The 65797-nt window shown below is 41.8% G+C and overlaps 2 protein-coding genes and 2 long non-coding RNA genes across 15 annotated transcripts; 2 read left to right on the forward strand and 2 right to left on the reverse strand.

Moving 5' to 3' along the window:
* Positions 1–574: 574 nt before the first annotated feature.
* LOC122169017 lies at positions 575–25916 on the reverse strand. Of its 10 annotated transcripts, none has more exons than XM_042834766.1 (14): positions 25701–25916; positions 24574–24840; positions 23842–23964; positions 19699–19749; positions 19348–19476; positions 13573–13794; positions 9965–10112; positions 9613–9768; positions 8531–8580; positions 7665–7826; positions 6826–6911; positions 5418–5486; positions 4476–4641; positions 575–2501 (listed from the first exon to the last, which is right to left on the reverse strand). In XM_042834766.1, exons 8-14 carry the CDS (start codon positions 9630–9632, stop codon positions 2182–2184), a joined length of 873 nt encoding a protein of 290 aa, XP_042690700.1. In that variant the 5' UTR covers positions 9633–9768; positions 9965–10112; positions 13573–13794; positions 19348–19476; positions 19699–19749; positions 23842–23964; positions 24574–24840; positions 25701–25916; the 3' UTR covers positions 575–2181. The 10 variants fall into 10 exon arrangements, with proteins under 10 accessions (XP_042690700.1, XP_042690699.1, XP_042690693.1 ...); XM_042834765.1 differs by having other exon boundaries at positions 25685–25916; XM_042834759.1 differs by adding an exon at positions 17984–18041 and having other exon boundaries at positions 24574–25913.
* Positions 25917–26080: 164 nt separating this feature from the next.
* On the reverse strand, positions 26081–38962 carry LOC122169062. Of its 2 annotated transcripts, XR_006171456.1 has the most exons (4): positions 38645–38962; positions 37745–37904; positions 37050–37080; positions 26081–27726 (listed from the first exon to the last, which is right to left on the reverse strand). It is a non-coding gene; the product is annotated as an uncharacterized LOC122169062 (long non-coding RNA). The 2 variants fall into 2 exon arrangements; XR_006171455.1 differs by lacking the exon at positions 38645–38962 and having other exon boundaries at positions 37745–38132.
* LOC122169063 lies at positions 26239–43884 on the forward strand. 2 transcript variants are annotated; one of them, XR_006171457.1, is made up of 3 exons: positions 26239–26374; positions 41169–41279; positions 42275–43884. It is a non-coding gene; the product is annotated as an uncharacterized LOC122169063 (long non-coding RNA). The 2 variants fall into 2 exon arrangements; XR_006171458.1 differs by lacking the exon at positions 26239–26374 and adding an exon at positions 40297–40331.
* Positions 43885–49267: 5383 nt separating this feature from the next.
* Positions 49268–59251, forward strand: OSGIN1 (oxidative stress induced growth inhibitor 1). Its single transcript, XM_042834720.1, has 6 exons — positions 49268–49372; positions 53314–53416; positions 55155–55291; positions 55639–55830; positions 56160–56251; positions 56910–59251. Exons 2-6 carry the CDS (start codon positions 53332–53334, stop codon positions 57898–57900), a joined length of 1497 nt encoding a protein of 498 aa, XP_042690654.1. The 5' UTR covers positions 49268–49372; positions 53314–53331; the 3' UTR covers positions 57901–59251.
* The last annotated feature ends 6546 nt before the right edge of the window (positions 59252–65797 follow it).

Below are 65797 nucleotides of genomic sequence, written 5' to 3' on the forward strand. Positions count from 1 at the left end.
ACTGTCCCAAATGCTCATGACCTCTGAAAAGCAACAAGAGATGTGTCTTGAACAGCAGGCCCTGATTCTTGGTCACGATGATATGGACAGTAGAAATCTTTTGTAATTAACATGGTTGAGTACAAGCATAAAAAGATACCACGATTTTTATGAAATCTGATATTTCACATCAGTAATTAATGTATATGCACTGATGTCTTTATTATCTTGCCAATTTGTTGCAGGCCTTTTAAGAGTATGTATATTTTGGGGGGGAGAAAAAGGGAAGGGATGCAAATTTCAGGCCACAGTATCCCGGTTCTCTAACAAAGCTTACTATATCAATATCACTGCAGTTTTATTTCAGTGAGTTAAAAGCATCCCCCCAAAATACTACACTTAACTAAAAAACGAGGATTCTCAACTGCTGCAAATGTCAAACCTACCCAAAGCAGTTATATCACACAAGAGAGAGGTGTGAGGAACTGTATGCATGCACCTCTTTTATGGCATAAGTCTGCATTAGCTTAAAGATTTGGGCAGTGGCATTGCTGGTTCATGCCTGTGCTTTCAGACAAGGTACCCATGCAAAATCTAAAACTCATGCAGTGATTTTAGTTGAATACATGACAAAAAAAATCAACATGCTTAAAGAATTCCATTTGGGCTCATTTGAACATGAATTAATAGATTTTCCTTAGTTCTGTAATTGGTTACAAATTATTTACTAGGATTATCTTGACAAAAATCTGGATAAACACAATGGCAATGGATCAGTAACTCTGACATCCTCTATACTTAAACTGGAAAGCCAAATATGAGAATAAAATCCATCCAAAACCAGGTAACTTCTGCTCCCACCTATTTCATGACACTTGTAAAAAAAAAAACTGGTATTGTTTGGCTTCAACTGAAATTCTCAAATAAAAAGCTATTTCAAGAAGAGCGAGATACAAAACTGTTCCTACATAAATTAAACAAACAAACAAAAAAAAGGCACAAATTAACATAGTCCACCAGCTGGCACATCTGTCAGAGTGATACACATGTCTTGCAGAAGAACCAAATGGAATAATTACCAAAAATTGATAATTAGGCTTCAGTAATATTGCTAGCTTCCCTCTTAAAAGTCTATAAATAATTCCTACAAATGAATGGTTTTCTGCTTTCCTCTAATTAGAAGATTTTTTCAAGAAAATCTTAAAGTTTAATGAATGTATATAAAAATATTTTATAGCTAAAGTTTACAGTTCCAGTAGTGCTGTAGTACACAAAATAAATCTATTTTATCACCTGTGCCTAGAAAACACATTGTTATTCAGTTTTACAGTCTGTCAAACTACTGAACTGGATGGGCAGTTTGAAACTGCAGAGAACAAATGCAATGCAGAGAAATGGAATGGCATAGTTCAGTACCTGAAATAGAACAAGTTTGCTCATGTTAATCAAGTGCCTTGCAGCTTGAAGGAATCCACTCAAAAAACAGCACTTTTATAATCTCATTTTCATTACAATGTTGATACTCTTGCCTTTACAGTTCTGCAGAACCATCATTTCAAAAATGATCAGCTTGGCACGTCCTCTTCATCCTTTAATTTTACATTTGAACTGCAGACACACTCAGAGAACAACATGAATGTAAGGTAGCAGAGCTTTTCTTTTTACCAATACTTTAAGCCCACCTCTCCAAAATGCTGTTATCAGCACCATATTTTCATAACACGACCATTTGCGGATAAAAATAATTCATGTGCATAATGTAAAATTTCCAAGACTCATATTAAGAATTAATAAATGTTTCTTAATTCTCTGAAGTCTCTCACTGTGACAGCTTGTTCAGTACTGAGTTTGGTGAAAGGCAGTATCTTTTTTCTCCTCATACAGTACACTGTCCTTAATAACTGTTGTTCTTCCGTAGTGTGATCTCCAAAATCTCACAGTCCATTTTTCTGACTTCCAAAATCAAGGAAATTTGGTGACATTTGACTTAATCAGAATTTGTTATACCAGTCTTGGCAATTTCTGCAGGCAATGGGTTGATGTGATCTTTTCATCCAGGTAGGTTTTTTATTTTTCCGTAAGTGGATTGCAATCATTGGCCAGAAGAAGAACGGATTTCAATGGTTTATGAGGAGTGAATGTGAATCACTGCCACTCCAAATTACCAATGCTCTGATCCATGTAGCAAACCTCAAAATTATGTCACAGCAGCAGCCTGTTTGTCTCAGGACAGCCTATGCAACGACTGCCTCGTGCCAGAGGACTGCGTTTGTTCACTGTTAGAACTGTCACTACAACCTTTGCTGCCTTCTCTCCAAGGCAGAGGCAAATATCTAGCAGTGCCCGAGCACGGCTGGTCACTGTGGGGTAAGAGATTATTGTTTCATAATCTGTTCGGGACAGCATTTGCTGTGAGCGAAGGGTGTCAAGGATGTGGTTGAGGCGTCCTTCTGTCATGCAGCTCAGGATAATTCCTCTGTGGCTGGCCAGTATTTGACTGCAATTTCCTTTGCAGCAAGGGCCTTGGTGAAAAAGAAAAGCAAACAAGATGTACTAAGTACTCTTTTCTTCCAGAGGGTGTTAGCAAGTGACAGCATCAACACTGATGCATGTAGAAATTTAATCTCAGTTGAGAAAGAAGAAAGGAAGAGTTAGTCTGTGTCCTTTGTTCACAAGTAGTACAATGAATTCCCATCAAAAATCATGAGGATCCTATTCCAGAAAATCAGTGTTTCTAAAGACTGCTTGGATTGTGTAAGGGGAGAATTTCATCCTAGCATTCATTCCTCCTAGCATGAACAAACCTTGTGCAGAGCAGTTTGTCTCTACATCATTGAGAAAATGCTGTCTTGTAGAACATGGAAGAACAGCTAACAGGTAGTCCAGAACAGTAAGTCTGTTTGAAATGTGTTGTGAAATCAGGAACATGAATATATATCAAAGCCAAACTAATAGCAAAACTAATATTTTTGGCAAAAGTGATCAAGAGCACTGGGTTCTACCTCTTCACTAACTGATGATGCTCGTACCTCTCAGAGTATTCAGTGCTGACATTCAGGTTTTAATTGTACAGTTAAGTAGTGTAAATCAAGAGAAAACTAATAACCAAAGACCATCGTTACTGTGGAGAATGTGCCTCTCTCATTCTGATTTCAGAGTGCTGACAGTAGGGTTCTGACATGAACTTTTCCTGCACATACTACTCTACTGCTTTATCCTGAAATTATGCCATCACTGAGTAGTAAATTGAAATAAATGAGCAACCAGATGCAGGAATTGGCCAATTTGAAACAATCAATCAAGCAAAGCAAGAAACTGAGCTTTTCACCTGCAGGTAGAGACAGGCTTCACAAGTCAGAAGCTTTCCTATGATCAGTTTCCAGCTCAGTAGCAAAATCTGAGACCACGTAAGGAAGGAAATAAGTAGTTATCCTGTTCTCTTCATCACCCTTTTCTACGGTCAGTAGCACTTGTTAGCTGTATCAAATACTCAGCTTAAAACCACAAAAGAAAAAAGATGCCCATACTTTAATAAGCAATTAATGATGTGACACAATTTCTGTGTTTTTACTACAATCTTTTCAGGCTCATTCTCAACCTGAATATGATCCAAGGAAAGAACAAGCCAGTGTTCTCAATGGGCAGTGCCTGGTTTTCTGAAAACATGAGGGCCATACAGCAGTACTACAGTGACACAGCACTGTCTGAAGAGTTTTTGCACTAAACTACAGTAGACATCATGCTAGATAATTCAGAAAAAGATTATCTATTTCTGTACATCTCTGAACAATGTAACCACTGAATAAGATCTGGTCTGGGAGAAACAACCAGTGACTGGTAAGAGTCCACTTCCAGGTTGTTCAGGTTGCACGGTTTGTGGACTGTGGACTGCCCGTGGTGGATCCTTATGCTGACAGTTTTCTCTGCCTGCAGTTGGACCAGATAAGGGCAGAGTACAAAAAGGCTTTCTTTTGTCAGAGTGTGGGTAATCTAAAAAAAAAAAGTTTAAAATAAACAAGATGAGACCCTTACATTGAACAGCAACAGAACATAAAGTGTATCATCTGACTAACTTGAGAGCACCTTTTTATTACTAGCTGTTCTTTGGGCAGTTGATAATAGGACACTATTCCTGGGAAGATTTTGGCATATACTATAACATGCTTCTGTGTTTTTCAGGAATTCTATGTGGATTTGTTTTTTAAGTTCCAGAAAATTCTATTCTAAGTCTGGCAGCTATTGATAAGAAGTAAAATGCTTGGGAGTGCAGGTGTTACTATAAGTGAATTGATTTCCTGTGGCTCAACTTCTGTTTCCAAAGGAATGAGGAATACTGAAAAAACACTTCTGCAGTGAGCTCATGCTTTGAATGATACCAGTAGAGAGCAAAGCTCTAAAAAGGGACAACTGCACTTGAAAAATACATGTGTATGTGGAACAAATAGTAGTAATTTTCCTTGATATAGTTGGAGCTGAACATGTTTGCAGGCAGAGACCTTTCTTTGTTGAGTGCTGTGTGATAGGACCTGTCAGATCAGCCTCAAGAATATTTTCGCTTCCTGCAATATTTGTACTGCTACCAAGTAGAACACGTGACGAACTTGGTACTACAGGAGGGACTTTCTTGCTCATTACTTGGGTGAGTTTTTGTTGACAGATGACCTGAAAAAAATTAAAATGGAGAATTATCTTGGAAACTTTCTTTCAAAACTGTTTGCAAGCAGTTATTTCTTGGAATTCAAGGCTGTATCACAGTTCTGGGAAGGGTGGGCAGGCAGTTGTTCAGCCTGTAGACAAACTAATTCAACTTTAGCTAGTCGCCCAGGCTGCTGTGGCAGCACAGACCTGTAGGCTAACTGTCCAAGGTGTTATGGCTGTCCTAAATTGATTCTGCAGCTTGTGCTGCCAGCAGCCATGACCATTCACAGAACACAAATTGTCTAGCTAAAGTTCGCTCTTATCCAGGTACATGAGCTTTGGCCCTTTCGGTATTGGCAGGCCTGCAGCAAGTGCCAATATCACTTTGAAAATGGTTGTTAGTGGTATGCTGCAGAGTGATCACAGAGCAGTTATCCTTATTCTTCAAGAAAAGGAGCTGTATATGCTAGAATTCAAGCTTTTTTTGGTCTTTGTTTCCAGCTGCCATTTTGAAAACAGCACAAGGAAAACCAGGTTTTTGCCATTTCACTGGGACATCCTCATGAAGGAGAGGTTCAAAGTGGCTTTCAAGTGGAGAGTCTTTCTGCAAAAGCAACAGAGTCTGCTGCTTGTAGGAGGGTAAAACAGGGTTTTGTTGCTTAACCAGTTGTAGATGTCCTTGTTAGTGACAAAATAAAGGGGACATCCTGCCCTACTGTGTTTATATTATGCAGTGTCAGCTCTGGCAGGAGAAGCAAGAAGACTCTTGTAAGATTCTCAAATAAATGCCATGTACTTACCTCTGAGTTCTGTAGGCCTGTCTGCAAAGTGTATACTTCTGAACCTCTGCATGCATTAATTGCTGTCTCCTGGGAAAAAAAAAACAGTACAGGAGCACTAGTAAGAATGCAGAATGCTTGCTCAATTACAGAGCAAGAACTTACACTGACACTGACAATTTACAAGGATGTCAAGTATGTCATACTGTTGGGCATGCTGATGCAGGATAATAGTGAACTGCATTGAACAACTTGGTAGCAACTTTGCATTTTAGCATGTAAGTGGGTGTAGAACCTGACTTTACTCCATTACTGCTTCTCTCATTTCAATTTTAAGTCTAGTTTTTGCGTTATGCACTAGAAGGGGAGAGCAGCCCTGTACATACATATATTGGGCTAGCTATAACATGTCCTTCAAGTATACACACAGCAGGAGCATCCTGTGTTTAGGATACCAAATGATGTCTGCTATAAGGATACGTCGATACTTAAAACTTTTTTCCATTTTGTACATCTGCAGCAGATTGGTTCAACTCATTGCCCTTCAGCACTTATGAATTAATCCATTTTAAATATCTCTGGTAGCTATTTCAGTCATTTTGAACTGTTGTCTGTCCAGTTATTTAAACAATAATAATGATTGTTTTTGATTTAGCAAATAGAAAAATAAAACCTTACTCAAAGAGGACTGAAGTGCTAAATTTTTTAGAGATGTATTGCCAAATATTCTATAAGCTTCAGGAGTAATAAAATGACTTGGACCATAACTGTGCCAACCATTAAAGTGTCATGCAAATCTATTTTATAATTGCAGAATATGATTGCAACATATAAAAATAATCTGGTATGCCTTAACTTGGGAGCTCACATAAACACAGCAACAGAACCAACCACACAGAATGGGTTTTGCATGGTCAAATGGAGTCAGAACACTTGTTCAAGGGCTGAAACATGCCCATGTAGTTTCCTCACTATGTCTATCAAAGTTTGATAGATATAGCTGCATTTATGGCAGTCAGATTTGTGCCAGGTTTCCTGTGGCAATAATGTATATAATATATAATATTATGTATATTTTACATGTATAATGTAACATGTAATATTATATACATTATACATTATGTAATAATATATAATAAATGCAGACATGCATGCAAACAGAGAGATAGCAAGCTGTATTTGATTATAGCTTGTGACCAAAAAGACATTACTGTTCTTGTGACCTCAGGTAGCAACTGATGAGGTTTCTAGAGGGGACCAGCCAGAATAGCTCACAGTATGTATTTTCTACAATTCCTGAATGAACTTGAGGTGCCAAAGGGTACTCTCCAGCATGTCCACTAAAGCAATAAGTTCAAAAGATCTTCTGTTTTGGACTGCAAAGATTGCAATCAAAAAATCAAGTAACAAAACTTAATTTTGCACACACCTTTGCATGCATCAGATTGTAGACTGCGGTGGAAATTTCCTTCTTACTTATAATCATCAAAACCCCATTTAGAAGGTCCGCACTTTCTGTAGGAGGGATAAAGCATTATAGATGTACCATGTTGCATGTATTTAGGCATCGTTGTATGTATTTAGGCATCGATATTTGCAATAAACTTCATTAATTATGCAACTGAATATTAACTTCACTGTTTTGCTGAGCAGCCAAATGAACTAAATTAGATCAGTTTAAATACAGCTTCTACCTCATACAACCTTTGGTTTTCTTTATGAATGTGTTGTTGAAGATCATTCACTCAAAATCAGTGTTTCTTACAGATGTCGATACAGACATGCACTTGCAGAAGGATTACATACGACTTTTGGAAGAATCAATTTATATACTAGGCTTCAAATATCACAATTTCTTGGCTGTTTTTTGTCTGGTTCATTGTTTGGTTTTGTGTGTATTTTTTTTAGGATAACCACACCATTGATGTTAGTGGAACTGTTAGCACACCTCGAATGGAACTGCTTATGCAATGGACATAAATGCTTAAGACAGGTCAATCTTTGTTAAAATAATACATGAGCTAATAATAATATACCCTCATTTAGCTGGCTATTTTTATGTTTTTATTTACTACATTATACTAAACAGTCTTGGTTTCCTACTTTTGTAAAAAGCTGAAAAAACTCTACAGCACTCTGACGATAATCTGAAGGCTGTTTGCCTTCCACTTCAGTTGGTATGCCATCGATTTAGAGTGCCAGAGAAATCTGCCCAGCAAGACTATCTCCATCACAAACCCTACAAAGAAAGTAAATCCTGAATGCTACCTGCAGCACGTGGCCTGTAATCTCGTTCTTGATGACAGCACACAGCAACAAAGTGGAGCAGTCTGTTCCTCCTGGGCAAATTGCTTGATATAAACTTCTCTGAATTGGCAGGCTGTAAGCTGTTACAGATCCCTGTCAAAGCTCCCAGTGGGGCTGTTTGTCCTGCAGCATGTAGGAAATAAATAAATACCAAATATATGCCAGTAGGCAATAAATACCAAAGATCCTGTGCTCTTAAAACAATATTTAGCATAAATTATTTCACATGTGTTAAAGCAAAGACTGTTTTTAAGGCAAAAGTAAAAATAAATTTATGCTCTTGTTAGTAGATGCGCTGGTGTTTGAAATGACCATAGCCACCTTTTGCCACATGCCACTTCTGGACAAAGAGCTCTGTACAAACAATAAGTCAAATTAATACCGCAGATATACGTGTATTTATTATTTCTCAATAATAGATGCAGTTCTACATAAAGCCTCGCAGTGTGTATCAGTGCTAAGAAGAGGTGCAGCCACGAGATGACAGTGGTGAAAGCTGTGTGAATAGCACCCTACTGTTCTACACAGTGTTTTTATTGCACTTCTCAGCCTGCAAAATGCAGAAGACCTTCAATCAGCTTTGTCATACAGAACTGAGCCAATAGCAACAAAGTCTTTCTTTGGCGCCCACCACTATGGATGGGGGATCATTCTTAGACTGTGGCAATTGTTACATCATGCTTTATACAAACTGTGCTCTAACTGTAACAAAAGGCAGAGGCCTGTTTGAACAGGCAATGCTGTTGGTGTCGTCATTTCTCTACAGTAAAAGAATTTGTAGGAAACGCCACTGCAATAAAAATCAGATGTGAGCAATAGAAAAATACCTTCAAAGGGTTTCTGTCTGCCTATGCTCTCCCAGCACAATATACCAAAACTGAAATTAAAAAAAAAAATCATATTGATTAGTTCAGAATCAATATTTATGTTCCCATCATTTCAAAGAGCACATTTCTTGATTTAATAAAGGAGTTTTCCTAAGTCTATCCAAATAATTCTTAATCCGAAGAGCTTCTTTCTCTTGCATTATTAAGCTTTGTTTTGAACTGAACAGCTCTTATAAAATAAATCAAGGTAGATAAATCAAGTTAGATGTTATTTCAATAGGATTCATAAGGATTACAAGTTTTTTGTTAACTACAGTTGCTTTTGTGAACTTCAGAGCATTCTGTTCTCCTTTCTCCATCACTTCTGTTTTGTTTTCAACTAATCTAAATAGCAACTGAAAAAGCAAGACATTACATTAGGTACTCACCAGCATATCAGACAGTTAACCTATCAAAACCTTGATTCTGACCCACTGTGTTTCTTTACTTCCAGCAAATTTTGCTGGAGCTCCTAGTATTTTTTTCTTTCCTAATGTCCTAGGAGGTATTCTGGTGATACCGTGATGTATGTGCATAATCTACAACTCAGATGATCTAAAACAGTTATTTGATTAAAAACCCCTCGGTCTCTAGACTAGAGGCAGAAGCAAAGAATCTACCAGAAGGGAGAAAACAGACTACAGATGAGTTAGAAGCAAAGCAACCTGTAGGGGAAGAAGCAATTCTATGATAAACTCATATCTGAACCACACAGTGTTTTACTCCCTCTTCTGCCAGGTTTCCACATAAAATGTGCTTTTACTTAAATGCTACCTAGGAAAATATTAATGTATGATGGATGTACACGTAGTTTACATGCACCAAAGCATTATTTCACATACAATCCTTTGGTTTCTTTACTGCGCTGCTGTCTAGATACACACCTATCTCATGCACTGGGTTATATCTAAGCATCTAAAATTAAAAAAGATTTACAAGTTGGAAATGAATGACAATAAGCCTCCACTCTTGCTGTGCAAATCTAGTCTCTATGAAAATGGCAGACGAATTGCACTGTTTATAGTTCTCAAGTGTGTTCCCACCTTGGCTCGGCACTGTGCATCCAAAAAGATGTTGGAAGGTTTCAGGCTGCAGTAGCAGACAGCAGGCTGGAGGCTGTGTAGGTAATGCAGCCCTTCAGCTACAACTGACAGGATCCTTATGAGTGACAGAAACGGAAGATCTGGGTACAGTTGATGCTGAGAAACACAAAGTACAGGTTTGTGTACGGTGAAACTGTTACTATTCACACTTTCATTTGACAGTAAACAAAAATACAAGACTGATTCAAATAGCAGACTGACTGCAACTGTGATTATTGTCCGTAATTTACATGCTGGTTGTTCTCTTTTGGGTTAGCTTGTAGTTAGTTTTGTCACAAAAGACCTTACATACCTCATGGATGAGTGAGTGAAGAAATCCACTGATCCTCAATCACCACCCCCAAAGTCCCTGGTAGAGGTAAATCCCAAGAGAAGGCAGGAGATGTTCAGACTTACAGCATCTGATATTTGCTGTATCCTGAAGCAGCAACTTCCATTCCCTGTAAAATATAACAGAAGTGAGTGGCAGTTTAGACTGCAGGAAATTTCAGCTAGAGATGGGATCATGGAGACTGTGGAAATGAGAGAGAACTATGTGGCTGAATACAGGCTAATACAATTCTACCACTAAAACCAGTACTATATCATCTTCCAAACAACCGTAAGAAAATTAAGCAATACCATGTGTTCTTTCACATTTTAACATAACGTGAAAGAACTCTGGATGCATTAATGGGGACGGCAGCAGGGAGAGAGAGGAGGCTGTGTCCCTCTCCTCTGCCCTTGTGAGGCCCCATCTGCAGCGCTGCGTCCAGCACAGGAAGGATGTGGAACTCTTGGAGTCCAGAGGAGGGCACTGAGATGGGCAGAGGGCTGGAGCAGCTCTGATGTGAGGAAAGGGTGAGGGAGTTGGGTTTGTTTACCTGGGGAAGAGAAGGCTCCAGGAAGACCTCACATTGGCCTTCTGGTTCTGGAAGGGAGCTTATAAGCAAGAAAGAGTCTGACTTGTTACACGGTCTGGCAATGGTAGGACAAGGGGGAATCGCTTTAAACTAACAGAGGGAGATTTAGATTAGATGTTAGAAGGAAATTCTTTACTCAGAGGGCGGTGAGGCACTGGCATTACTGCCTAGAGAACCAAGGGTGCCCCATCCCTGGAGGTGGTCAGGGCCAGGTGGGGGTGGGGAACTAGGTGGGCTTTAATATCCTTACAACACAAACATTCTGTGATTCCATGATTATATGAACGTAAGAACACCATCTGAAGCAGGATTTGGAATTCAAAGGGAGGAGAAAGATGTGAAATGCTGGATTTTAAAAATCAAGCTTTTCCCCATACTGTCCTCAGAAACTTATAATTGCAATATTCTCAGCTAAGTAGTTTTAACTAGATCATTGTTGCACATCATTATCTCTGACAAACAGAGTCAGTGCACTCCCTAAAATACCTTCATCTTGCCTCATCAACAGTATCTTAGGGTTATTCTTGGAATCTTTCTGTGCCTCTGTCACCACATGGAATTCTGCAGTGGCTAGGTGGAGCCCAACAGCTACTGTGGTTTGGTGTTGTAACTTGTGCATGTACGCACATCTCCTGCCCTGTAACCCTGACTTATATCCCTCTCTCATCCTATCGCTCTGCTCCTTCCCATGGACTTGCTGGTTTAGACAAGCTTCAACTGAAATCTCTTCAGGGTCCTCCAGAAAAAGTTACACCATACATGGCATGCCGAATATCACTGGTCAGAGTCTGCAGACATCATTACAGTAGACATAATGACTTCAGGAATAAGCTCAGCTTCTATAAATTTTGAAGAGAAAAAAAAAAATGTAGAGTTTGTTTCTCAATATAACTGCCTCCAAGCTGCCTCTTGAGTGGGGATTTCTAGGAAGGAGAGGTGTTTAGGGACTGGATGAACCTGAGCACACCATGATTGGTGCTGGTACCATCACTGCATGGTCAATGAGGTACATACTGCTCTGTAGTGTTCTTGCTGGTCAGCAGCTTCACAGAGATGCGAGTGTTCCATGAAATACGAAAGGCTTTCAGTGCAAAACCTGAGCCTGTCCTGTCTGAGGTAAAGCAATCAAACCCTCCTGGGCTATTACAGGCTGATTTGGGGAAAAGAATGACAAAAAAGTTCTTAGGCCTGTTTTCACTGCTGCCAAAGCATAGTGGCATTGTGCCACCTCTTACACACTGAACAACCCTATCCCAACCCTAAAGCCTTCCCTTCACCACTCAGTGTCAGATCTTCCTTACAAATACAGGAAAATTACACTTAACTGCAGAAGAGTGCTCAAGACATAACTTGCCATCCAGGGCTGTGAGGTGCTAAATAATTGCTTATTGTTTCTACCTGATCATTTGAAATATATAGTTATTATTAATAATATGTTTTAAAATGATACTGAATTATGTAGACAAAGAATTAGTATCTAACAGTTAAATATCTAACAGTTAAATGCCAGAAAGAAAGAGTTTCGCTGATTCTCATGAAAAAATGGGCAATTATTCAATATCTCATCTAACTACAATCAAAATGTAAATAAAAGTACAGCAGCTGGTTGGCCAGCTCAGCTTCAACACTGTTTGATTTTAATGACAGCACGGTTGAACCACTTACTTTTTAAAATTATTGTAATTTGAAAGCAATGACTACCTTAGACATTCCACTTAGACATGACTCTGGAAGACACGTTAGTAGTCTCATAAACTTAGAAAAGGTTTCTCTGAATTAATGTAAGTTTCCAGATAAGCCAGTTATCCCTTAAACTGCAGAGAAAAACCATGCAAATCTACAAACCCTGAGTAAAAATGAGGCAGTCAGAAGGCTGACAGGAAAAAAAAATCTGTCTCATATTGCTCTGTAATAAAACAAATAAACTTGTAAATAATCAAAATAATTTACTAAGAACTCCAAACATAGTACAAAGAAGCCTGTACAATGAATATGGGACCTAAATCATTCCAGAATGTTTCTACTTGAAATGGAATCAAGTAAAGCTGTAACAGTTTTTAAGCTACTGCTAATTCACAATTTAGATAAAAAGAAAAGCTATCAGCAGCTCCTGTTTTTTATTTGCAAAATGCAATTTATCTAGTGATTTGTGCAAACAAAATGAAAACCAGTTCAGTCTGTTACAAACCACATCGCATTGAAGAATATTGTTCCTCTCTTTGGATTTGCACATCTGCTTCCACACCTGAACTCAGACTGATTTGGTTTTAGCATCTAAAATGAGAGTTCCGTTATTTATCCAGGCTCTAGTAAGGCTGCTACAATAGTTGGGGGGACTAATGATGTAATACGGTACTGTTAAAGGAAGTTACAGACAACAAAGTCTCACTCTAACTCCCAGGTGATAAGTTCGGTATTTTTTCCAACAGTTCTGCTCTTCTGAACGTTTTTCTTCTTAGATCCAATTCAAATCTCATTATCAAATAACAAAATGTTTTGGGGTTTTTGTTTTTGGTTTTTTTTTTTGTTTGTTTTTTATGATTTTTTTCCAAGCTTTTTGCATTATTTAAAAACTTTGTCGTCGTCTCCTGAGAGGTTAGGGGCAGGAGGGAGATGACTATAAAGCCATTTCATACAATCACCGAATCAGTAAGGCTGGAGAAGACTTCTCACATCCCCAGGTCCAATCTCAGCCCACCCCCACCGTGCCCACGGCCCACGTCGCTCAGTGCCACATCCCCATGGCTCTGGGACACTCCTGGGGACGGTGACTCCCCCCATCCCTGGGCAGCTGTGCCACTGCATCACTGCTCTTTCAGAGAAGTTTTTCCTAATATTTTCTTATTTCCTATATTTATATCAAGTTTCTAACTTTAAAGATAACTCTAAAAAGTAATTTACAGTGAAGACATTTTTCTTAGCATGTGAGAAACTCTTCTAAGTTAAACTAATATTCAAATGCCCAAAAGGAAGAAATTGGAAGCAAACAGCAACTTACCTTTAGAAATACCAGCATAAAGACGACCAGTGTTGTAGTGATACTGCTGCAGATGTGAGCCTGCTACGAATGCAGTTGGAGCTTTCCTGTTCATGAGTCAGCAGCATTGTTATCTCGCCTTTCATTGGCTGCCAGCAAACATCTAAAATTTCCTGGTAGGACATAGCACTGTAACTCCTTGGTGACTGCCGATGTGTTTGCTTGGACTGATTTGTTAGCTGTCTGTAATTAATGAGACAGAAAAAAAAGAGGTCAAATTTTTGCTTTTTTTCCCCCCACACTGAGGAACCCCAGAGGGAAAAGAAAGATTATATAGCACTGAAAAATACTGTATTGTACCAGGTCCAATCATAGATGTGTTTGGAGCCAACAATCATCTCTGCAGTCGATCAAAGCGATATCCCAGGTATAGAATCCCCTTAAGCACTGTAAGTCAATGATCTTAAAGCAGGATGGAAACTGCCATTATCTTGTTAGGGGATTGGTAAGCATAGAGGTGATGTTCATTTGCAAAGGAATAAAGGTGAACTGGCTGGAAAACAGCCCTGCTGAAGGAGGTTTGGGAGCTACACTGGAAACTACACTGATGATGAGCCAACAGCATGCTTCTCATCATGATGGAGCAAATTGTATACAGGACTATTATTAAAAGTACAGTCATAGGAAGAGAATCCATTGTGCTTCAGTACACAAAAAATGGTTCAAATAAATACGTTGAGAAATCAGAGAGAATGTAGTGGGCAGTACCTAGATTGTCTGTGGCCCAAGAGCACACGAGCATAGAAGAGCAGGTTGAAAGAGCTAGTCTTAGGCAAAGGAGGAGGTTAAGTGGTGGTCTACTGCAAGTCTACAACTACTTGAAGATCAGTTTTGAAGAGTTAAATTCTTCTCCATAGGGGCAGTTTGCCACCAGTGGCAGAGGAAGGTGTTTCTACTTCTGAGGTTTAAACCAGAACAAGCTTTTCCACCAAGTGGGTAATGCAGCACTGGAATGGAGCACTCAGGCCTTAGCATCTCTGTCCTGTAAGATTTTCTGGATTCATCTGGGCAAAGCAACTGCTGATCTGACTGAGCACTGCCAGTACTCCTGCCTTGAGCAGGAGGCTTGGCTAGAAAATGTCAAAGATCCAGAAAACCTCAAGTTTAGTGACAACTTTGTAAGGCCTAATTGTGCTCCTGCTAGGCTTTGATACTGAGAGCTGGGATTGCTAGGCAAGCAGTAGAGACTTTAGGACAAAGCAGACATTTTGGTTGACCACATTTGGTTGACCACAAACTTGACACTTCATGCAGAGTGCCTTTATGTATAGCCCGCCTTACAAACAGCTTCATTGGAGACCACCTGTGGATTTGGGCCAAACTTTCACCCCCAAGCAGAGAAGGGAAAAATCATTAACAATTACCTAATCCTCCTATGATGCTGGGAAAGTCCCTTTTATCTAAAATCATGTGGCTAGCACTCTGGGGCTTGAGAGGAAGCACACTGTGAGTGGGAAGTGTGAGCGTGCTTTCAAGCACAGCGAGTTATTTCCTGAAAGCTGAAGCTGTCCAAACAGCACCAACTTTCTCTGTTCAGCACACCCTTCTGAAAGTGAAATTAATACAAGGGAGAGAGATACAGGTGAACAGGCAAAAAAAGTCCTGTAGAATGTGGAAAATGCAGCGAGGTGCTTCAGACACAGGACCCACTTTCTCCTTGACTTCAATATTAACAATATCTTCATTGTATCTTTTACACTTTTATCAGGCACTCATTAATATTGTTTTCCCTTATTAAGGGTACTAGCTTATCAGGCCCACACTCTACTATTGCAGAATCACTGCTGGTAAAAGTCCTTACAATTAATTAAAGAAACTTCTCAGGGAAAGTTTTACATAGAATTCAAAGGACTTAATTTAAAACAAGTTATTTAACACAAGCAGTCTGAGTTACTTCTGTATTCTTAGAATGTCACATGCTGGGGAAGTAGAATGCTGGAACAGTTCCACGTTGGATTACTTCTCACCAGTATTGTTTTCAGTTTAAAAAAACACCAACTCTAAAACAAAACTTTTATCCATATTTGGAGAAACCAGAAACAGATAGGACAATCTCTAGTGCAGATGTGTATTAATTAAACATTTCTTGCTACTACTGAACATGTTAATTGATAAGGAAATTTACTACTGTTTTACCTACACTTAATTTAGCCAGGGAAATTTAAAGTCTCTCACATATTCTGGAAATTTATAAATACTGGGCAAGGAACACATCCTATTCAGTATTTAGAGAAAAAAATTGAAAAAAAATCAGTTTGACTGTGAGAAGTAGGTTGTTTTGTTGTTGTTGTTGTTGTTGTTGTTGTATTTTGTTTTGAATTGGGTAAAATGCCCAAAATAAAGCCCTCCAGCAAGGACTAATTGATATGATAGACCTAATGACTATGCACTGATATCAAGGACAGGGAAAGATAGCGAGATCCTGAACCATATGCAGGAGGGAACAAGAATGAACAAGGAGGTAATCTGGAGAGCAATAACATGATTGCAGGATTCCATATTCACTGAGTGAATGCAATCATTACATGAGTGGAAATGCACATAGAATCTGACTAACTGCAAGAATTAAGTTCAGTATTTCAACTATTGGTCATATTTTTCAATTTGTTCATATTGAAAGGCAGAAACAGAAGTTTTGAGATTTCAAGGAGCAGATGGTGAAAAAAACTTATAAGCTATTCAAAGTGCCCAAAGAATATATTTTAAAACCTATTCATAGCAGTGCACGAAAGAACAGAGCACCTGCTTCTTCCGTCTGAACTCGGCTTTGTGGTTCACTTGCAAGCTAAAACAATGTAAAAAAATGCAAACACATTTGGTCTTAACCAAAAAAGGTCTGGAACCCCCAATACAGGAAAGACAGGGAGCTGTTAGAGACAGTCCAGAGAAGGCCACAAAGATGATCAGAGTGCTGCAGCACCTCCACTATAAAGACAGGCTGAAGGAGCTGGGCTTGTTCAGCCTGGAGAGAAGAAGGCTGCGGGGTGACCTCATTGCAGCCTTCAGTACCTAAAGGGGACCTACAAACAGGAGGGGAGGCAACTCTGTGAAAGGGGAGATGACAGCAGGACAAGGGGAAGTTGAAGGAGGGGAGATTGAGGTTGGATGTCAGGGGGAAGTTCTTTAGTATGAGAGTGGTGAGGTGCTGGAACAGCTGCCCAGAGAGGCTGTGATGCCCCGTCCATCCCTGGAGGTGTTCAAGGATGGGGCCCTGGGCAGCCTGGTGTAGCATTAAGCGTGGAGGTTGGTGGCCCTGCATGTGGCAGGGGGTTGGAGATTCATGATCCTCGAGGTCCCTCCCAACCCGAGCCATTCCATGATTCCATGATTAACATCCGGAAAGTAGGAATAATGATGATATCAAAAGAGTACTGTGGTTTAGGGCACACCTAATAATCAGAATGAATCTAGTTGCATTTAAATGTAAAATAAAATGGGAGCTTTAATAGTAGCAGCATTGAAGGAGGGCCACAGCATAAGACAAAGTATTAATAGAGCAAGGATGCACAACAGAAGAATGAGACAGCATCAGGAGGCTGAAGCATTCAGATGACCCAAATACCAAGGGCTCTGACGCATATTCAGTGAATTCTGCACTCAGTGGATGGCAGAGTTCCCATCATTTCTCAATCTCGTTATGCCAGTTCTGTACAGAATAATTTTTGGAAATGTAGGTTCTGAGGTGCCATTTTTTTTGCTCCTTGTGTGTTTAAGAACTCTTGTGAGACATGAGTACTTACATGTTTGTTATGGTTCAGGTTGGTAGGATTCAAGTGTTCATTATTTCACCTTCACAAAACTACACTGGAGTGCCCGTGTATAGCCAATGATGATATAACTGGTTGCTTCAGAAAATAACTCCAATCAGGCACATAACTTGCCCATTCTAAGGTGATACATCAAGACACAACATCGTGCTATCCATGCCATGAATTTACAGATAAACTACAGCTTCCCATTTCTTTTATTCTTTTGTTTAAAGACAATTATTTCTTCAAACATTTATGCCATGCTGTTTTGGAAAACAGCCATGAGCTCAATCTGTCATTATGGAAATGACTAAACAAAAGTATCACAACTACTGGCTGCAGTTAGGTTCTAGGAAATTAACAGTGACAGCAGCTCTGCTGATTAAGGGCACCACATAAATTTATTAATGCTTTTCAGCACCTTTTTTTTTTAATAGTGGAATCTTAAACAAGTACCATAAAATGTATAGTACCTGTAATTGTGAACAACAGAGTATTAAGAGCTTTGTGGAAGGGCACACTAGTCCACATCCCAAGAGTTTATGATTGGTTTTGGATCATGACATATTATGCACTATTAAAACAGGGTAGAGAAACACTAAAGCTCCAGATTAACTACATACCTAAAGAGTTCCACTAAGGCTCATGGCGAAATGACAGAGGCCTGGATGGGTGACCTTCCTGTCAGCATGTAACACAGGGATATAGGACAATGTGAGCAGACTTTCACAGCCTTTGTGAATACAAAGCAAAATGCAGGATCTTCAATTTGCTTGACCCTGAGCGTTGTGTTTTTCTACTTCACAATGCTGAACCATGAAAATGTAAGCAAAGAAATCAAGCAATGAATTTTAAAAAATCCAAGATCTTCAGTATCAACATTTTTATACCAATGTAAGGCCAAATTAAGTTTCAAATCAGTGAGACTTACTATGGTCCCAAATTAAGAAAGAATTCTGCATTTTCTTGTTCACTGGAAGATTAGAATACTGTTCTAGATGCCATCTGCCTTTAGTAAACAGGGAGGGGGGGAGGGGGGGTTGGTGTTCAAGTGAGGATTTTCAGTCAGCAGCCCTAAAAAAAATGGGTGGAGCCCATAAACTATTCCTACAGAAACCTATAGCACATGAGGGATGAGGCAACAGGATGAGGCCTCTGCATTTTTACTGACCGCTGTATCATCTTAGTCACTTTGTGGCCCTTCTTCCTGATTTATTCTCCCCAGTTTTCCTTCTATGGAGATCAGCACACAATCTTTGAGTATGAACACCAGATCTAGCTGGAAGACCATATTTTATCCCTGTTCTTTCACCTTTTTCTTTTGCAGTCATCCTTCACTTACTCCTCTCCATTCCCCTATTTCAGTCATAATCCTACACTTCTTCCACCTGTTTCTTTTTATATCATCCTGTCTTCAAATTAATGTATCCCATCACCTCCTCATCCCCTCATTCCATTCTTCAAGCATTAAATGGGTCTTTGTGTGAAGCTCAGCAGTAACAAATATTTGTCAGTAGGTCAGGCTTTTCTTTCCTACATCATTCTCCTTTAACTCAGTGAAGGCATTATGACTGTGGTACTTTTTCTGGAGATGCACCGGCTTTCATTTACAGTTTTTCACTGTGGAACTTCACTTTTTCCCCTGCAAATCTTCAGCAACAGATACTTTAAAAGCATCTGAAAGATGCAAATTGCTGTTGACTTCCTTTTAAATGTTTATATGATCAAGTCTACCTGTAGTCCTCTTGCACTTAGTGACATGAAAAAAGAACTGCGAATTGCTCCAGTAAACGTCAATGGACTTCCAGTTCTCTCCTTATGGTGAAACTGCTCTGCTGAAACCAACCTTATTGAGTTCATATTCTTTGAATTTGGTCATTAGCACACCAAACTGGAATCAAGTCTAACACTCCAGGAGATGAGTGCTTCCTTTTCTTTCATGGAAATCAGCCAAATAACACAAAGTATAAAAAAAAAAAGAATTTACCTTTATTTCTCAACAGTCTTAACTCAAGTGTCACTGCCCTGTGTAGTTCAAAGAAGCCTCAATCAACATACAACATTTTTAATTGGGCTAGAATCCATAAGTCATGTAAGCAGTGTGAAGAGAGAGCACCTAAAGAGAAAACAGCGCTTTTGTGAGCAAAGGTCTACTTACGAAACTTTGATCCTTTCAAAGTTATTAATGAAAACATTAGCCCTTGAAGTTTTAACAGATCCTGCAGTAATCAGGAGGTGAAGTATGAGATTTAGCTTTCATTCTGTTGCTGCCAAATCAAAACCCTTTGTAAATACGTTCATTAGAAACCCAGGAGTTTGTAAAAAAGCAAAGCATTACCTGTAGGAGACTCTCAACAAAAATATCTGGTCATCCAGGTGGAAGTGGCATCTGAAAATGAATGATTAAAATACACATTTAAAAACATCTCCCCTAAACAGGTCTCCTGAAGAACTGCTTGACTGGCAAATCTGGTAGCACTATGCAGTGACATTCTTTGAAGTTAAGATATGTGGAAAAGGTGCTGTTTTACAAGTTGCTTAAACCAAGTCAAAACTGGCAGATTGTGTAAGCACAACTTACTCTTGTTAGGGAAGACCTTTCTGCAAAATAACAGAAAACATAGTTGTAAGAACAGAAATGAACTACTAAAGAGTTTCAACCACACCATTACAAGCACTGACCTCTTGAAAAAAATATGAGAAATCTTCACTAAAAAGAATGAACTGCAGGATCCTGTTGGTGGGTTGTCTGCTGTTGTTTGTTTGCTTGTTTTTTTTCTCACTTTTTATGCTGGGACTGCCATTATTAAGCTGCTGTGTATGTTAAGTGTTGAGCATTTGCTACAGTCTGGTGGATCTTACTATATAAATGAGGGACTCGGGGTGAGTCTGGTTAGCTACCTACACATTCAGTTAAGAAAGTCATTGAAGATGAAATCTATCTCAAGAAGCATAAAGGAGAGCCCGTTTGAGATTATCTTCTTCAAAAAAGTTTATCATACCTATAATATTCAAATCGACTACTGAGAAAAATATTACTGCCTGAATTGTTTGCTTTTTTGCTTAGTCTGCTTGTTTCCAGAGATCTGCCTGTTGTCACTTCCTGATTAAGAAGTGACACACACAGCAATGTAATAAAAATGATGAGGGGGAAAAAAAAAGGGTATATTCATGGTTGAGCAACCAAGTTCTTATATAAGAACATATATAAGAATATCTTTGCCTTCTAACTGGGGATTTCCACAGTTTGCTCAGGCTGGTATACATGCACTTGCATCAGTAGTAGCTGGCTTTCTTCCTACCAAAAAGACCACGCTCAAATACCATATGATATAATAAATAGTATACATTGTTGTGAACATACATATTTGTATAGTTTATTTATATAGCATCTTCACGTCTACGTAGTACGACTTTGTAAGGATATAGGGTTATCTAGAACAGAAATACATTCCTTTGAGTGCCTGTTCTCTCCAGGCTGCAGAGTCAGATGCAGAGAGCCAGCAAAGAAATTTTCAGCTAAACTTTAACTTGGTCAGATTGAAAATATATACCTTTTAAATTACATATAATACCTATTGTCATGAAACATACTGAAGAGATAAAATGGGCCTGTCAGGCTGTTGTCTCTAATGCTAATGCTCAAAGTTTCTTCTCCTTTTTTTTAATTTTTTTGGTGAACCTCCCAGAAAAACAAATTATGACACACTGGTGGAAAAATTTTCTGTTATTTTTTTTCTCCTTGCACAGAGAATGCTTCACAGACACTGCAAGTTTCATGTCTGTGATGTCCTTCTAGAGGAAACAGTCTTAATTTATTTAGAGGAACTTTTTCACCAAGTGAAAAGCCGTGGGGGAAGAATCTGAAGAAGATTGGCTTCTCTAAATGGTTTCTAGCAGGCTTCATATGAGTCTTCCTAAACTAGGAGTTAATGCACTGCAATCTGCTAAGACTCAGAGATACAGGCTTTGTTCTTGTGCAGCAGTAACTTCAGTCATCAGGGGATAACTACAGTCTGAATTGACACGAGCATGGTGCTCAGACAACACTGCAGGTGGCTGACTATGAAAGCTGTCCTCAGGGCTCTTGGTAGACAGAAAAGCATCCAGGAAGCTCCCTTTGTATCTTCTGGGAATGAAAAGAATCATAGAATCATAGAATCACAAGGTTGGAAACGACCTGCAAGATCATCTAGTCCAACCACCCTCCCATTCCCAGTACCACAAGCTACTAAACCATATTTCGTGGCTCCAAAAGCTTGACTTATCTTTAAATAAAATAAATTCATAGTGCTATATTCACAAGAATCATGGAGTCAGAGAATCCTTAAGGTTAGAAAGACCACTAAGATCATTGAGTCCACCCATCAACCCATGGCTGGGACAGCTCTTGACCATGTTCCTCAGCATGTCTACTCTTTTCTTGAAAACCTCCATGGACAGATGATTTATTTTGCTTTCTTGCACCCCAGTGTAATTTCATTATGTCCAGCATACCACATTACCACTACTTCCTCCTCTTATCCTTTCAATGTTGTGGAAAGTGTGGCTAAATCATTTTCCTGCTGTTTCATCATTGGGATTTTCTGGTAAATTGTTGTAGGCAGGCTTGCAAAATATCCACTTTCATTTTGAGAATCTGGAATCTATTTTTTAGATTCAACTAAAAGCAAAAACTGTCCCTTTCAGCATTAATTAAAAACATGCACTGTAGCATAATCATTTTTCCTTTTTATACACTTTCTTTAAAAGATTAAACTCAAGAGGCTTGCCAGTAATGCATACATACAACAGAAAACAAGGAATATCACTGATTAAAGAAATAGAGCGGAGGGCTGACAGTTTGTTTCTGGCCCTAACAGGCAATTTGCACGTTGAGAACATTTTCTCCTTTGCTGAGCTATGCTGTGTGGTTATTATTTTCTCTTTCTGCTAGTTTGGTCCCTCTTTCCTTGTGCTACCTCATTTCTTCAAAAAGTTGTAAACTCCCATCTGGAGCACTGTGTCCGGGCCTGGGGCATCATGCACTGGAAAGAAGAGCTCTTGGAACAGGATCAGAGATGATCTGAGGGCTGGAGTGCCTCTCCTATGCAGAAAGAGTGAAGGATTTGGGTTTGCTTAGCTTGGGGAAGAGAAGGCTCTGGGAAGACCTCACAGCAGCCTTCCAGTACCTGTGGAGAGCTTATAAGCAGGAAAGGAACCGAGTGCTTAGCTGCTCTGATAGTGATAGGATAAGGGCTTTAAACTAAAGGAGAGGAAAATCAAGTTTGATGTTAAGAAGAAATTATTTCCTCAGACGGTGGTGAGGCCCTGACAGCCACCCAGAGAGCTGCGGGTGACTCATCCATGGGAGTGCTCAAGGCCAGGCTGGATGGGGCCCTGGGCAGCCTGCGCTGGGGGGGCACCTGTTGGCTGGGTGATCTGTAGGATCCCTTCCAACCCAATCCATTCCAAGAGTGAAATTTCACCAAAACTTTCTGATGAGCAGCTCGAGAACTCACTAGGAATTGCAAACAATTAATCTAACCAGATGTGTGTTAGTTTCACCAAAAAAAAAGTTAAAAAAAAAAAAAGTCAAATATTAAATATTCCACTAGTTTGGTGTTTGTGGTTTTGGGTGTTTTGTTTTGTTTTTTTTAAGTTTTTAAGTTTTAGTAAAAAACAAATAGTAAAAAAAAAAAAAAAAAAAAAAAAAAAAAAAGTGTTGTTCCTTATATTAACTCTATTACATATTTTCTATGCTGTCTAAGACAATTCCTCTTCACTCTCTGCAGGCCAGGCAAGCCAGAAAGTTGGGCACCCATGGGTTAGGGAGTTTCTGTAGCAGTGCTGAACAAACTGGTGTAAGGTGAAATGATACAAAGAAATACGAGAGTTTGAGTTAAAAAGTGCTAGAAAAACCAGTGTAATAATGGTGATATTTGCAGGAGAATAGGAGCAGGAGCTTCACTGGCCCATGTGAAACTAATTTAGAAGAAAACTTTCAGGAATGCTCAGTGAATGTATGTATTTATGGTACAGAGTACATGTTTGCTTGGTATTGATAAGTTAATCTATTTATCCCACATTCTGGGATATTTTTACACTTAGCTTTGAAGACCATTGCAAATACTGGTGCTAAGTTGGCACAAGTACAAAGCATTCTAAAAGGATTTGGATTATATTGCTTGGCTCAAAGGTGAAATATTTTGCAGGCATTGAATAAAGGGCTGTTATACTGTTAAAACTGTAAGAGCAGTTGAGCACGCACAATGGAAACAGTATGGGGCCATTATACAATATGGGGGTGTAGTTTGGAGTGTAGAATAGACATGGAATATTGTAATGAATTTCTAGAATTAATTGTAATAACCACTCCTTGTACCATAAATATGCACGTATTCCCTCTACAATAGAGATGTTTACCTGCCTTCGGTATGCAGGCTAGGAAGGAGTTATCCTCCCTTGGTCAGCCAAATAAACACACCTGCTCTACAACTACCTCGTGGTTATGGAGTCTGTTCCGTAAGTCAGCATCAGGTGTTCTGTAAAACTTGCAGAAATCTGTGGAACCAGAACGGCCGTGGTATTTGCGTCAGGATATGGAGAACAAAACAGGATGTAACTGCAAATGAATCGGACATAAACTTTGAGTGAAGCCACAGGAAGGCATGGAGAAGATTCAGCTGAGAAAGAAACAGAATATACTGTCAGTAAACATTTTGATGGGAAATATTTATTTCTGAGAAAATTAACTTAATTCTTTGAGACTGCAAGTTAGGGGACAGCTGCACAGATATAACAGTTAAGTTTTAGAGTGCCATGACATTTCAAAAGTAACAAAATATGTTTACAAAGGTAAATGTATTTTACTAACATTAAGCAGAGATGAAGTTGATGAGGCTTTTTATGGGAAAATAAAATAAAGTGGAGTTTCTCACACTCTTCTCAAGAGAACGTCATTTTACATTCTTAAAAAAAAAAAAAACCCTTTTCAAAATTTCCTGATCAACATGAATATGTGGGGATCACAGTGTTGGAAATATCCGAAGAATTTGTCAGGACGGTATCTATGATAAAAGCAGGTTTTATTCGCGATTGCGACGGCGGGCGTCCCGCGAGCAGGAGCATCGCTAAGGACGCAGTGACAGCTTTTGAACCTTGTCTCCCCATTGGCTGGGTACTCCAGGTTCACAATCTTAACACGGTCTACATCTGTTAATTGCTGTGTCACCTGGTGTCAGCCAGCAGCCATCCTGTTGTTTCCAAGATGTCTCAGTGCTCTTCCCGTCGCATTGATATGGTGATTTTCTTCAAAGTCTTCCTTAAACAAAGAGCACCGGGGGGAGAGGAGGGTGCCTTGTTAGTGTCTCTTCAGGCGCTTCCCTGGGCATCTCACCACTTGTTCTCAGATGTGATCAACCTCGTGCAGGATATTCTTGCATTGTGTATGACAAAATATTACATATATACTGAGCGTGCATTCCTGGGGAAGGTTCATCTAGAGGATAAGTGATGCAAACTATCAGAGACCCCCTCCAAGTAAAGAAGACTCCCAGAAAGAACTATGGCAGCGGAGGCCATGAAATAAAAAATTCTTATCTTATTGTAATGCAGAAACACCATTTGATTCCCACAATAGCAATAGTTACATTTTAGAGGTCTGAGCCCTCCAGATTAATAAATCCTTCTCTACAATGCTTCTGTGAGGGACCCATAGCTGCAGTGTTAATGCACAGCTGGTTTCTGTGTCCCACTGACATGACCAGCTAACAAGCATGCTACATTTGTTTGCTGTTCCTGCAAAGTTGAGACTGAAGTTCAACTTCAGAGCGCTTTTTAAAATTACTTATTTACTAAGAAATGTTTTTACTTCTGCTATTACCAGCTGAATTGAAGTCCCTGGCAGTGGCAAACAAGTAATAACTTAGAATCATAGATGTGTTCAGCTGGCTGTCAATTGACACACCAAAATTTTTTCCTCTGCAGCCACATTGCTCCAAAACCGCAGTGACGTTTAGGATTTTTGTGACCGAAATGCAGGACTCAGCACTTGATCTTGCCGAAGCTCATCCAGTTGGCCTCAGCCCAGCAATCCAGCCAGTCCTGATCCCTCTGTAGGGCTTCCTACCCCCAGGCAGATGCACACTTCCTCCCAGCTTGCTGTTGTCGGCAAACACAGCGGGAGTGCGCTCAATTCCCCCATCCAAATCATCAGTAAAGATACTGAACAGTTCCAGATCCAGTACTGATGCCTGAGGAGCACCACTTGCGACTGGCTCCCACCCAGGTGTAACCCCATTCAACACCACTCTCGGGACCCGGCCCCCCAGCCAGTTTTCTACCCAGCGAAGAGCGCACTCGTCCAAGCTTCTGCAGGAGAACGCTGTGGGAGGCAATCCAGGGCTTCGCTTAAGTCCATACAGACTACTCCACAGCCTGTCCCGTCCCCTGCTCGCAAAGGAGACGAGGTTGCTCAGGCAGGACAGCCTTTCACGAGCCCACGCTGGCCGGTCCCGGTCCCCTGGCTGTGGATCGCAGTCGCGGCCGTCCGCTCCGCGCCCTTCCCGCCGCCGCCCTCACGGCGGACGGAGCGCAGATCCGCAGCTCGCCGGCGCTGCTCCACCGCGCGGCGGCAGCGCGGGACCGCGGAGCTGCGCTCCTGCGCCGTGCGGCGGCGACCCGAGAGCTGGGGTGTGCGGCGCCGGTTCCCGCGGAGAGAGGCGAGTCAAAGGTGGGAAGAAGGGGGAAGGACGGACGTTTTTACAAGTTGGCGCGGAGAACGAGCGGCTGCCAGGCGCAGTAAGAGCGCACGGCTCGTGCGCTCGCAGATGGTCAGGTGCATCCAGGAGCCGAAAATAAGCGACTCGGTTTTTTCCCTTGTCACGTGGATGGCGCGGAGGAAGCCGTGCGGGCGTTTACTGCCGGTGGGCGTTCGGCTCGTCGGCCCCGGGCTGGGAGTCGTGGCCTCGAGGGCAAAATCACGCGTTCCTCTAGCCTTGGCTCTTGTGCCGTTGCTCCCGCTGTGACTGCAGGTACATCACGCGGCGGCGTGGCCTCGGCTTCCCCCACGGTGTTGTTATGAGGGTGGTTCGAGTTGTAGATATTCGCGCCAGAAAACACTTCTGTGCCTGGAAACCCCTCTGTTAGTATAAGGGGGAGTGCTCTCATCCTAAAGCAAACGTACTTACGTTTGAGAGATTTGTTTTGAGTATACTGCAAGAATATTAACAGCAAGTTTAACTTAGCAGAACACAAAACACCATTAGCTGTGCAGCAGAGCTCGCTGTCATTATTGGGATAAATGTTGCCCAGTGCTTGGTAGGTCTCAACAAAACAATTTCTCATTCACAAGAATTAGTGGGATTTCAAGCAAGTAAACATTTTCCTGATTTTTTTTTTGTTTGTTTCTTGTAAATGGAGAAAAAGCAGCTGATGAACTGTATATATACACACACACATTGTACTCCAAGCAGCTGCAGAACCCTGCAAAAAAATTGGTCTCAACAGTGTCACTGAAACTTACAGAGATATGAGTTTCATGGAGCTTTTTCACATTGTCTTTCACTCCTAACACCCAGAGTTGACCAGAACTGATTTTACAGAGAAGTCAGCCCATGTTTGTGTGTTTGATTGGAAGCAGGGCACTTCAGCTCCCAGTTCCAAGCTGCAAATCCTCAAACCCGTAAACAGAGATGCTGTGAATTTGCCACCCTGTTACTCCCTCTATGTTACACCTTTTCAGGGTGCTTACCCATTCGACAGCATCAGTCACCTTACAGAGCTCTGCAGCACTTCAGCACCATTCTGAAGTGAGGTGACACAGAACAAGTCCAAGATGTGGGGTCACGTGGTGATACAGATGCAATAACATGAGGCATCTGAAAGTTTTCCAGGACGTTTTTTTTAAGATGAGGAATAATTTCACCCATTGCAGACTGGTGAACAATGAAGAAATGAGGCATTCTGTCTGGACTCCTTTTTTTTTTTTTTCTTTTCCTTATTTAAATAGATTTATTAGTAACTTCAGATTCAAGTCTGTAAATGAGTATTTTTATTCCATCCTTTAAAAAAAAGAGTGACTCCTTTGTGCTTTGGTAATTTTGGAGTATTATCAGGGTTATTAATCAGTTTAGTCCTGGTTTTAGAAATGTGGTGATCTTCCTCTATAGAAAAGTGCAATAAACGACCTTTGTCCATTAGAAAGAACAATAACAAAAGCACAGAACCAGATCTCTGTGTTCCCAGGCATAATCATGTAAGAACAATGATAAAGGGGTAAGCAGTGAAAAAGAACAGGGTGATTCTGATTTTGCATTGAGGTCAGTCAAGACGCGTAGACCTAGGAGAGAGAGCAGGGTAGGGAGCAATGCAAGACTCCAGCGACCTGAAAAAAAACAAAAGCAGAACATGGGTGCAAATAGAAGAGGTTTGGTACCCTCTTTTATTCTTAGAAAATGTGAAAAGGATTTCAAAACAGTTTTGCAATGGATACTGGGAGTAAATCTCTCATCATTCCAGATCCTGCTGAATTCAGTGCCAGCTGAACATTTTAAAACAGGACTGACGATTAATTCTATCAATAATAACTTTATACATGAAGCTTGTACAACTCTTTCCTGGAAAGATTTTAGCTTGTAGATTTTTTGCATATTATCATCACACATCAGTGTTGGCTTGAGGAAAAAAATCCTAGAGTTAATAAATAAAACCAAGCTGTCCCGTGAAAACACAAGCACTCCTTATATTCTAGAGGGGTTTTGGCATTGGTCGCTGGCATTAAAAGTCCTTTATGCTGTTCCATTGTAGTCTATTCTGTTCCTAATTATTTAAGAAACTAAGCACCTTAGATAAACTCCCATCTGATGCTATAAGAAGAGAGTTGTGGAATGCTTTATGTAACTGTCTCTCAGTTACAAAGCAAACCTCTAACAGCACAGGCTGGAGAGCAGTGCTAATGGAGTGAGGTTTAGTCAAGAATGGAAAAAACTGCAAAAACCTGACAGTGTTTTCAAGTACGTTACATCAGATATGTGCTGCGATCATGGTTTCTGTCAGCCAGGAGAGTCTGGAGCAGATTAAGTGTTCAGCTGTCTGCTGCACTGACAAAGCAGACCTATGGGGAGATGAGATTTTGGGAAGCATCCAAGTGGTTTATGTGCTTTTTGGATGCTTTACACAGAAACGTTGCATGTTGGAATTACTTGAGCTGTAAAAGAAGATCAGTGCTTTTTTTTATTTTTAATAAAGCATTGTTTTAATGTTTTAGTTACTGCTTAAGTGAGGCAAAGAATGTGAGCTATTTCCTCAGTCAATAGTTGTCCTTGCCAAAGTCTGCAATGAACACTAAGCCAAGAGTGGTACTTCGTCCTTAAGATTTCCAACTATGCTGACACACTGTTTTGAAACCTCCTGCTCCGGTTGTCCATTCTCCTGCTAATTCCCCTTGGTGCCCCTTTAGAAGCTCTTCCAAAGCCTTTCTCTGGATTTCTGTATGTGGGAAGCCCAAATGTCTCTATTTACTGCCGCGTTTTTTTGCTTTGATTCATATACAGAATTATCTACCATCATTTGATGAGGAATAACAAGTCTCTGTCTTTACTTTGGTCTTCTATCCAGATGAGAGCCAGGCTAAAGCATACTTGTGGGCAATTTAGTATTGTGTTCAATTGTGTTCAGTTGAGAGACTGGGCAGAATAGTTGAGGTCTAAAGGGACTATGATGTTGATGCCAGTGTCACCAAGGTAAAGGACGGCACCTCAACTGCAAGTCTGAGAAATTCAGAGAAGCAAGTTTGCTTTTAAAAGTAGCAATACAGTCAGAGCAGAATCGGTAGAACATATCTGATCCTCGTTACTTGATCTTGGCACCACATTCTCCTCCCAGGCCCCTGAAGTAGGTTTTAGAGCAATAGTTTGAAAGTTGATCCATCCCCATGGTCCAGGACACATCAGTAGGTACAGACAGACAGTAGATACAGGAAAACTGATCAGTAAATCTGAGTGTTTCTGAGTACATCCTGTTTTCAGAAATCCCATGGCAGGGTCTCCAAAGCCTTCTAAGGCAGTTTGTTCCAGGCCATCCATTACATGGGTTCACTCTGCTGTGAAAGTTTTCCCAAGCACCCTGCTTACAGCTCTGCGGTGATGTTACAGCACTTTACCTGTGCAGAGCTCTGCAGCAGCCTTTTATGTTTTTAAATTCACTGTCATGCCTAAGTGTCTTCCTTTCTGGAATGAACAATCTCAATTCTTCCAATCTTTGTGTGGATCACAGAGTTCAGTTTCTCTTCCACAGTTAGCGTTATTTTCTGTATATTAATCACCTAGAAACAGTGTGTGGGTTGGTTTTGGAGTTGGGAATGAATCACTGTTTGATTCCTTTTCTGGTTTCTGGATAGATTTTGAACAGGATCTGAGGGCAACTTACAGAAACCATAAGAAATTGTGGTGCAGAGATCTTGGAGTGAAGCTGGATACGTCATGATATTTTCAACACGCAGTAATTATACTGTGACTATGCAACTCAGTGATGTTATTTAGCACAGAATTTACCACAGAATTGACCTTTTTATTCCCGCTGAGGATTTGTGGTGTTTTGCTTTGAAAACAACATATACTTAAATCTTTTTGGTATCCTGTGCATATCATATCAGGTGGAAAAAGTCTATACTGTCATTGCGGTTAAGCTCAAAAGTGTATTTAACATGCTAAATCTGTGCCCTGAGCTAGAACTAGCAGTAAGATTAGAGGGAATGGCCTCAGGTTGCATCAGGGTTCAGGTTGGGTATTGAGAACAATTTCTTCTCCAGAAGGCACTAGAATGGGCTGCACAGGGCAGTGGTAGAGTCACAAGTCACTTGCACAGATGAGATTTTGCTTTTGTAAATGGGAGTCAGATGTTTAGCAATGTGAGGGACTTAGAAGAATGTAAGTCATGAGAGGGCTGTCAGTCATAGCTGGGGGAGTAGAAGCAGATCTGGACCAGGGTGCCAGAAAAATTTTGCACAAAGGGGATTTGTTACTCAGACTGCTCCAAGGGTATGTAGTTTTGGAATAACTTGGAACAAGAAAACTACATTTTTTTTTTCCTTCCTTCCTCCCACCCTCCTGCCTCCAGTTATCTAACACTGGTTTGGGAAGACAGACTTAAATTACCTTTTTCATTCTCTAAATTTCTGCAGAAAATTTTTTCTCCTCTTTCACTACTTCCACATAATTACGTTGTCATTATGTCTTCAGTGCAATTCTGCAGTACTTGTATTTGGACACTGGTCCTTGAAAACAATGAGGATGTTGACTGTTTAGACCAGCACACTAATCTGGGTATATTTTAGATTCCAGTACAGTAAATATTTATTAGACAGTAAGTAAAATTCCTAAATAAATGAATGTTTGGCTAAGAGAAAAAAAGAGGAACCAATCTGAGCAGAGACAGGAATTTCAGTTGAAGTTATTTGTTTGCAATCTGTGGGAAAACAGCTTTTTCACATGATGGATTCTATGTTTCCAAGTATCCTTGCGTGATCACTAAATGAACTGTCTTCTTTGGAATGAATGGAAGAATTCTTCTGTAACAAAAATCCATGATCTTGCCTATCACTGACAGATACAAATGCATCTTCTAAATGCTGTGCTCGAGTCAGTAGACTAGGAGGTTAAGAAGCCAGCTGCTGATTTTCCTCAGAACAAAAGGCAGAGATCATTTTAAAGCTGCCCTTTGAAGAAAAGTCACTTAAGCTCATTGGAAGCTGGAACAGACACAGCCATTCTCAGGCTGCCTCCACATGTGGATGTGCTCCAGGTGAGGTCTCACCACCACAGCTTGAAACATCTCTTTTCTCTCCAATGAGATGAAGCAAATATATACATCTTGATTAATGAACATTTTCTACCAGCTGAGAAAGACAAATTAATGTAGTCTTTGGGCTCTCTGGGAGTGTGCACTTTCTTATGGTCTTCCATCTCCTTTTCAGAGATAGGCAGATCGCCTGAGGATGTTCTGGTGGAGTTGGAGGGGCGTTCACCTTGAGAATACATTGCACAGCTGAGAGCAGAGAGCTACGAAAGCTGTGTTACACAATCTGTCTCTACCAATAGTCAAAGTTGTCATTTGGAGACAGATTTACAGATCTTTACAAAGGCTCAAAAGAGCAAAAGACAGTTTAATTCGACAGAGAAACACCAGAAGAAACAGACATTAATTAGGGACATTTTGGAATGGGCCTCAGTGTCAATGTCTGTAAGGAAACTTTGCTCTGAGACTCCAAGCTGTGCAAGCAGTTTGCTTCCAATGGCATCCAGGTAGCATCTCCCTGAATGTAACTACTGCTACTACTACTATTTTTCATTCCCTATGTATTGTCACTGGAAGAAGAGGGACTATTGGAGGTGCGAGTGGGATGATGGAGCCAGAGGAATTCATGGTGACAGGGTGCAAAGGGCCCAAGGGGTAGGGAGAAGCTCACCCTCACATGAGACTTGAGGCATTTTGTCTCCTTTGAGAATAATAGAGATGTGAGTGTTCGGTAGTCTGGTCATGTGCTCTCTGGAACTGCTTTGCTTGGAGGACACATCAGTGAGAAACTCATGGGAACCTTATTTTATGTGTTTTATTACAGGAAGCTACACAGCTAAATTCAGGCCCCTCTTGCCCAGAGAAAGGTAAAGTGCTCTGCAGTAAGAGGCTAGTACTCTGCTTTCCTACTGGGAGTGTGATGTGGTGAAGTAGTGAATGCTAACCTGTTCACAGCAAATGTGACCAGGAGGTGTTTGAGACCCATGGAGACGTGGGCACTGAGGGACATGGGCAGTGGGCAGGGTGGGAGTGGGCTGCGGTTGGATGTGGGGATCCTAGTTGTTTCTCCAACCTTAATGATTCTATGATTCTATGATTCTATTCCACGCAAAAGAAAACTGGCTCTAAGTGACATGAGATGAACATGGGGTAAACTGATATTTGTGCTTATTGTCATAGTCAGTTTTTCCCATGAGATTCAGAGCTGTTTTGAAGGCAGTTCCATCTGGTTTGGCTAAATAAAATGCTAAAAATCAGAAGTTGTTGTGGAAATCTGCTTTATTCCCTATTGCAGTAATCCCTTTAATATCCTGCTATTCTTAGACTTCTTCCATTTTCTCCTTTTAGCTTCATTTAGTATACAGAGGTATGAGACAGACTATTAAACTGAGTGAAAAGACTTCTGCTGATTTCATTGGCTCTTCAATAAGAGCCGGAGAGCCTAAGTTAAGATGTGTGTAGAACATATGAGTGCATGTGTACAAAATACATAATAATTATTACAAGCCTAGGGTGAACAGCAGTGCTTATAAGCAATTCAGATTAATAACCACGGAGATGAAAATTGCTTATTTATCCAATAGGAAGCCAAAATATGAGGAAAGTTAGGCTCATTTTCCTGAAGATGCTTATTATTGATACGGAAAAATGAGTTTCAGCATTCATGTAGGCTTACTGACAAGATGTAGTTCTTTGTATCCCAAATTTAATAGAGATCATTTTTGCAACCTGAGGGCAGGCTCAGATGGCCTAAGCAGCCTCACATGAACTCTCTATCCCACACACTGCTGCCCATGGGCTCAGGAGCTCATATAATCCCACTGCTGGGGCTCTGTTCCCCCAGCAGAGCTGTGAATGATGCTGATTTGTGTGCCAGGTGTTGGGTCTTGCTGCCCATCATGACCTTGCTGCTGTGGGCCCGTTTAGTAGTGCCTGGTCTGCACCTGGCCTTGGTTATCCTCACTGGAGCTGACCCGTGTGTTGAATTCCTGGCCATGGACCTGCCGTGTTACCGGCTCTAAGCTGTGGTGCCTGTAAAATGGGTCTAGTCATAGGAGTTTTCAGACCAATATTCAAGGTCATTGTATCGACAGGGCTATTGAGTTTCATGAACTGCCTTCATCTTCTATCATTCTTAATCAGCTAGGAAGTGATAAAACGTAAGTCATGAGATAAAAAGTAATGTAAGAACCTAGTTCATGTTATGATGACTCCAATACTGTCATTGGAGCCAAAAGGCAAAGTGAATTGCAAGCAAGGAAAACTGACTTGGGGAGGATGTCTGTTTTTCTGGTGTTTAAAATCATTATTTCTTTATCACAAGGGTTATGATCCTAATTCTAATTGATTGTCCTCACAGTATGTTGATGCAACTGAGGGCAGAGAGTGGGTAGGATGAGCAATGAGTGGTAGGAAAAGGAACAGAACGACTGACCTGTTAATGCTGCTTATAGTTTGTGTCATCCAGCCACTATGTGAGAGCTCTGTCCTCAATTACATCATGGCTTTGTGGGTTAAACAGTGGAAAGCAGCATATGTTAATGGTCTTTGTGTTGAGGTTTTAAGGTTGTTCAAAGTCTAAACCTGCGTGATGAGATTTAATTCGCTGAACAAGCAAGAAATTTATGTTCCCTTTCATGACTTTTTTTTACTTTAAATGCAATGTTGACTTGATTTTTAAATATAAGCATTAATTAAAACAAATAATCTGGATATTTCTTGAATTAGTTTTTTGTATACTTCTCCTGTGTGTTTCTCTTTGCATACTCGCTTCAGCTCTCTGGCTAATAGCAGGCATCTTGCATGCATAATCCTTTTCTGTGGAGCTGCCAAAGTGGGAACTTGTAAGAGCTGAAGTAAAGCATCAGGGAACAGCATTTGTGTAAAATAACAGTCAGTTATACTAAATAGGGTGCAAATGTATAGGTACATAATGTCAGCAAGGGCATAACTTCTGAAATTAGAGCTTTGTGATTAAGTCTCCTGGTTGGGTCTTTGTTCTTATGCTTTTAAAAGGCATAGTATTTCTAGTGGTTTAGAAGAGAAAGACAGACCTAATCCAGGAGTGCTATAATGTAAAACACGCATGGAACTTTTTAATATATTGCCATAGGATCAATAGTAAGTGAATCAGTTATAAACTTATGGTTTATATATCTGGAAATCAGAACATTATGCTTTATCATTATGCGTAAACAGTGCTGATAGGCACTGTGCTAAATGGACAGTTTATAGGTTGAACTGGAATGTTGTAAGGTTTCTGTAAGCTGTGTCCTGTAGTAGGGAAAAGGAAATGAGGTAAGTAAAATGGGAAAAAACTTTTTTTTTTTTTTTCTGGAACTTTCTTATCTTCTTTGCAGTGTGTAGCTTTTAATTGTGTGTTCTTGAGAGAGGAGTAGTTAGGGGTTTTCCCCTTATCTTAAAGCACGTCTCATTAAATATATGAAAGTCTAAGCTCAGATGATGTCCCTGTTACACAATGCATGCAGGTATTTGTTAGCTGTGCAATAATAGTGTGCCTTCCTATCTACCTTCTGCAGGAACTGCTGCAGCCAGTGTTGGCAGCACGGTGTGCTGTGCACCACGAGTCTGTTGGAGTTCTGTTGTATTTTGTTGCCTCCCACAAGGAAAGTTCTTTAACTCACAACGTGGATTAGCACTTCAAATATAGGAAGAAGTATGTGCACTTCAGGATCTCAGTTCTACAGAGTACCTAAATGAAAGCTTCTGACCCAAATGACAAAGCAGTTCACCACAATGACATGTGTTTGGATACTGTAAAAAGTATATTGCAAAAAGAGCAACTTGGAATTTCATTAGGCAGGTTTTATCCTAGCTCCTCTTGGCTTATGCTACGTAATAGGGAGTTGATATAATGTCTAGTAGCGAGAGAACCAAAACCTGTTCTCTTGTGAATGTGGTGATGGGAGGAGTGCTGGCAGAGGATTCATTCCATCATTGTTACTTACAGCTATATAATAGCTGTATACTATATATATATATGATAATATATATATCTAGTATATATATATAATAGTATATTATTTCAGAAGCAAAGTCTATTTAGTGCCTTGCACGTGGAAAGTACTTCTTACATGTACAGAGCCACCTCAATATGAACTTGTTCAGCTGCTGGTGTTGCTCAGTAACTCACCTTCCTCAAGATGGCACTTCAGCATCCTGATGCAATCTGCTCTGTATTGCAGAAAGCATACTACATCACACATAATGTGTGCCTGAGATGCTTTTTCAGTGTATTCAGACCCGAATCAGAGCGGAGGCCTGTATCTCAGGAGCAGTCCCTCTGATGGCAGTCACATTGCATGCTCTCAGTCAGACAGTCCTTCTTCACCTTAATGCTTGTTGCTTGATGCTTGGACATCTCCATCTAAATTTGGCGGGTCAGTCCTGCTGTGAAGCTGCAGGAGGTATGGCTGTGGGCCACTTCGTACAGATGTGTGGCCAGGAGTTTTCTGAGTGTGTCAGCTGGAGTTCACAAGAGCTGTGCTTGGTTTAGAGATGACCATGAAATGCCCGCAGAAAGATTAGGTGGTATTTTTAATGTAAAGTAACAAATCGTGTTGATTCAATACAAATGTAACTGTATATAGCTTTGAAAGCCCTCAGGAAACTATGGAAATGTAATACTGTAACACTGGAATATGTTCAGTTTATATTCTGACGTTAATATATCAAGTGCTGGGATTTTTGGATTAGTCATCCAAAATCATGAGAAGTATACTTATGTATTTGGAAAAGAAGGCCTCTAATTACGTGATGAAAAGTCAGATGTTAATCATTACAGGTCTTTAGAAATGATTTGTTTGAACTGTTAGTATTAGCTTTTGAAGCTCTAAAAGGGATTGCAATCTGATTCTTCTCAACACTGTACAAACAAGCTTTGAAAAATATTCCATGCCCATGCAATGTAACTACAATCAGAGAGGTTCAGAGAGCTCAAGTGAGTAACCAAAAGTCACTGAAGTCTGGAGATAATCCAAATATCTGAGCTGCTTTTCATCCCTCAGGTCATGCTGCTGTTAACAAAGTGAGCTTGGTTTCAGATAGCTGTGTTCTGTTATTCCACCGTTATCTTTCCGCTTTCAACAGAAAGATTGGGAAACGAAAATTTTATTCGATGAATGATTGTGTTAAGGTGCAAAACTTCTAAATCTTTCTACCCACTGCTTTTAAAAATCAAATCCTACGTTTATATTAACACTTCTGATATCTAGGCATGGCTGAAAAGTGCTCTGAGAGGCACAGCATGACTGAATCAAAGCTCTGTCTGCCACTACAAGGCGACTGTGGTATTGTCACCGTTTGCCAAACACAGTGCTTTTGGGACTGTTGGACAGTGAATAGAGAACATCCAGGGAGCTATAAACAAAGTATGCTACTGAGTTCATCCATGACAAGAGTGAAAGCTTCTTTTAATCCTTTTTGGAACTCATTGTTTACTACTGAACTTGCTGTGAGCCTGTGGGTGCTATTGTCTGAGTTCTGTACTTCTTGCAGCTGAGCTTCATATGAGAGTCATCTTGAACAAGTTTTGAAAAGTGAATTGTTGGAAATAGCTGGTTGTCATTTACCCATGACAATGAGAGTTCCATCTGCACACTCCCTGTTTGATCACTGTGTGTGACATGAAGTTAAAAGCTGGCTTATAGCAGGAAAAGGATTCTTCAGACACTGCTTGGTATTTTGAGGTCTAATAAAACGCTCTGAATGGCATAGTTAGAATATGGGTAAAGGTAAATGAACTTGCTGGTGGACTGATAAGAAGAGACAGGGAGGAGGAAGTGCAACAAGCGACACAGCCTTGTCACTGTGGGTAAGGGCAGCATGCTGGCTTTGTCAGCATGAATGAGAGCGATCTAAAGCCCCAGAGCTGAAAGGTTAACATGGACTTACCTGTCTCCTGGAACTTCAGGGAGAAAGGAAGCTGCAACAAATACAATACAGGCAGGTTATGGTTTCTAGAATCTGTTTACAACTGTTAACCCAGTGTTTTGCACAAACATCTAATACTCATAAATCAATTGCGTCACATAGGATTGGGTAATCGCTGTTTGAGTAGCCTCACATCTCCTTTCAGTTCTCTAAGTAGATGCCTTTCAAAGGCATCTCTAAGTAATGCCTTTGGTGTAGCGATTGGCCCCAAAACAAACACATCCCAAAGAAATGGAGCAAGATGTGCAGCCCGCAGAGCCGCAGGCTATCCTTCTTCTCTTGGAAATCGATGTTAATTGTTTTATTTACAGACAGACATGAATTGGAGGACAAGCTTCTGGGCTCTCCCTTGTTAGAAGTAGAATGCAAGGAGATTGGACCAGCTCAGAGCCCTAGAAAAAAATTACATACTCACTTATAATTTAGCATTAATTGTATTTTTTCACCCTTACAGCAAATGTATTCTAGGAAATACAAAGGCCTACTAGAAAGGGAGTGATGTGATCCTAGTTTGATTGACATATTCTTTGCCAGGTTTCTTCCAAAGCCCTTTAGATTACTTTCTTGGTGTCTTTTCCTATATTACAAGCATCAAAATAAAATAATTATACAGGAAGACCGTTCTAAATGATCTTGAAATTAATTGGGATGCTTACCTTTGCTTCATAGCCTTTCCATTTAATGCAACGTAGTTTGGTCCAGACCTCCCTTAAAAACAAAACAGATGCTCCAAAAGTAAGTTTTCAGGAATGCTGGCAGGCAGCTTCTCCCACGAACAACCTCAGTCTCCTTGGTGTTTCAGATGAGGAGATTGAGCTGGGTAATTAACATGTATGATCTGTATTTACAAGCTGAAAAAATGTTTGGTTTGTTCCCTGACAACTGCCTTGCTCAACTCTAAATGAAGTTAAATGAAGAGGAAAAACAACCTAGTTTTCATGACAAATGTACTTGTGAAGGCAAGGGACTAGCTGGCTATGGCTGTGTGCAATCCTGGCAGCAATCTCTTGGTACCATGGCTGCAGAACTTCCTTCCGTCCCTCACTGATACTCAGCTACTCAGCCAGAAAGAACTGCCTCCTTCTGGATATCTAATAGGAGCCTTGGTTATAATGAAACTCTTAAACCTGAATTTCAGGCTCGTTTTAACATGTTAGTCTTCATGTGGCTTTTGAGCCTCTTTCAAAACCACATTTTTGAGGCGTTTAAATAAACAAAGCCGCTAGGTTTTGTTTTTAAGTCAAATGGATGTGGGGAACCTGCTGGCTTCCCAAGAGTCAGTGCAACACACTGTGATCTGTATTCCCAGCCTTTTAAAGAGGTTCCTTACAAGCAATGCCCAGCAGGCTAGGATGTGTGAGGTGACACATCCCGCCGCCAGCTGAAGCTGGTTGCAGCTGAAGCCAGCAAGTTTCCTCCAAAGAGCTGCTGCATCTGACCAACAGGAGTTGGCTTTACCTCCCTTAAGGCTCTTTTTCTGTTTCTGCCAGCTGCAACCAGTGAACCTGTTGCCCTGTGCTAGGCACTTTCTCACAGTTGCAAGCTGCTTCAAATACCTTCTCTACTCCGCTGAATATATCAATACTATTCCCAAAGTATGTTATTGAGCAGCAGACTTCCAAAGACTTTGGCAGAATCTTTAAAGGATTGGAGTTGCTATAAAGCAGAAGAGGTTTGGCACGGAGTTCTGCCTGACTCAGTTGTTCCATTTCCCAACAGTCATAGATGTGAGCTCTCTGCTTCATGGCGTGCTGCTTTTGATGGGGTCACACCCACGCACAGGGGCACAAAGCCTGCTTTTGCAAATTTAAAAATGTATATTGCTTCTTCGCCAAAGAAATGAAGAACAGTGAAAAATCTTTTGGTAAGTCTGAGTAGGGACTTCCGTAGTGGAAAAAACCCCTAGCAATGTATAAGTCATCTGAAATACATAGCAAGAGTTGGATCGTGAAGTCACCACCCACTTCCCAGCACATTCAGTTAATTATTATTTCTAGATGGTTAGGAAGAGTGGGAGAGAGTGGATAGATGTTTAACAGGATGACCTACTAAAGTTCATGGGAGTCATTTCTTGGTACAGAGTAAAGATAAGATCAGAACCAGTGGGACAAACATGCCTCTGGAATAAATGCAGCATGCAAATAGTTTTAACACTAAGTTGAACTAATTTGCTCCAATAGACTGCTCGATTTACTTATCCACAGATGTGTTAGGAAATAAATACTCACATACGGAAAAAATATGCATATTTTCAGTAGAAGCTGCTGGAGAGAATCGCAATGTCCTGGAGAGACATGAAACTGAAAAGTAAGGGGTCTACAAAGATGGAGGAACATGTTCTCGTAGGTTGTTCCTATACTGTCCTATCACACAGTGACAAAGGTTTTTTTACAAGCATTCATCTGATAGTCAAACCTATGTGACACTCTGACAGACTCCAACACTTGACCTGACATGTAAAGTTTTGATTCAGCAATGAACTTGAGGATATTCTTTGTACTGAGCATTGCAGCAAAACCACTCCTCAGCAGAAGCACATGATCACATGCCTACCCTCAGACATGGGTTCTTTTGTAATCACACTTATACCTGAATTCAAATTGAAATCCTTAAGACAGAAAAGGAAAGAAATTCAGGGTAACCTTTCAAGACTGATAGTGAAAGTTCTTGTTACTTTGCAGAGCTGCTTAAGTGCAATTTTTAATTTTCTAAAATAGCTGTACTTGATATTTGCAGACAGTTAAAACATCAGGCATTTTCATGCACTAATAGTAGAGGTTTTGCTGAATTATATAGAATATAATATGTAAAATATTGTATAAAATATTTTAATTTGAAAATTCCTTTTAGAAAGAAAACATGTTCCTTTGCATGATTTTGCAAAGGGCTGGGCAAAAAAAATCTAGGAATTAAAGCTTGTGTTACAGCTATCGAAGGCATCAAACACAAGTTGAGAAGTGACACACGGCTCATTTTTGTTACTGAGAGGTTTATATAAATATGTTTTCTAACTTTTTTTCCATGGTCACAAGCAGAAAGTACTCTGCCCTGGTGAGGCCTCATCTGGAGCACTGCGTCCAGTTCTGGGCTCCCCAGTACAAAAAGACAAGGACCTCTTGGAAAGAGTCCAGCAGAGGGCCACAAAATGGTGAAGGGCCTGGAGCATCTCTCCTATGAGGAAAGGCTGAGTGAGCTGGGTCTGTTCAGCCTTGAGAAAAGAAGACTGAGAGGGGACCTGATCTGGTAAATATCTGAGGTGTGGGAGGCAGAGCGGCCAGGTCGGACTGCCTTCAGCAGTGTGTGCAGACAGGACGAGGGGGAACAGCCAGAAACTGCAGCATGGGAAGTTCTGCACGAATGTGTGCAAGAACTTCTTCAGTGAGGTGACGGAGCACTGGAACAGGCTGCCCAGGGAGGTGGTGGCGTCTCCTTCTCTGGAGATGTTCCAGACACCAACTTGTGCGACCTGGTGTAGGGAACTGCTTTGGCAGGGGGTTGGACTCGATGATCTCTGGGGGTCCCTTCCAACCCCTGTGATTCTGTGATTCTGTAAAGGCTTTTGATGTAGCTCAGTGGGCTTTGTAGGAACGAGAAAAAGGTAGGGAAGCTGGGAAGAAGAATGCAGATATAATGTAGACCACGAGGGAAGGTTGGCTAAGAGACAACAGATGGAGGGTGAAATAGTACCACAGTGACTTAGTTGGCATTGTTAGCCTGAAATGGAGAAGTAAAACTCAGAAGAAAGGTCATTAGGAAAGGCTGCTTTCCCAGGGAGCCTGCATGCGAAGTGCAGTGTTAAATTGCATTGTTGAAGCAGACACATTTAACAGTTGGCTCTCCCATGCTCAACATCCTTGGCAGTGTTTACCATGTGTAATAATGGTGGGAAGTACTTTGGAGATCATGTATGTTACCTTGGTGCTGCTTAAAATCCTGTCTTTTTCAGGCAAGCTCAGGTTCAGTCCATCCACTGGCTGTGTATGTACTTCATCTCTTTCAAATATGCTTAAAAGCAGCCATTTCTTATGCAAACCCAGGAGTGACCTTGCATAAGCTCTTCTTGTATATACTTCTTTCCAGGTGAGAGAATAAGAGCAGATCGAGATCTGACCAGGGTATGGAGTGCAACATGAGCTCTCTGTGCTTCTCTGCTGTGTTTACTGAAGGTCACCTTCCTCCTTGATGTACAAGGTGAGAACACATTTCCTCCCACACACTAGCCCTTCAATTTTACTGAAGTTTCTTTGTGAACAAGAAGCATTCAGAAAGTCTCCGAGGCTTTCCAGTCAGCTTTTTTTCAGGCACATGGGTGACTGCATTGGTCTGAAAAACAAACTGTGCAGTGCTTCTGCATTATCACAGAAGTTCACGCTTTTGCCCAATTCCTGCATGTTGTCTCACACTATGGCACAAGTCCAGATGAGGAAGCTTAGCCAGAGCTAGCTTGAGCTTGAATCTGAGGTCATCTGCGATAGCCCTGTTAAAACATCAGCTCAGTGCTTGGTAACAGCAAAGAAAACCCAGTGCTACGAAAGGATGGGAGCCAAACCAGAAGGCTGCTGCACAACCCCATAGCTCATCTGTGCATAGAGAACTCTATGCTACACTCCTTCTCTCATGCCAGGATATGAAAAAAGGGAGAGGTCTAGAGGTTGATGGAAGGTACAGAACAGTTTATGTCTTGGGAATAAGTCAGAATAGGGCAATATATTACAAACATAAGTATATTTACAATTTGTGCATTGTAAATATATTATAAATAAGTACATTGCTTGTAGATTTTCAAATGGAATGTATAGAGTTGCAATCAGACATTCAACTCAAAGGAAAATGTGACCATGTCTCCCTACTAGACTTCCATAAGACCAATCTTACCAGAGAGAAACATGCTTTGTTTCACAATCCAGCCTTATTTGCACCATCGCTTTTGGGCAGTATGTACATTTGTGAACAACTCTTTTCAAGGATGAAGCACGGAAAGAGAAAAATTGGATCAATAATGAGCACCTTGAGAACTCACCAGGAATTGCAACCACTTCCATCTAACCAGACTGATGCATTATTTTAACAAAAACGTCAAATATCCCACTAGCTTTGTGTTCATGTCGCCTTCTTTTTTTATGTTTTAATTTAAAGGGAAAAAAGTGTTATTATTTATTTGTGTTTATTATATATTTTATATGCAGCCCAAGACAACAACTCTGCATTCAGTGTGGCCCAGGTATTCCGAAGGTTGGATACCCGTGCAGTCATCAAGCTCTTTTGGTGGAGGTTTTACTCGACGATTGCAATTTATCATTTTCAATCCAGACAAGTACTGACTTCTGAGAATCAGAAGTATGTCCTCCTTCTCGTGCCTGCAGTTTCTCTATAGACAAGCAGAAAAATTGGGACATGCTGCAGTCAGTCTGACAGCTGCCGAAAATGCGAGTGATTCATAAATATGTTCCTTCTGTGTGATGATTGTTGGTAAGGGTGTAGGACTAATCTGGAGCCTCTCGTCACTAGCCTAGAAATAGCTGTTTGGTTTATAAAGGCAAGACCCGCAAAAAGCAGACCAAGAGCAAAAAACTGCATGTGAAGCAGGAACAGCAAATTTTAGTGAAATAGCTTTGGAGGGAGAGCTGGGAGAACACCTTTGTTGACATTCCTAAGAAAACGATTTAAATGAGATTTTCAGGACATCATGGCTCTTATTCTGCTCGATGCTGAATGGATAATTCTCACCACAGCAGCACTGCATTATTCCTTTTCATATGCTCAGTTTTGAGCTCTGCTGTGAGTGAAAATGGACAACATATAAATGTGGAATTGCACAGACCACCAGGCATTTCTGACACAAATACATTCATTACTGAATAGCTTTATTCTTGTGCAGTCATCCTGCCTTTTTACTGCAAATCCACTGTGCCAATTCAGAGTTCATAGAAAATATTTCACATCCAACGTGACTCCAGATTACATGTGCTATCTTACAGCAGAGGGCAGCTCCTTTCATGTTCCAGCCTCCTTAAACTAGTTTAGGTGACAGTTACAGACGGGAAGCCTTGACCTATGAAATATTTTTGTTATACTTTAATGCATTACTGTTATACTGTGACTAAGTGATAAGATTTTCTCTGGAAAAGATACAGGTTTGCCCAGGTTTATGCAGAGCAGTTCCAATGGACTTTAACTTTCACACCTAGCAGTCAACACTGCTGCAGGTAGTGCTGTCGTGAGAGGGAAATTGGGCCCTAAGAAACTTATTATGGAAGTATTACTTGAGCTGATCTTTCAGTTTGCTTTGAGCCCTGTTTGAAGGAAGGGACTTGCTGCTAAAATCTCATAGAACTTCCTACATATTTCTAAAGTTACAGGGGAAATAAAACGCTGCAGTCAGGTACATCAGAATTAGTGAACTGGATTTGAGCAGCATCCACCTCTCACAGCCAGTATCAGCTGCTTTGAGGATGATGAATGTCAGCCCTGCAGCTAAGAAATTTGTGAGTTAACTAGCACAGTCCTTTGCTCATCCCCCACAGACAAAACCGGTGTGTTCTGCTGCAGAAATGCTTGTTTTTCCTTGAGAAAGTCTACCATGTTGTCTATTTCAGCTCCTTGTACTGCTTACTCATTTTCCAGTTTAGAACTGTCTGTGTTTGATATTCATTGTTTTTGCCTTGAGAGAAAACATACGGAAAATACATCCAGTGCTCAGAGGCTCTTGTTTCAAGGGTTCTTTGTCAGTTCTTCTTGTTAGGAAAGCAGGAATGTCACCCTCTGTGGGGTGTTTTGTGCTTTGCGTGTATGCTTTCTAGGCTGCTCAGTCTGGCACATCATAATGTAATGCAGCAGCAATTATACTTCACTATTTGTTGCCAAGTACCAGTATAGGTAGAGAGCACATGGCTGAACACTGACTATAGCACAGCAGAAATTAAAAGCCCATTCTCTCATCCTGCACTCTTGTAAATGTTTATGAATATATTGACATTAAGATAAGAGGAAAATTTCCTACCAGCTTCATTTGCAGTTTAATCTTTGACCAGGTCATAGCTGCTGTTTGTTTGGAGTGAAAGTGCATGTGTTTACCTTTTCCCTAAACCTCATCCATCTTGAGATCATCAGAATTCTGAGTGCAGCGCATGGGAGCTGAGCTCTCCTCTGCTTGTTGTACTGAGGAACAGGAGAAGCCTGGTCCCAACAAGCACGGAAGGCCGCATCCCTTAAGCCAAAGGACTGTGCCTCTTCACAGCCTACATTTTTTGAAAGGAGGCCTATGTGCTGGGAGGTCCCAGCATATTGGATTTGGTTGTTGTCACCATACACTGTGATCTGGGGAGAGGACAGTGGCCTTGGCCTCTCTCTAAAGCTTGGCTAGGGGAAACACATGAGTAGCCATCCAGCCCATTGCTTCTGTACACGGACTCGTTGTATTTCTGTGAACTACTCACTGCTATTTCACAGCACAGTGGGCCATTTTGCATGGGCTAGGAACATCTTCTTCAGGGAGTTTGCACAGTGTAGCTAGATCTTTGCTAACATTCTCTATTACTGCTTCGTTAGTTAGCTTGGGTAAAGAAGGTTGCCTTCAGCAAGCACTAGAGTGCCCAAACAAGGTTTGACTGCAGTTGCTGAAGGTACAGCTGCATGAATGCAGGCAGTGAAGCTCCGTCGCCCTTCTGGGTGGTTTGATCGATTCTCACTTCCCCAAGTTTATTTCTTAACAGATGTTTCCAAGAGGCATTGGTGGAAGTGGGAGATGCCTCTGGACAGTGAAGACTGGCTTGCCCCCATGGTTTGAGGAAGACCACCCTCTGAGAACAGACAGGGAGATAATGACTTCAAGCTGAGGGCAGGGGAAAAAAACATAAAAGTCATTATTTTTAGAACAGTTCCAGCAAAATACAAGGTTTTGATCTTTATTTTCCTCAAACAATTTTCAAGGGCACTAGACAGAACCATGGCAATCCTTTATCTGACTGGGAGGTCAGTGTCCTTTTGAATAACAGGTGAATATGGTGAACTTTTATTTCTCTCCTCTTGGACTCAGCTGCATAAATACTGCAGAAAAAGCATATATACAGGACAGATACGGCCTTGGCAGGGGCACAGGAAACTAGGGCACAAGCTCCGGGTCAAATTTTTCTTTAGAGAATGCCATGTGAATGCACAAACACGTGTAGGAAGTCACAAGAAGAACTGGGTCTCCCCTTGCAAAGTTTCCTAAGCTGCTGGTTGTTGTTTTTTTTTGTCAATCCCAGCAATCCTCTGTCTTCCCCATGGCTTCCTTCATTACCCAAGTCATCCAGCAAAACAGTGCACTTCAGGGATCCAGCTGTTGTCAGAGATGGTATGGCCACAGCCTGCCCCTTCTGATAGACTGCCAGGACATCTTCAGGGAACATTCTGCTGGATTATTTTTTTTCCTTGCAAAATGAGGTCCAGATTGTGTTGCTGGTATCAAATGTGGGTTTAGTTTGGCTGAATCTAAAAAAAAAAAGGTAAAACGTTTGAGTATCAATGTGACACCATTTATCATCATTAAATATGTAGGTATTAGTTTTGGTAAGTTAACATAGAGTTTTGTAGGTGAAAACTTTCCACTGTAAAAGTGGAGATCATTTTGGCAGCAGGAGTTAAGCTGGATTTCAGATACTGCCTGGAGATCACAAAGAACTGAAACAATTGGTCAAATGTTTTAATATTTGTGCAAGGCTTTGCCTCATCTGCAGTGGGGAGGCTGGTGGGAAGTACTGAAGCGCTTAGAAATTCCCCCTAAACAGAAGACATGCAGAATTTAATTTTTTTTTTGCTGTAATTTAGAGAAACACTAAAGCATCAAAGCACTGCTGTGACCCAGAGGATCACTCTGGGAGTGTTCCTGTGATTATTGAAAACCAGCAGAACATGAAGTTCTAATGTGCAAAACAATGTAGTGTGCTGTGATAATCTGGCACCTTACATCTGGCCAGAGGGGAGGGTGGTGCGAAAGGTTCTGAGACGCGTCCTGCCACCAGCTGTCAGGATCAGAGGGACGAGCAACACATTCTGACACTGGGGAAGCATTGTTCCTTCTGCTCCCCCAAAGCAGAAGGCAGCAGAAACAGGGCCATTTGACAGGTTTCACCTGTAGGCTATGGGTGGACACAGCTTCTTGGTGACATGAGATGTTAAGTCACTTGATAACAAGGAAATCCTTTGCAACAGGCGCAAAAAGAACAGCGTTACAGGCCTGCTCATGCTTTTTGGCATGCTCTTTGCATTTTACCTTGGTCTAAGGTGATACTGACTTCTTCTGGGAACTGTATCAAGGCTGCTCAAAAGGAAAACAAACAGACCTTGGCAACAAATGCACCCAGGATTGGCAGTCCTGTGAACTGTATGTATGACTTGAAGGTGAAGTGAGCAGCTCCCAGTGAAGGCTGTCCCTGTGCCAGCAGCCCCAAACCTTCTTTGGCCAGGACCAAAGTGTGATGCAGTGTGTTTTGAATTCCCCTCTGCACAGTGATGAGGAATCGTTTGCCTCACTACTGTTGCAATATGTGGAAGGCTTGCTGATGTGGAAGCCAGTGTAGCCCTCTACCTCCATGTTTCTGACTGTACAAATGAAGGTAGAATTGATTCTTTATGTTATCTGAAGGCAGTTTGTAATGCTATGGGTCTTCATTTCAAAAAAAAAAAAACTTTCACTTAAGAAACTTTTCACAAACTGTAACATAAACATTATATTGCTTTGGTCAGACCATTTCATGTTTTAATCTGGATTAGTATTTTTTCTGGATTGCTTGTTAGAGGCTACAAGTTACTGTATTATTTTTGGAAGAGGGAGAACGAGAAGCCCATACAAAATTAGCTTTGATCTTCTATTTGCCGGATGTCTACTTGTCCCACATGACACGAAGATGTGGAGTCCTCGGCGCTGAGCCGAGCGCAGTGCCAGGTGCCTCAGTGCAGGCATCTATGGACTGCTGGAAGGCTTTTTTCCTAGAAAAATCTGAAGCCCTCTAAAGAGGCTGCATAGTGTGTTTGTCAGTTTATGCACAGAAGGGAGCTGGACTGCTTGTTGAATGCATGCTCATACACAGCTATGAACAGAGGTAATGCAAAGTCATGCTGGAGACCTTACGTACGAGCTTACTTCCTGGGCATGTATTAATCTGAATGATACTGCTTGCAATGAGTAAGGAAGAAAATGCAGCATACCTTTGTAGATCAAAGGCTGGCTGCCAGCAGAACTGCAGATTACACAGACTGACTTTGGAAAGACATCCTGGTCTTTCTAGCAGATGTAATGTTAAAGAGATTGTAGTTTTCCTAAACCTAGTGGGAAACGAAGAGAGCATCTCATCTTGTATGCAGAGGTCAATTTTTATTTCTGCAGATGTGCACACATAAGTATTCCTGATTTTACTGCTTATAAAGCCTGTCAAGCCATTGAATGGTTTCCTGTTGCATCTATGCTTTGAGCAAGTACTGACTAGAACACGTTTGTTCTGAAACTTTTGACATGCAATATGGCAATATATTGAAGATACCTTTTGAAAACATTAATAACAGGACAGTTGTTAAGTCACCTATCCTAACAAATGCCTTCGTTTCTCTGGCAATTTAATTTGTCTGGACCGATACTGATCACGCTTGTTATCTGCCAGTAAACATATGCCTGGATTGTGTGCATAAAAGCCTTTGCTCATGTAAAAAAATATCAGTACAATGTATTAAGTATATTACTTAATGGTTCTGTGCAAGTGCTACCTTGGGCAAAGGCCCAGACAACTTGAAAGAGACCTTAAGGAAAAAGAAACAAACAAAATCCCCTCAGTTCAGCATACTTATTTACGGAGTTGGATTATGAATGGAGTCAGCGTTAGCTAAAATTGATGTGGAACAATGGCTTTGTATTTGTCAAAAACGTGATTCTGGTATAATCAAAATATGTTACACAGCATCACACTTTGATCTGGGTCTTAAGAGCGTAGAATTTGCTCAAGACTTGTTTTCATTTTTTATACAACATTGTTGAAAGAAAAAATCTTTGAAGTAAGGAGTTTAATTCAAATGATTACATCAGAAATAAAAACTCAGATCAGGGATCTCTGCATAGAAGAGGTCTAGGAGATGCTCTTCTGTTGAATAAGCTCTCGTATTCTGTACTTGATTAGTACCAAGCTCAATATGTGTTGAATGCAGACTGAATTTTGAATTCAGCAAAGGGATACAGACTTAATACTGTGTAGAGCTAAGCAGTGACTCCTGATTTAAGAGCCACTGATGAGCAGCTGTCTTTCTTCCTCTTGTGGAATTCAGTACAAAAATATAAGACCAACAGCCCTGTGGGAAACTGATGGTTGGCTGGAAACTGATAGTGTCTGGTTTCCCAGAGATGCTAATGAAGATACCTTGGTTGAATACAGGATACTTCTGCCAAAATCTTACAGGGAGGATGGCTGCTACTTAGGAACTGTCTGACAGAGGAAGTGTATTAAAACATTATTACAACGTTAAATACTAGAGGAAAATGGGAAAGTAGAAGAAATAGAGCAAGGCATTTGAATACTGTGTGATTTACTCCTCTTGAACTTGACTCATACGAGTTGGTATTGGTGGCTCTGGGTGACTTCACACTTCCCACACACAGCAGGATCCTGTCTGACAGTGCACTCTGCAGTTCTCATACACGTCTCCATGTGTATGAACTGCTTCTGAACGGAAGGTGAAACTGAAACCACGAATACTGTCCAAAGTAGGGAGAAAAGTCATCAAAAGTTCCCTTGCCATTTGTGGCCAAAAAGATCAGCAGTTCTAAAGCATACAATGCTACCCTATAACTCTAATTCCTACAGTTAGCCTTTTTTTTTTTTTTTTTAATGTTGTTTTTGATACAGAGGAAAAATCTAGTTCTTCCACAAGAAGCATTACATTGTATTAGAATGTCAGATTTTAATTTGCCCTGAGGGTTAAAAATGAGCAGATTTCTTCTTCTGCCATACATGGCTCCTATAAACCTGCCTTTGCTGAGGTCATAGTCAGCTGAACATCACTAAAGAAAGGAAAGTTACTAGAACCATTCATTCACAATCTGGGAAGGGCAATATTCCTGCTGACTCATGCTTATAAGTATTTTCCTCGCTCCTCCTCCATTCATTGCAGCTCCACCTCTCATTTAGTGCCGGTAGCCTACTATATTTAAGCGGCTGTCTTAGAGCAGAGGCAGTGTTAAGGCTTGTACTTTGGTTGGCTTTCTAGCTCTACGGGCATTTCCATCTAGAGCTTGCTTCTCACTAGACCTGCAGGTAAAGGTAAGAAGGCTGTAAGTGCCCTGCCTGTTGTACTGCTGCTTTCTGACTGTCACAGGGGTGTTTCTGGGAAAACATGCTATTTTTGTGTGCTATGAATTTGATTCTTTCCAAGGGCTTCCGTTATGTTTGTGAGCTAACTAGCCTTCTGTGCAAGAGTGAGAGTGCAAGTGAGGGAAAGAGCTCCTAAAAGTTGTGGGGAAGTGTATAACTTAAAAGTTACCAGGAAAGTACAAAATGCAAAAAGCATTGGATTTCTGTTTCTTAAAAGCACTGAAGAAGCTTAAACAGCTGTTGATGAAATGCATGAGTTGATGAAGAAATCAAGGTAAAGGAAGCTGTTGTATTTCTTTGATAGCATTCTTGTTTCAACCTGAGTATCACAGTAGCATTTCTAGTCTCTTCCATTGTTTATATACTGATTGCACTGTTCTTTTAAGCTTTCCCTGTGTTGTATAGGCCATGCTTCATGGTCCTTACTTGAGCAGAAGTCCCACGGATGCTCTAAGGAGAACTGCTTGCAGCTGACTGATTTAACTTGACCTTTTATTTCTGCTACAGAGGGCTTAGTTCCATTGCCTTTGCTTTTTCTTTTGCTCACTTAAAATATGTTTCAGTTGTACAGCCTGAGAGCTGCCCTGGAGCTACCAGGGGCTCCACTCAGAGTTCCAGTCCCTGTAGGCTCAAGTCTGTGTCAGGAAGGTATGCAGAGTTTGGTCCAGGATGAGCTGGACGCTTTCCCAAGACTGAACAATTATGTAACATCACATCAACGCTGGAATGCGTTGGAAGCAGCAAGGAGATGAACTGTGGAGCTTGCAGCATTCTCCCAAATGGAGAGGAGGAAAAACACTCCTTTAAAGTAAGAAGCCTGCAGCAGGAGCCTGAGTAGTGATGGGTGTCACTAAACTGACTAAGTCTCCCGTGCAGCTCAAGTGTGCATTCAGTTAACTAGCTTTATAGAGTTCACATGAACTTCAGTGTCCTGTGTGCTTTCCAATAGTCTCTGCAAGAACAGCTTTTCATCTGTTGCACTGCTGAGGTGGATATGCAGTCCCCTAGCTATGAAATTGTGCATAAAATAATTTAAAAAAAACAACAAGGACATTTAACTTTCCATGCCATTAGAAGTAACATTTGAACAAAAAACGTCTGTGATACTCTGGGCAGTTTTGCCCCCCAAAGTCAACCATGTAGCCTGTAGGATGAGAGTAGCTGCCAAAAGGTTCAGCGTTTTGCATTAAACAGGAGATTTATTGACTATAAATTATAGAAATAGTATCTTTAGGATGTGGATGAGACATTTCTAGATGGTAGGATAAACAGAAGCAAATCTGATAGTTAATCCTGTGCTGCTAGAATTGTCCAGCCTAAAAACTTCAGGCAACAGAAGATGTCACACTACAACGGTCACAATAGGGTTTTGTGAACCCTAACAAAGATTTACATCTTGAATAAAACTACAGTTGTAAATGGTCATGCATGTGGGTCGATCTAGGAATTTCATCAGAATAGTAATTGTGCTCATTTAGCCAGTAAGGTTTAGTTTGATTCCAGCAAATGCTTCTTTTTCATGTGCCCAAAAGATAGGGAACAGAAGAGGAGGGTGACGTGAGGAGCTATCACCAAGCCCGAGGCTGCTGGCTTTGTGCTGCATTGGGGGTGCGGTAGAGTGGCACGGAGCAGTGGCTGGGAGCCGAACAACTTTCCCATACAGCAAACAAGGCTGCCAGAGCGACGTCCTGTGCCTTTTTTGTCCTGTTCAGGCTCTCTCCGAAAAGCTCTGGCACAGAGCAGCATGACGAGCTATCAGGCTCCTTCCAGCTCCTGTTGGCACCTCTGCTATGCACTGAGCTGGGTTGGTTCAGCAGCCTTGCTTCCAGCAAATATCTCACAGATGTTGCTGGATTACCAGTGGGTGCAGAGTGCACGCAGTCTTCCCATGTGTGCTGCTGTAGACTGCTGAGCAGCAGAAGCCTTCCAGAGCTCTTGCTTCCCACTTTCAGATTCCCAGCAGTTTCACAGAGAGAAGAGATGTTAGGAAAAAATAAGAACTTGTCTTATTTAGTGCAGCCACAGAGAGGTAGTTAGTTCTTACCATGAAGAAGAAACAAACCTCTGCCAGATAAATGCTGTGATTTAGACTGATTTAAGTGAGCATCTTACTGGCTGCACCACTGTCCTTGTCCTTTGATTCCTCAAGTCATCATGGGGGCTGGCTTCTCCTAGTTTTGACTTTGGAGCTTTGTGGTAGAGAATTATCTGGTGGTGTATTCACAGGTTTTGGTTCATGTGACAAGCACTACCCAAAAGTTTGGGGAAATGCTGGGCCAGTGAGGTGTGCTGCTAGGGTGGGATTAGGTGTGCCTCAGGGGGTGGATGCACCCCATATGGACGCAACATATGGGAAAATTCATCTTCTGTAGTATATACATCTACGTATGGGTCACAGCTAAGCTGAGAACTGGAGTTTCCTACTTTCTTTAAAGCTAGGAATTACTTGAAGGCATGGCTATTATGTCTTTTAAGTGGTTCAGACAAAATGCCTAAGAATGTCTTAAATTAATAGTGAGGTGGTAGTAGGCAGTAAGTAGGTGTTATTAAACTGTGATGCTAAACTTTGGACAAAGCTGCTAGTTCTACATTCTTCTCTATGCTTGGATGAAGCCAATCCTCTTGCAATAGTTCTCGCTCTCGCCCAGGGATGGTCCTGCTGCTTGCCAGAACTGTCACATCCTTGCAGGTGCATGCACTCGTCTTTTCCTAAAGCCTGGGATTCTTCAAATCCTAAACTTAGCAGTGGCTTCCTGGCTGCTCATTCAGTCACTGGGGCCTTACTGCATTCAAGTAGTTGCTGGTGACGTAAATCTTGGGCTTAAAGGGGAGCATGGCACTTGTAGGATGGCATCTGCTGCAGTGCTTATGTCAAAGGCAGTGATGTGCCAGACCTTATGGGAGCATGCAGTACACTTGCCAGAAATCTTGCTGTGCTTGCAAAGGGTGTGGAGAGCATACCTGCTGAACAGAGTCCTACCATTCAGTGGATTTTGTCTTAACTTTCCAAATGAGAGTAATGTTTTTAAAGGCTACCCTCTGGAGGATAACACAAAAGCTTTTTTGCTGAACTTCGAAAGTCTCCATTTTACTGTAATAAAAGTAACTTCTGTCTTTCCTGGACTAGAGACAGTGTAGTCTAAAAGTGGTTATTTAACATCATGGGATTCCTGCAGAAATGGAAAAAAAAAAAAAAAAAAAAAAAAAAAAAAAAGGTATGAAAACAAACCTTTGATTCCCTACCCAGTGAGTACTTTCATAACAAAATCAGATGTTTTGCACATTCCACTCTCATGACAACTTAGCCTCCAATATTGCTGCATATTTTGTTTAAACTTCTCAACTTTCTCAAACCTGAAACTTTCCTGGAAAATGAATTAAGAGGGCATCCACAGGTTCAGGAACCAAGTTAGCACTTCTCAGAGAGTTCTCTCTCAATGGAGCAGCTCATGTTTGAAACTGCAGCCAAGGGACTTCCTAGTAAATGCTTGTGCAGCTGTAAGAAGTGAAAAGCACTGGTGATGAATGAGGATCGTGATAATAGTCCTTTTCCACGTAGTAGAAGCAAAACTGAAGTTTTCATTGACAGGCTGCAACATGTCAGGTACTGCACTCAGAGCATTACTGACGTTGCCAGCTGTCCTGAAGGAACTGAAAGCCATGTGGGAGAGAGAGATAAGAGTCCTCTCCTCTCTCTAGATATAATCTAGGAATCATCCTTTCCTTTCTAAGAAGGGGAAAAGATAAGTCGGCCTGTCCTGAGAGTGGAAGCGTAGTGCGAGGGTGTGCAGTGCAAGGATAACACTTTGCAACAGCTCTCTGCCATGGTCTAGAGACAGTCACAGTTTTTTGTCAAGCAGAAATGTTTCAGAACTCCTCTTTTTTAACAGGTTGGTTCCTGGGCCTAAATGCTTCCAGACAGGGAGATGTATTCAGCATTGGGCAGGCATCAAAACAAGAGTGGGTCCAAGCCGATTCCTGTGGTGATCATAGGTAAGCTTTCTCTTACATTCTCCAGTGCCATTACTGCTTTGGACTTGTTTTCAGCTTTTGTTCCGTGTACTGGTACTCAAACCAGAAATCCCGGGCTATCATTTCTGGCTCTCTTCTCCGACAGCCAAGCTTCCTGCAAAACCATATCTTAGTGGTGAGAAGTAGGGAACCAGGTATTCAATAGCACTTCTTTATTATTATTTTCCTATAACAAATCTGATAAACTTTTGGACTTGTGTTTATTTTGGCGTGCTGTTCTGTTTGTTAGGTGTTTAGGAGGGTGTGGAACCCTGTTCTACCTGACCCACCGTTAGGTAATTACTTCACAAAAAGTTGATTAGTAGTGCTTGGTTTAGGGGATGAGTGGGTGGTTTGTATATATGCATATTTTCTTTTTATTTTGTTTCCCATTATTTGTTTAGGAAGTGCTACAAACGCTGTTTTTTTATTATTATTATTTTTATTATTATTATTATTTATTTTTATATTTATTTTTTATTTATTATATATTTTTTTAATGCATGATGAATCTCTTGGGATGCATACTGACTTTATACAAAATTCAACAGAATGGTAAAAAGCTGCTGTTTGTCATCAGTTTTTAAAAACAGGCTATGTGGTAACTGTATTGCACCCCTTGTGAGAGGGAAGGTGTGTAGTGCAAGGTGAGCAAGCATAAGTGGTGACACGGACACCTTTTCCTGTGTGAGACACCATGAGCTGTGCTCCAGCACAGGCACTGGACCCCAAGCTGTGCTTATGACCGTCTATATCCCACTTAGCTATGTTTCAGAGATTAAATTCTACACGTGCATACTCAAGTGTTGTGCACTTGAGTGCTTAAATTTGTCTCAGGGGCCTCCTAAAGCAAAGGACCAAGCTGAAATGTGTAATGCTTTATCATAGCTGCAGTTTAGTTTGCTTCTAATTTCTGGATAACTTTCCTGGGAGTGGAATATTGCAAACCTGCAGCAGACTTTGGCCCCAGTTATGACGGGCATAGCTCTTTGCACAGCTCAGCTTGCTGTTAGCCTGAGCCTCCCCATCTTTGGTGCCTGGAGAAGTGGCCTTTGTTCAAGTGGTTCACATGCACAGTGCGGGCGCTGTGTCAACATGACCTGCTGCAGGCTGCTTTGTCACTTCAGCTCCCCTCTCCTCCATCATCAGTGCATTATGTAATGCTGGTTAGTCACTTCGTAGTGAGCAGCTGTGAGCCAGAGAGGCTGACAGCTCATCATGCAGGCACTGTGAAATATTAAACATGCTGGAGAATGGCCATGTGAAAAGTTTCCACAGGCTGCTCTTGCTGGGCTCTGTAGTTGCAGACTTTCCACTGTCTGCAGGAGGAGGTCAGCTATCCAGCAGTCAGAAGCACTATATTCTGAGGCATTCTTGGCATGGCAGACTTTTTTCCTTAACACACTGCCTGCAGCACAGACTGGGGCTGATTCCAGTAAGTGACCAGTTTCCAGATCTTTAAAGCTGATGAGCAGTGACTGAGTTTGTCAGCAGGCCAGAGACTTCAAGATTCAGATGGTGCTGGGGAGCAGAAGGGGGTACATGGGGGCAGAAAGACTTCCCAGCTGTGTCCGATAGGTTATTGGTAGCTTGAAAATACAAAGTCTTCTGTGTCTAAAGTGTGTATCTTAACCTTTGGTTTGGTTAGGATACTTCAAGCATTTCTTAAAGGGCTGTACTGTCTGCAGGAGTAAAAAAAATCTCCTTTGTGTCCCTTCAGGGAATGGACCTTCTGGAATCTGTCTCTCGTATTTGCTGTCAGGCTACACCCCTTACTTCAAAAGACACTCTCTTCATCCTCATCCCATTCTTCAGAGCAAACTACAGGAGGCAGCGGATGTGTCCATTTTGGACCAGGTTTGTGTAATGACAAATTACTTTCTTAGCAGAAGCCGTTAGTTTATCAACATAATGAAGAGCTCTGGGGGTTTGTTATAAGTGATGAATTCATCTGAATTTTCAGAGTGTGTAGAAAGCACTCGGAATGAGTCTTAAGCAAAGCATTCTAGTTGTCCAAATTTCCCCTGCATGAAGTGCCAGTGCTGCTAAAATCCTCAAGAAAGTTCTCGGACATAAACAGGGGCTGTGTACAGTTAAATGAACTTCACAAAACTCCAAAAATGCTGCTTGGGAGTACAGCAGCTATCAACAGCCTGCTGTCTGGCAGGACACGCATTCTGAGCATCTGATCTATCTCTCTTTAGGATTTGGAGTATCTGTCTGAAGGTTTAGAGGGAAGATCCAATAGCCCTGTGGCTCTTCTGTTTGATACCCTTCTGCGACCTGATACAGACTTCGGTGTGAGTGCAGAATCTGTGCTCACTTGGAGGCACGAGGCTGACAGAGCCATCCCCCACCTGGTCCTTGGCAAGAATCTTCCAGGAGGTGCCTGGCATGTATGTGAAGCAAAGCCTAACTGCTTAGATCTGTATGTTATAGAATAGCCAATTGCACTGACTGGAAAGTTGAAGGTGCTCCAATATGCTGCTCACCCATGCTTGATTTTGCATGTACAAAGAAGTGAAAGAGCTTAAAAGGGGTGAACAGGACTGGCATTTATCTTTTCAGTTAATTGCTATTTTTGGAGAAAATGGATGGTTTCATCCAAGCCAATGCATCAAATGAAATCATTGGCTTCTCATCTTGTGAGATATACTGAAACTTGAGTTACACTTCACTTCTTACATTAAATAACTGAAAGCCCTTTAACTGTTTCTTGTTCTAGTCTATTGAGGGCTCTATGATTACCCTGAGCAGAGGGGAATGGATGGGACTTCCAGATCTCCTGTTCAAAGACTGGCTAAAGCAAAAGAAAAGGTAAGATACCTGTGGTCTGATTATTATTTTTTTTTTTTTGCAAGCATCCAAAGGCTATTTGGGAACCTGAAGTGGGCTGGACTTCTTGAATGCAGCTGCCTAACTGTAATGGATGATTCTTCTGAGAGAAAGGTCACTGTCCCCATCAAAAGTCCATCCTGCATTAAGTGATTCCAGTTGAAGCTGGAGTGCTGGTTGCAGTATGGCCTTCTAAATACTCACTGGGGCAATATTCAGAGTATGAATTCTTCTGAACCATCTGACTTCTATGGCTACTGCTACTGAGCCTAATGATGAATATAATCATCTGAGCTACTCCACAGTATCTCTCATCTCAGATGCTTCTACTCTGTAACAGTTGAAGCCTTAGAGTCTAGTAATTGAAAGTGGGATAGCAGTGAGATATATCAAAGAAATGCATGAATGAGTAACATGATCTTAGGTCTGGGATTTATATTAAAAATTTTCCATTGCCCAACAGCCTCCAAATCTGATTACTAGCCCTATATATTAGGAATAACTTAGCTGAAGTCAGGGAAAATAGATAAGCCTCCTGTGGTAGTGACAGATTAGATGGCTCTAGGATACATTCAGTGGAAGAAGGGAGAAATTCCAGGCTCTTACTTAATTGCTGCTTGACCTTTGTAATATATTGCAGGGGCCTCAGAAACCATAGAGCCACAGCAGAAGACATTGCTCAATACTACCAACATTATGTGATGAAGAAAGGGCTGCAGAAGAACTTTAGATGTGGGACTGTTGTAACCTCTGTGAGGAAAGTGAGTGCAAAGAGCATCTCCAACCATGCACAAGAAGATCCACAGAAGAGTGACTTGCTCTGGAACTTCAGTGAGGGGAGTATGGAGGTCTTTCAGGTGGATGGATTTGTCAAAACTGTCAGAGGTGACAAGGAGCCCTTCACTGTCTATGCAGAGAATGTAGTCTTAGCTACAGGAACGTATGATAGTCCCACTTGGCTCAGGGTCAAAGGAGAGAACCTTTACTATGTCCATCACCAGCTCTCTGCCCTAGAGGAAGCAGTGAAAAACAGCAGTATTGGTATCACATCAGATCCAGTTTTGATTGTGGGTGCTGGTTTGACAGCCGCTGATGCGATCCTTTTTGCTCACCACTGCAGTATTCCAGTAATTCATGTTTTTCGGAGACGAGTCAGTGATCCAGGTCTTATTTTTAACCAGCTACCCAAAATGATGTACCCGGAATACCACAAAGTCCATCAGATGATGAAAGAACAGTCAGCTGCTTGCGCTGGGCCCTATGAGTGCTATGTTAGCCTACCTGAGCACAATGTACTATCTTTTGGCAAGGACAAGAAGTGTATCCTTCAAGACAAGAATGGCTGCCAGAAAGCTTATAAAATTTCCATGGCTCTTGTTCTAACCGGTTCAAATCCCAACCTTTCCTTTCTGCCAAATAACGGAATTGACTTGGCCATGGACAGTGACCAACCAGTCAATCCCAAGAGGAATCCCATAGATGTTGACCTGTTCACTTATGAATGTTCTCAGGAGAAAGGGCTTTATGCTCTGGGGCCTCTAGCTGGAGATAACTTTGTACGCTTTGTGCAGGGTGGGGCCCTGGCTGCTGCCAGCTCTCTCTTAAGGAAAGCAAACAAAAATCCTCCATAACAAAAAAGGCCACCTATGCTAACAACATCTGAACGGGTTGCTGCCATTTTCAGAGAATTTGATATGTACGTCCTTAAATGAGAAGCCCACTCTTGCGGTTCTCCAGGATTATGCAGAGTTGCTAAGTTCTTGCTGAGTTATTTGGAAAGGTTACATCACCAAACAGCGTGAGTTTCATTCATGGCAGCAACTTTATTCCCAGGATATTCTGCTCCTTTTCTACATAGCTGTGTATGAGGGCAGTAGGGGCATTGAACCTTCCTCTTGCACAAGTGGAGGGTGAGGTAGCAATCGCTCTTCTGTGTTAACACCTCCCAGGTTTCTGAAAACTGAATTGAGGAAGAATTGATGTCAGTTACTTCCAGACAGCAGGCTGACAACTCTGTGTCTGTCAGTCTTCCAGTGTTTGTGATGAAACAAAACAAGCCATGGTGGTTTTGATTGCTCCTGTGGGTCAGCTATATGTTCTTATTAGATGAAAACTCACTGGAAGAAGTGCAAATAAACTGGCATAGAAGTACAGCCAAAAACGTATCATCTCATTGATGACGCCAGCAACATGTAATATATAGTATCTTTTTATTCAAAAGTTCTGTAGTGTTTTTTCTTCTTCTGGGAAGTGGTGACACTGATTTTGCAAACATCCGGTTTGCCACTGGCAGCTTTCTGCTAACTCTGCCATGGCCAAGTTCTTGACAGCCGCTGCAGAGACAGCAGAACAAAATGGGAGCTGCTGGTCTGCCTTGAAGCTCTGCCCAGGCACTGAGTGGGGCTTCTGCTGCAGGTGCTTCAGAGAAAAGCAATATGTCATGTACTGTAGTGTGAATTTCTAATGTAAAGTCATTTAATAATAATAATGTGTATTAAGGGGAAATGGCGCCATCACATTTTGATTGTTTGTGGTAAATATTTTGATTTTTTTTTATATACTGCATTTCTTAAGAAAGTTCTTTTTTAATTGACAAAGCGTTTTGCTACATGCTTTCAGTCAGAGTTTTGAATGAGCTGGGATGGATGGGAATGATGCCTTGTGTTACCAGCAGCATTCCCAACAGCCCTGCAAGGCCTTCTGTAGCTCTCTTAGGAAAAAAATGAGAGTTATAGCTAAAGTAATTAAAACAAAGGCACTCTGCCCCCTGTGCTGTAATGACGCTCACTGATACAGCAGGATGCTTCACAAAGCACTGGAAACCTGTATGCGTGGAGACAGTGGCTGCTCTGAAGGGAATGAGCCTCCAGTTGTGCAGGGAGATGTGTAAGGAGCCTGCCTGCAGTGTTACTGTATCACACCTGGGTGCCTTTGCCACTGACTTCTATGGAATATTTTTTCAGTAAAGTTATTTCAGACTTATTCTCTGTTTGTCTGCTTTTAACTCTGACTTTAAATCTCTGACCAAGTGAAGATGATCAGCTTCCTGGGAAAAACTGGGATGTGATTTGATGTGCATGTTGAACCCTGCTTCTGTAGCAGCACAGCACCAGATTTTTCTGTGTGTTTGCGTGCATTTCACTAAAATACCCTCTTCCTTCTGTGCGGCTGAGCCACAGTACAAAACCAACCATTTGCCAAGCCCTTTGTTCTTGCCTAGGAGGTGTTTGATTTCTCCCCAGCTACCTGCTGTTTCCTCTTATCCAGAGAAATTCCAAATCATGTTCTGTTCCTGTAAGTTGTAAGATTGTTTATGTTGGAAAGGACACTTAGGGCTCTGTTCCTACCCCACAAAAAGTGTGAAGTTTGAAGCAACCTGTTGGGAATATGGAAGGTAGGAGTGGTGTGGAAGGAAAAGCTGCCCTTCCCATCACTGGAGTCAAAGTCACAGCATTTGCTCTGATCAATTCCTCTATCCCATATCATGTCACCGTGGTCTACTTTGCCCTGCACCAAGAAACTCCTATCTAGGGCAGCTGTCTGCGTCAGGGGCTTGTGCTGCAAATAGCTGACTCCTCTGCCCAGGAGGGGTGAGCCAATTGCCTGCCCTGTTCAGGGCTGCAAAGGGGTTTTCATGGCCGGTGCTTCGGAAATACCTGCATTCTGCCCCAAGGGATGTCAGATGGCCTGAGGAGCAAAGCAGTGTTTTGCTCATCAGCAGAGAGAAGCCATCCGGCAGGGCCGCATGGCACTGACCCAGCTCAGCCCTTTGTATCCAGGGAGACAAATATGAAGTCTTGTTCCAAAACAGCAGCCATGAGATCAGTGGATGGCTGCTTTGTTACCTGTGGGACTCACCCCACCGTACCCGTGACAGTCGGAGGGACAAGGACAGTCCCTCCTGGGCCTCCTGCACACCACACCGCCATGCTGAGATTCTTGGCATTACCCAGGAGCACTGGAAACAGCCACCGCCTATAGGACGACAAGGAGTTAAAGTTCAACATGGTAAGAAAGAGAACCATGTGTTGTTATTTTTGTTTTTTCTTGTGCTGATGAGTCTTGGTAGTCAGGGCTGATGTGTTTTAAACAAACTCGGGTGTGGCTTAATGACTGTACAAGTCTCGACTCAGGTACCTCACCTTGTGCAATTTACTTTGCGCTCACAAACGTGCTGCCTCTACTTTTGGCTTTGCTGAAGGTCTCAGGGGATGTTGGAGCTTGTTCACGGTGCCCTTCAATTCTTAGGGGAGCGTCCTTCTCGTTAAAAATAAGATATCATCTCATTTCAGTAGGTCTGGGGACACCTTTGATTGCTCAGCGCGCGCATTTTGGCCATACATCTGTTTCTTTTAGAGCTCGGGGCTAAATCCAACCCAGCCCTGGCCAGACAGCTCTGCCCATAAGGCCCACAGAGCATCCTGATACACTGCAAGTTCCACGCAGCCACCTATTCTCCATGGCTGGCTCTGAGACCTGCTAATATTCCCATTTACAGAGGCACAACACAGGCAGCTTTCCTGAACCTTCTGCAAATGAAGCAGCCTGAACTTCATTTTCCAGCCGAATTTCTGCTGGTTGCATTCATTTCTTGGAAGTGCAGCTGATGGCTCTGGTGTTAGGACCACAGTGTAGCAGGATGTCAAGGAGAGAATTTCACACCAGCATCGCCACCAGCTGGAAATCCCTGCCTGGCAGGCAGCAGCACTGTTCATTAAAGGTTTACCCCACAGGGTAAGGTTAATTTCCACATCACAGACTTGCTGGAAGCAAAAGGGCTGGGGAAATGACTGCAGGAATTGGGACACAGGTGGGGTGTTTGATTGCAGCCTGGGCATGGGTAAACAGAGCTGGTTTGCGTTTGGCTGCTATCAGAGCAAAGCCAGGCTGGGGAATCAGTGGCTGGGACAGTGGTTAAATGTGAGCTGGGTTTTGCAAGGAGATGCAGCAGGGCTGGAAAGTGGTTGTGAGTGAGTAAAGAAACTGCTGGTGATCAACTGGGGATTTGGGAGTGTTAGAATAGTATCTCCAAATCCGAGCCACGCTCTGACAGCCTGCTGAACATTTTATCAGGGAGGAAAACAACCAGAGGACAAAGAAAGGGCAGGATGAGATCATTCCCTTAATGGCAACGAAATAGAAAACTGGTGAACAAGGAGAGCTCTGCTTTTTTACAAGACCACAGACACAATTTTGAGCCTGAAACAGTCATTTTTGTTTGAGAGCTGGCCCAACAAAGCAAACCTCATTTGCAGCTTGGCACTAACATCCAAGCTATCCAGTATTACTGTAACTTGGAGTCAACAGAGGTCTCAGAGGAGGGATCACTTTCAGAGCTCAGAAAGTGACCGGTTTATCTTTCAAATGAGAACTAGGAACTTGTATGTAAATATACATATATAATAAAATATAATATATTTTTTTTAAAGGGTGTTTTTATGGGGTAAGAAATGGACTTTACAACTTAAACATATGAGGAGCCTGTCCCTCCCAGCACTGCAGCCATTTCCACTCAGCCTCTGTCTCTTGGATTGCTTGGTTTGGTACGCCCTGAATTGTAAAATCTATTTCTCACCCCAGAAAAACACATTAGCAGGTGGTACATTAGCATTCTTGCAGGACCATCCTGTCTGGAGAGCAAAAGGGATGCATGGGCTAGGTTTTGTCATTAAGCAAGGAGAAGGAGGCAAAAAAAGATGCAGGATGGTCATCACAAGAGTGCAAAGAGAAGTAATGGAAAGGGAGAAAGGTTTGTCCTCCCAAGCTGCTGTGACATTTGGCTGTGCCGCGCAGTAATGCTCAGCTCGTGCTGCATTGCAACCTTTGGAAATGGGGGGAAAAGGCAAATGCAGCAGCTGCCCTCCTGCTTTGGAGCTGGCAGCCTTCAGGGCAAAGATTGCCAAAACGCCCCACGGGTGCCAGGCAGCTGTCATGCTCCTTTGGGCTGCAAAACTCTGGGCTGTGCTCCAGGAATGCAGCAGGGGCAGCATTTCTATGGTGGTCACTGCTCATGCCCAAGAGGTGGCTCTGTGCCGCTCTGTGGGCACTGCCCATCCCAGTGCCACCCCTTTGCAGCTGACCTTGCACAGCCACTGCAGAGCTCAGTGTTTCTGCACAGCCTTCAGCATGAGGTTGCTTAGAAATACCCTATCTCTTCATGCTTCTCCCCACTGCAAGCCCAAATGTTGCAATCAAAATTTTCCTTGAGCCCTTTCCAGCACCTGTTTGCAAAACTCCTTTCCATGGGTTTCCAGTAAGCATTGCCCTCAGCACAGCACAGCTGGCAGCTGCCCAGGGAATGAAGGCAATGAACGAGCCGTGGGGCACAGGAGCTGGGGGAGCTGGTTGGTATGAATGGATTACACGTGATTCACACCATCCCGAGTGACCTGGGTGCAAAACAAGCAAAGTTTGAGCAAAAGGGAATTCTGAGGAGAGAGAACAACTTGGCAGCACTTTACCAGCTGGAACACAACTGAGCTGGTTCAGGTTGCTGAATGAAAGCAGCACATTTAAGCAGTGCAGCGATCCAATCAAGCGCACTACAGAGAGAAGTGCAGCTCAGGGCTTTCCTTCCCAGAAAATGCCAGCTTCAGAATTTTCCTGCTGTCACGCACTGAGGTGGAAGTAAGAACTCTCAGAAATTTTCTGTTAGAAGCAGAGGCAGAAAGCAAGGCCTAGAGATTTATGCTGGGGACTCAGACACAGCGCTCTGATGTTGTGGGAAATGCCAAGACTTCTGGGATTTTTTAGTGGATTTTTGGTTCCCTTTCCCAGCCAGCATTTCCCCTTCCAGATTTGCATTCCACCAGAATCGGCTTCTTGCCCTGCACAGTTCTGGTTTGGATGATCCCATGCTCTTGTGCTGGCAGCAGCACTGAGTGCTGACCCAGGGGCATGCAGGGCACTGAGCAGCCGTGAGAGTGGCAGAGCTGTCATGGGGCTGCTGCCCCTTTAAGCAGATCCATTTCCCCTTTCTCAATACACTTTTCAGAAAACAGTTTTTGGTTACCTTCACAACCCAGCATCAGAATAAGAAATGAAACAGCTGGGCAAACTTCCCAAGGTCTGGCTGGCATCGTTCCCATGGCAAAGCTGAAGTCCCAAAGTTGTTTGGGTCACTCCAAAATCAATGCCTTCTATTTTTTTCAGTGGAAGCTACAACAGATACAAAACACACAATAACACTGTTTGATAGAGCAAATTCTCAGCTACAAAATGAAAACCTGTCTTTCAGTGTAGTAGCCACCATTATCTGTGCATTTATTCTGTCAATAAAGAAGAGCCTGCATGCTGCACTTGTAACAATCTGTACTAGTGGAGACCAGAGTGGTCCAGAAATGCAGATAGCTGCGTGGGCCTGCAGCACTCCTCACATGTGCTCATCTCAGCCAGAGTCCCCAGCAGGCACGCAGAGGAGCTCTGGCAGACATGCAGTGGAGTGGCTGGGCTGATCAGTGTCCAGAAGTATGATCCTGTTCCTGAAAATATAAATATTTACATGAATGTTTTTCAGGAAGATGGAGAAGCAAGTGTCTAAGATAAAGCCCTATAAACAAATGCTGTCTGATGTAATTCTCCAAGCATCTCCTCTGCTGAGCAATGTGGATGTGACATCACTGCAGAGCTGGATGTGAGCCGGCCGCTTGAATAGTTCTCACCCCAAAACAAAGGGAGCAGACCCGAAGCCCGTGGAAACAGCTCATTCCCAGGCTGCCGTGCCCTTGTCACCTTCCTCACTCTGCTACATCCATTTCCAACAAGAAGCTTTTTTCCTCTTGCCTTTAAACAATGCAGTGGATTCCCCTCCATCAAGCGTTGCAGATGTGGCAAAGAAAGGCCTCAGATCTGCAGGGCAGCTCCTGCTGCAATCTTGGGGCAGAGCCAAGGGGCTCTGGGAGGAGGCCCACAGCTGGATCAGTACATTTTTACTCTGGTTGAATATGATAACGGATGAACTGTCTTTCCCCTATCATTTTGTGAATAGTCCCAGTGTTGTCAGAGCCTGAAATTATCTTTCCAGGATTAGAAGGAGGCTCTTGCCTGAAAGAACAAATATTAAGTGTTTACAATGCAGAAATACCATTCCCATCTTCCTCTGATCCCCTAACACTCAGTTTGATAGTTCATGAATTACTGACTTCTTTGGGGTTTATATCAGGCAGAAAAAATAAGCAAGAGTGATGGTGACTAGAGGTGTGTACCCAAGTAAACGCATGGAAGAGGTGAATGGGAATACCTCTGCCGAGATGGAAGTTTTCTATTACTTGAGGTAGAAAATGTATTTCTTTTTTTTTTTTAACCTCTACTGTATCACTTGTACATTTAGGGCTCCTTGCTCTACAAACATGCTTCTGATTCCAAAGGCACAGCCTGAAATCCCCACAAGCCAGAACTGGTTACAGACAGCATATGATGTGGACTCTGTATCAGGGCATCTAGAGATAGGGCGAGGGGGAATGGTTTTAAACTAAAAAAGGGGAGTTTTAGGTTAAATGTTTGAAGAAAAATCTGCACTCAAGAGGGCAGTTGAGGCCCTGGCACAGATTGCCCAGAGAAGCTGTGAATGTCCCATCCCTGGAGATGCTGAAGGCCAGGATGGATGGAGCTCTGGGCAGCCTCATCTGGTGGGGGTCAACCAGCCACAGGGGGTGGGGCTGGGAGAGGCTGTAAGCTCCCTTCCAACCCAAAGCTTTCTCTGATTCTTTGACTCTCTGATCGGATGGGTCTTGCAAATCACGTGATGAGATAGCTTCAGTCTCTTGCAGATGGAAATTCAGTATCATTTTGGTTTGAGATCAGAACATAGCTATTCGTGCACAGAGCTGTGGTTTACTGGCTTTGGTTACCTCATGCTGACAGCCTCTAATTTAATAAATCCGAACCAGGCTGCCCAAGCAGATAACAGTGGTGACTCAGTCATAGAATCATAGAGCAGCTTGGGTTGGAAGGGAGCTCAAGGATCATCAGATTCCAACTCCACTCCAGCAGGGAGGGTTGCCAACTGCTAGATCACGTACCAGACCGGGCTGCCCACGGCCCCATCCTACCTGGCCTTGAACATCTCCAGGGACGGAGCATCCATACATCTTTGGGCAGCCTGTTCCAGCACCTCACCACTCCTTTCCCCCAGACATCCAATCTTCCCTCCTTTAGTTTAAAACCATTTCCCCTTGTCTTATCACTATCTACCCATGTAAAAAGTGGATTTCCCTCCTGTTTATAATCTCCCTTTAAATACTGGAAGCTTATAATGAGGTCTCCCTGCAGCTTTCTCTCCCCTGGGCTGAACAAGCCCAGCTCCTTTAACAGGATCACTTTCTCAGTGCCATTTTTCAGCTTGAATCCTCTTCTTTCTCACCCACTCCCACAGGGAACTGGGCAACTGTCCTCCGCTGTGGCCTGTAACATTTTTCAGTCTGAATCAAGTAAATCCCCTTACTATCTCCCAGGTAGCTGAGTTCTCCTGAAGCATTTGATCACATCCTGAAACCATCATCTGAAGGTGATTTCTTTTTTCTCCTCTCC

This window comes from Centrocercus urophasianus, unplaced genomic scaffold (assembly GCF_019232065.1).
Source record: "Centrocercus urophasianus isolate 14NV4802_14NV808 unplaced genomic scaffold, USGS_Curo_1.0 seq_49, whole genome shotgun sequence".
NCBI lineage: Eukaryota > Metazoa > Chordata > Aves > Galliformes > Phasianidae > Centrocercus > Centrocercus urophasianus.

Coding starts and splice junctions, on each gene's coding strand:
- LOC122169017 (XM_042834766.1), bottom strand. CDS start 9,632: ATGCACAGTGCCGAGCCAAG. Junction 8,581..9,612: donor ATGCACAGTGCCGAGCCAAG/GTGGGAACACAC, acceptor TTTTAATTTCAG/TTTTGGTATATTGTGCTGGG. Junction 6,912..7,664: donor TTACAGGCCACGTGCTGCAG/GTAGCATTCAGG, acceptor TCCCTCCTACAG/AAAGTGCGGACCTTCTAAAT.
- OSGIN1 (XM_042834720.1), top strand. CDS start 53,332: ATGCTTCCAGACAGGGAGATGTATTCAGCATTGGGCAGGCATCAAAAC. Junction 55,292..55,638: donor ATGTGTCCATTTTGGACCAG/GTTTGTGTAATG, acceptor ATCTCTCTTTAG/GATTTGGAGTATCTGTCTGA. Junction 56,252..56,909: donor TGGCTAAAGCAAAAGAAAAG/GTAAGATACCTG, acceptor AATATATTGCAG/GGGCCTCAGAAACCATAGAG.